Source organism: Amblyomma americanum, chromosome 1 (assembly GCF_052857255.1).
Source record: "Amblyomma americanum isolate KBUSLIRL-KWMA chromosome 1, ASM5285725v1, whole genome shotgun sequence".
Taxonomy (NCBI): Eukaryota; Metazoa; Arthropoda; class Arachnida; order Ixodida; family Ixodidae; genus Amblyomma; species Amblyomma americanum.
In genome coordinates this window covers 468,150,150-468,222,238 of record NC_135497.1, presented here as the reverse complement: position 1 = coordinate 468,222,238, position 72,089 = coordinate 468,150,150, and the positions used below count along the sequence as shown (strand labels likewise).

Genomic DNA, 72,089 nt, shown 5'->3' with positions numbered 1-72,089 from the left:
AAAAGTCAACAGTGATTATCCTTAGAGCTGACACAAACTGCACTACACTAGTGGTTTCCTTACAAAGCCCCATGGGGGAGGGGGAGGTGTAGACACCCCCCTTGTTTTTCTGATTTGTTTACACTGATGACTGCCAAAAATGACTACCGTTTCTTCTCTACACCCCTCTACCCCTAGAAATTTAAACACCACCTCCAATTTCAATTCCTGAGGAACCCCTGCACACCACAAGCAAACAAAATCTTTTACTTTCAACTTCTTCAGAGCCAGTAATGCTATATTTGCTTTCATGGCAGAAAACAGCGCATAGAGATGGGACAATTGGTGACAAACAGAGTGGTAGCAGAGAACGAAATATTTATTAAGCAACGAGAAAAACCCAGCTTAGATGTTTGAGGTTTCTTTTCTTCATGATTACCTATATTTCTTGTTACATATGGCATCTTCAGTATTGCATGCCACACTGGTTACAATACAGAAGGAATCCCCAAATAAGCCTGTCAGTGGGACCTCCTGGTAAAGGGAGGGTAAGAATAATTTGATATATTAGGCGGGCGAGGGTAGTGAAAATGAGAACATCAGTTTTCTTCGAAAACATGCTATATTTCCTTATTTTTATTTATTTTATACTGCAGATAATACTACAGATCCGGTATGATTGCTGGTATGATGGTATGATTGCTATAGCCCATATACTCTTATAAATTAGGAAGTAATGGGTGATTATTAATTATTCATTACTTTGCAATTTGACATTAATGAATGAATTTGCTAAATAGATTAATAACTAAAGAAATAAAATCAAAACGGTAGAAGATAACCACATAACAAATTTAAAAAAAAAATAAAAAGAAAAAATAATGTATGTGACAATGCAATATAAAAATAAAAATTTTAAAATAATTAAATAAAATTAAAAGAAGTAGCCACAGTGCGAGCATCAAGGCTTTCGCCTCGCGTACTTTGCATTGCCAAAGTGATCACTGAATTTTAAAAAAGTGCCTCTTCGTACAAGCGATTATATAATTCATTTCTTTCACGAAAGGAATGAAATGCTTAACTTATATCTCAGCGTTGTTACAGTCATGGTTCATTATGCAATGTAAAATCTGAATCAGGAATATTTTTGTCACTTGTTGCACGGTTTGTAGTCCTGAAATTCAGCACATCCACCAGTGTTGCTTTCCCGCGTGCTTTTCTTTTTTATTAATTGAGTAGGGGTGAATAGCCACTGGATTCTTCTCCGATCGCCCAGTTTAGGTATGTGCCATCTTTTGATAGGCTAACAACATAAACTACATTCGTCTTTCACTTCCAAACATATATGTGCTGCACTATACTTTTTCTTCTACTTTGTATTTATTCCATCCATAATGATGTCAGGGTCTAAAGACAAATCCTCAAGGCTAGCAGATCTTTACTATGTGCCCAATTTTTGTTATTCCGACAATTATGGCACAATATGTAATGAAGAAGTTAATATAGTTCATCACTTCAGGTCACAAAAGGATTCTGAGAGAGGAAGGCCAAAGCACAAATTAATTTTCACATACCTCTAAGCTGTGCAGATAAACTACTAAAAAGGTAACGTTTCCTAAACTCATTCCATACTACGGCCGGTTTTCAGGCTAGTTGTAAGAAAGGTATGTGTAAGCATAGAGAAAGGGGTGAGCCGGAATGCTGTCATGGTTTATCTGGCTAAATTATTAGCAGTAATCTTAGCCTTACGTAAATTAGAAACTACTGTTTCCCAGGTCGTGGTTATGACGGACTCTGTCAATTTGCTCTTCATTATCTTACCGACTGAGTCTCGGGCATTACGCCTCTTTAAGTTCCTGATTCCGCTCTATCTAAATTCGGTAAGGTTGCTTTGGGTACCGGGTCGCATGGGCTTTCACTTAAATGAGGGTGCAGCTTCCTTAGCAACGGCCTCTCTCTGCGGCCCAATTATTGCTGTCCTGCCAATCTGTGCATATACAGCGGCGGTGAGGTTTCGCAGCTACACAATATTTCAGAAATTTGCTGCCTCACCTCTTACATCATCTCCCGAATAACAGCATCTTCTGCATCCTTGGAGCAGCAAAGACTGGCGCTCGCGCAGACTAGAAGTCTCTTTCACGCGTTTGCGTTGCCGGGCTCCTCTGCTAAATTTCTACCTTCACAGATCTATCCGGGCGGTTTCCCCATTGTGCCCTATATGTGCCGAACCTGAGACAATAGATTACTTCCTGCTATTCTGCCGCCGCTTTTCTCCTTTGAGGAAGCGTCTTTTGCAAATTCCTTTCTGGAGGCTGTGCGCTAAAAAAGACGTTCACAGAAAAAAGGAGACAACAGGAAAGAAGCAAAACTTTCAACTTTGCGCTTCTTTCCTGTTGTCTCCTTTTTCCCGTGAACGTCTTTTTTAGCGCAGAGCCTCCAGAAATGGATATGTACCAACTAGCCCGTCAGAAAGTCTTACTAAATTGCAAATTTCGTTCCATCAAGTGGCTTTGCCTGTGTCCTCTGCGGTTTTTGCCATTGGCGCTTCTTTGCTTCGACGAAGCGACAGGAGTGTGCGCTCTGCTGTGCAAAATTTCCTTCAAGAAACGCAGCGACTCCCAATCTAATTTCTAATGCTCTGTCAGTACGAAATTAAAACATTACAGGCATTGCATACTATTATGCACATTAAGCCACTGTCCCGTCTTCAATCTCCAAGTTAACAGGAACATTTTCCTTGCGTCTTCCAATCTATCAGCCTACACATACTACTCCTTCCCTTGCCAAAACATTCCTCTATCAAGAAAGTAACCGCCTTTGTCATGACCACTCCCCCGCAGTGGGTATGTGCAGCATTGTTTCAGGCCAACCAACCAACCAACTATAAACACTATCTGTACTTGTGGTCTGTTATTTTTTTTCCTGTTGTCTGTTTGCATTGTAAGCCATTAATAGTTAGAAAGGCATGCAAGTAATGGGCATACCTTGTGCACATGAATGCGGAAAGCTGGTCATGGTCGTTCATGAATTGCCAACAAAGCAACGGACCTTCAAGAAATAAGATGGTTGTACCCCTCACATGCAATGATTTTCACGCAGTTTGAAAATGTGGCAAGTTACAGCAGTCCCTCGTTATATTGCTGCAAAACAAACTAGCTCATTTATGCGGAAACATTTTAGAGGCTGCCAAAAAGGAACATGCCAAAGAGTGATAACACATAGCATCCTGTTTCATTGATGATGTTTATATGTGCGGTACGCGAAATGAAAAAGCATCTCTTCGTTGGTTAACTGCTCTGCAATCCATGCACTCTCATACAGTACATACACAATCACAGTCCAGTGACTGCCGAGAGGTCTGCATCCAGTCACTTTGAAAAAACTATACGATGCAGCAAGCTTCTTTGCACAGTATTTGTTAGATTTATTGAACGATCACATGGATTTGGTATGGCTATTTCTGTACAGTGCATTTCTCAAAGAGTCCTTTCTGCCATATATACTTTACTTTTACCCAAAAGGCTTCCTACAGACTTATTTAAAGCTTTCATTCCTATGTATAAAGATGTTTGTAGCAGGTGTGTGAGCCCGTTAGTACAACTTTTTTCAGGCATCGCAACTGATGCACCGATGTGCTTGGTACACATTCATCTTCAGACATGTCATTTAGGTAAAAAAAAAATGGGTAGCAATAGTTGAATGCATTAGTTTTGACAAAGATAACCAGCATCCCACAGCATGCGCTTGAAATTCCTCTAGCTTTTGTACAGAAATTTGTAATTGGCTTCATTGTATAGCTTCATTCTTGTAACATTTAAACTCTGCACACTGCTGTTTTTTCACAAAACGAAATGTGGTTAGGTTTATGAATATTACTGTTGGCCGAAGTTTTCAATCCCAAATGAAGAAAGTTTTACCTTGGACACACACACACGCATATATATATATATATATATATATATATATATATATATATATATATATATATATATATATATATATATATATATATATATATATATATATATATATATATATATATTACTTAAGTTGCCATTAACATCACAGCATTGTCAGCACCGTTACACAAGCTGATGCTGTTTGCTGCAACTAGACAGTGTCGTGGCGCAGGGGATCACTCGAACCCGGGCTCCTACGGCTAGCGTGTCCGAGCCTTCGGGTTGAGGAAAGATGAAGCTTGAAAGTTGGAAAAACGAAAAACAAACGGGTTTACTGGCACTTTGAAGAAATTTGATTACATAATTTTACAAAAGAAAGAACAAGCAGTCAAGAATTAAGAGTTCATAGCGTCGAGCGACTGGATGAGCCTTGTCATCAGGGCTCAGAGCGTTCGTTCCGGCTCAGGATGCTTAGGGCCGCCGGGTACCCACCGGTGATACAATGGGTTCAAGCTTTCCCCTGGTCTGGTGCTCGGCTTATTTAGGGTGAAATGCTTGAAAAATGGGTCCTTGACCCCACCTTGAGAAATCGAAAATACCTTGTGCAATGGCGCTCTTTGGCCTCAGATGCCCTTGCGCCATAAAAATTCATCATCACATCACAAAACGGCTGTCATCCTTAATAAAGGCCCTTCTCGGAGCCGCCTCAGTGTTTCCTGGCAGATCACGTGCTTTCCACCCTGTGCACGTGTTCTCATTTCCAGTTAAGTTGCATAGGTCCTTCAAACCCTGCAGAAGGCTTGCATTAAGAACTGCTAATATCAAGATGGTGCATAGTACTTGAGAAACAATAGCGGCTACAATGGAAAAGGTGAAGGAAGGCTGCAGCTACACGGAAATAGAAAAAAAGGTTCGGGGTACCCAGATAAAAAGCTGAAATGGTTTTGGACAGGACTCCTAGTTAATTGCATTTGGAAGAGAAAAACAAGGTTTCATTTTGCAGTCTAAGCCTGCGTCTCTAGAATAAACAGAGAACGTTGCCTCACACTGCTTGGGCCTGTTCCTTTTGGATACTTTCAAGTAATTGTTGTTACATTCCTGCTGGGGACATCTCGTTTGACACCTCGTTGACCCCACAAAAAAAGGACTACCTGCGGAATCTTTCCCACGCTCTTCAGGAGGGGGAAAGATGGCCTCCCCTTTGTCGTGTTCGCCGCGAGACGCAACCCACAATGAACAAGACGACGAAACGAAGCGGGCAAAGGCGCCATTCCGAAATTAATCGTGACTGACAAGTGCCTGTGTTTCAATTCCAGCAAAGTAGCAGCGGACCTCCGAATCCTCCTCGCCAATTCCCACGGGGTTCCGCGTGCCATGTGCGGTGACTCTTTCGATCTGTGCCTCGCGTGGTGAAAAGGTTTATTTAACAATCGGGATCGAACACCGCACCTCCCGCATGCGAGGCGTATGCTCAACCACCCGCCCACCGCTGCGGTGACAGCAATTTTTGTGCCCCTTCATTTGGCAGCGACGACAGAGCATGTGCGGTCCCCGTGGTTTTGCCCCAGTCGTCGAAGCAATCCTCGGACACGACCATGACCTTCGACATCTGATGTTTTTATTTAAAAAACACAAGGGACCAATGTCGTGCTGCATGCAGTGCGATCCCCATGTGGTGCCATTTGCAGCGAACAATCATCCACCTAGCCCAGCTCTTTGGACGGATTCAGGAAACGACTGAAAAGAACAAAAGTAACGAGCAAGAAAAGGTGCTCTGCATACAAGTTAGAAGGCAAAGAAAGGAAGCGCTGGGCTAATGCTGTAGCGAGGTCTAATATGTAAATTTTCACGGCTGGCGTCGATTTCTACAAAGAGCGAGTAATCGCTACCGAAATAAACAAAGGCGCACTGCACTGGGTAAGTCTAGCTACAAGCACGAGTCTTTGTCTCTGCCGCCGATTTACACACAGTACAATCGGCAACTTTTCTTGGACTTGCTGTTGAAGCTGATAGCGATCATAAAAAATTTTCAACTCTAGGGAATTAAACAAAGCTGCATTGGACTGGGTGAATGCTGTATGCCTAGGCCAAACGCGATTTCCACAATGCGCGAGTCTTAATTTCTGGACTTACCGTTGAAGCTGATAGCGATCCTAAAGGGCTGGTTGTAGTGGCAGAATCATCCCCGGCACTTTTACCCTGGACTTGTCACTGCAAAGGAACAAAGGCGCACTGCACTCTGCTTACCCTGCAACAAGGCCTACCGTGAGTTTTGATGTCTGGCGCCGATTTCGACAAACTGAGGGAACACGGCCACGAAACGGGACGCCCGTGATCTGCCAGGAAACAATGAGGTGGCCCTAAAAAGGGCCGCTTGCAGGAGCACTTCAACGTCGACCTGCAGCGGCGTGGGGGCGCGGTGAGCCGTAGGCCTAGCAGTTGTCCGTCTTGTGCCCTTTTGACACCGACAACACCGGTGCACGACGTACACCTCTCCTGGTCTTGCCCTTGACATCTTTGGTTACAGGCGCGAAAACAGACACAACTCAAGACAGAAATTCGGGACGGAACGCCACTCACAACTGATTTATTTGAAGGCAACACGGACAAATATATACCATCTTACCGGCAAGGAACACTATCATCTTCAAAATTGATATGATAGCGAACGACTAAAAAGTTGTTCTGAGCCTTATCAGAGATATGGACGTGTCGCTGACGCACATACTTCCCTTCATTGCAATGTAATAAGCTTCTGTTATTTCCCTAGCTTTTGTATCCTTGCTTTTTAATAAAATTCGCGTACCGGAAAAACATGGGTCACAAGTGCCTGACGAGAAGGACCTTATATGCTTAGGCATATTTGGGCCCTTGAAGCCGACGCGATCCCTGGTCCGTAGATCTTGACGAGGGCCGTGACGATAATCTTGGACACCTGGTCAATGCCCCGGCCTCTCGCCAAGTGGTATCTGTCCGCGGCTAATAACGATAGCATCGGCTTGCCAGAAGCATCCAGGAAACGATGATGCAAAAAAAAAGTTACGTTACAAGCGCGGCAATTTGGCGAGTTCTGCGCGAGAAAACTTGAGAAAATGTTGTTCAACCCTTACCTCGGGGTTGAGAATGTGCACGCCCGAAAAGTGCTTCAGCGTGGCTCTCAGACGGCGGTTCAGCTGGCGACGCCGGCGGTCCTCAAACCGCGCCTTATGTGGGTCGTCATAATGGAGTGGCAAAACTTTGAATGCCGGCACTACACTGGCCACGTGCTCCTACAGCATCAAAATGAGGTCCTGGAATGCGCAAGGCATGTAGGTAAGCGGTAAAGCACTTCATGAAGCGAAATTTGAGTTAAAATGCATACCATTATGTGGCTGGCAATTTCTCGCGGGTCAGCGCCATATGTGTGTCTTCGTAATGTCGTAAAAGGTAGAACTGTACAGAAATTTCAGCTGGCTGTCGCCGACGAGCGCACCACGCAAAAAAGCCATACCTGGACAGCTCCCGAAACGCGCGCGCCGCCGCCTAGGTTCACTATAAGCGAATGCCCGCGGACCACGCACGCGCGCGGCGGGCGGCCGAACCTAGCAATTCCCAAGGCCCTCTGCGGACAGGCCATAGAGAAACATACTTCGTAAAGAGCAGACACTCAGGCCGTTTCGCGGCGGAGCAAACAAGGGTCTGACCACCCGCCACGCGGCAAATGTTTGCTTCCACTCTACTTCAGAAGTCGACAGCTTATCACACGTCCATCGGGTTGCGCCCGAGCGCTCCATTTCCAAATAGAAGCTGCTGCTGCGCCTGTGCCCAGATATCGTGCTCAATATGCCCAGATATCGTTTGAACTGCATTTAGGAATTGTTGACTGCCATGGCAGCATCGCAATCGAAGTGGCCGATTGCGTTAGAAACCTAGTGTGTGCTTTTTAGGTGTCATAGAGTACTATGAAACGAACAGCAAACGAAAGAAGCCTACAATATAAAGAAAAAAGGTTGTTTTAGACTGCAATACAACAAATGCTAATACGTTTCTCATATCTGTGTGAATACCGCCGACTTGATGTATTTCAGATAATTTCAGGTGATCGGCATTGATATGCACGTTTTTTAGCCATAATACCAAATTGAAATATTTTTTTCTGGAAAAATAATATACAAGGACTATTTTCTGTTCTGCCAACTTGGAAAATTTCGTTGGATGCTTCGGACCTACTTATTGGCATCTGTTGCGCTAGGGCTGTTCTTACTCCTGATCCTTGGACCGCAATATCAGCGATCATTTTCCATCGCGATTGAAAGTCGGATTCCGATCGAGCGCTCTATCACAATCGAAAGTGCCCACGGGAAGGGGTATAAGAAAATCGTGGCGGATACTGCGGTCTACGAAATCATTACGACAGTGTGCGATCACCGTAAAATAAAAGTTTATCACTGGTCCGTACCGCATATAGGTACGGTCTAGAAGAAAACTATAGAGACAACCAAAGACAACAGTCATTGCTTTATAGCCAAAAATCAGTTTACGTCAGCTCGCTTCCCCAAGGGATTGAAGCTAAATAGAATTTTTCATGAACGATATGTTAACATGCTTCCCTGCAAACATATTATAAATAACTGTCATCCGTTAGTTTATTTTTCTTTTCTATCAGTTTTTGCTGCGATATATTTCTCTTTACCGTTTGATGACTGCAACAATCTTTACAGTGTACACAAGCGCACACTAATATGCCACGGAGCGGATTAAATTACGGGAGCTACTGGTGCGTTTCATGGCGTTGGAACAACGGGCGAAGACAAATGGAGCCGAGGGCGAAGCTCTTATGCATTCCTCGTAACAGCGGGTGATTGACGCCTGTTCTGTGTACTTTAAAGAAAATATAAAACAGTGCTGCCAATCTCTTGTTAGAACCGGCTACTATGCGCATGTTTTTTCAGTCAGCCAGTGAAGCGAATAATTACAGGTTATCCTGCGCCATCACTGTGTCAGGTCGAAGGCTTGGAGCGAGTGTGCTAAGAGGGTCGACCTGTTAGAAATGTCGCCGATCTAGCTGTATACTCCACGTACCGCATCTGCGGGGACCATTTCACCGCAGATGACTTCATGGACCCTGGGATGACTTCGCTGAAGAAGGCGGCTATTCCTACTCTTCAGCCTACAGAATACTCGGATTGTCAGCCCGCTGAAGGTAATTTTTATTGTGCGCTTCTCGTGTATTTAAACGATTGACAAAATCACTCGGCCAATAAATCATTAAATTGTCTTTTTCTAGATACAATTTATGATTACCACAGGACCCACTCGATGTAATCCCAGCGATTGAAACGTACATGTCGCAACAAAGTATATAGAATTCGCCTTTTCTGGCATGTACGTTTCTTCAATAGAAACATAAATAGCATTCGCTTCAAGAAATCAGTGTCTGGCAGACAGCTGGACAAATTTAAAGCCTGATATCTTATTGTTTCTCATCGCTGCCAATAGAACACAGGGTTCGCTTACATGTATCCGTCGCTATGTTCATTATTGCGCTGATCATTCATTACATCTTTCCTTCCCTTTGCTAGGTTCGATAATTAGTAAAGATATGGACTTAATTCTGTACATGTAGGAAAATGCATGTAGAGAGTTGCATTTTTTATTGCTCTCGAAGGCAACTGCAGCCTTTTTTGAAGAGACGATTTGCGTTGTTGTTGTTTGCCATTTGTCCATATTTGTCTTGTTTTATAACAAGAGTGTGCCGCCCGAATGTGGATTTTTTTTGCGTGGTGTCTACACCTTGACCAAAAAATCGCAATAATCCCCTTTTACGCAGAGTGCAAGATTACTATTGTGTTCCTATGATGTATTGAATATGCTGTGCTTGTATTTCTAGACAGCCTATGAACCTACGCCTATCGCTCAAAGCTGCTGATGTGCAGGAATCGAGCGCGCTATACGTACCTTTTTAACACGTTACTTGTGTCTAGCTCTTGACAACGCCTGTTCTGTTGTTCTCACGGATGATGTTTTAGACGACAAACCCGCAGAGCGTATGTGCAATATTTTTTGTTCGTGACATGGTGCCACCCGCTTTACCATAACTTATTTCCTGTTGCTTTTGTATTCTGATGTATTTTATAAAATGTGTGTGATCCATCATTTTTTCTGTACAGTTGAAATTGTAAACAAGAAAAAATAAACTCTTTGTGCGAAAACACTCCCTTGTATGTTTACAACTGAAAGAGGCGGCTCAATGACGGCCCAAAATTAAAGTAAGAACAGCTCTGATTGCATTATTATAACCTGCATGAGCTAATTTAGCTTGCGTACTTCGAGAACCTAGCTAAGTGGTATTTCGACTAAAGATCTGCGGTCCTCTGCGATCCGAGAGTTTATTACGTCTATATGTATGGCATGCTTGGAAACGAAATATTAAAGCCCTTGTGGTTCACATGGACGATGTAGTTGAATATTTTAATAGCCAAAGGTAAACCAGAATCGAAAGCATTGCTATGGAAACCGAAAGTGAAACAGAGCTTAAGCACTCGCCTAAAATCTCGGAGGACGAAATTAGCAGTCTGACCGCCCGCTCGGGGCGCTGGCGGTAGTGTAGTAGCTCGGCCACAGGGCCCTACGGCAGAGTCCGCTCTTTACGAAGTATGTTTCTCTATGGACAGGCCGAGATAGGTGCGCTGACGCCATATCCGGTTGAGAACGAGGGCGAAACGAAAAAAACGTCACGGATACACGCATCCCACCGACCAATCGGCGTTTCCAACCTACTTGCTCTCAAACGCTTTTCAAACTTGCCGCCAAGCTTTGGTTCCATCCACACTCCCGGTTTTTCAAAGTTGGCGCTGCGCTGTAGCTTCGCTTACTTTCGGCGTTTTCAAATTTCGCGGCATTTTTGCTCTAGCCCCGCCCTCTATTTGGACATTTTTGACTCTAAGTAATGAACTATTCATCATATTTTTGGGGGCAGCATCCTCACATCAACCTCTTTCGATTACAACCACTCATTTGACGCTACCTTTTCTGAGCTGCCTACAGCTGCTGCAGGCACATTTTGCGGACACGATCGTCGTCTACATAGCCTAGTAAAGCTTTCGGTTTAATAACCGGAATGCATAGAGTTGGGCACCGGCGTGAACCCACCTGTGTTCCAGGCTGGTTTCCGTCACCGTCGCTGTCAGAACTGAATTCTGACGGAAAGGCAGCACCTTCAGACTCGCTGCTCCTCGGGTCAGCGAAGAAACCAATCGCAGACAAAGCGGAGTCCTGAGACTTGCGACGTTGCGGAGGGTTCATCGCGCATGCAGAAGCTGCCAAGCGACTCTGACTCTATTGCATGTTCAGAGCGCGTTGAAAAAAAAATGCCCTCTTGCAGAAAAAAATACAGTTTATAGGGGTTTACAGTATATAGGGGTTTAACGTCCCAAAGCGACTCAGGCTATGAGGGACGCCGTAGTGAAGGGCTTCGGAGATTCCGACTACCCGGGGTTCTTTACCGTGCACTGACATCGCACAGTACACGGAGAAAAAAATACAACGAAAACTAACTAAAAGCCACATAGCACAGCATGCCCGTACGCAATGTGGAAGGCTCTCAATTCGAGTGGCAAGTTGTCATTAGCAGGCAATTGGTGCAGTACCATGTGTGCACATCTTCAAAGTGCATGAAAAAAGGTTGCCTCATGGGATAAAGAAAACTGCACCGAAAACGAAACTTTATTGTCTAACTGCAAGCCAGATATGCAGCATACCAGTAAGCAAAGCAAAAGGTTTCAAAATAGGCGCGCGAAGTGATGGTTAGCGGGATAATGATGCTCGGTGAGCACGGTAGAGAAAGAGTAAAAAAAACAGCTGAACACACAAATACAGAACAAGTCACTGTGCCAAAGGTTTAATATCTCATCAGAATCAACTCCTACTGTGAACGATCCTTCACAAGAACTGATAATTCCCTCTAGAAAGAAAACAAAATTTCAGAAGTGAACCCTATTTTTCAACTACTACAAGCGTGCAGGCAAAAAAAGCAGGATGTCAAGTAAACAATTTCCTTACCACAGGCCCAGCATTATAGCAACACTATCACATGGACATGCGAAATGTTATTACAGAAAAAGATCGTTACTTCCAACTTCAAGGGCCTGGAGAAAAAACCAAAGTTCTAATTATCAAATTACCCCCAAAAAGCTGAAAACCACTTGCATCATGGTGAATTGGTGGAAGGACTGTGCAATAGTGGCCTGCTTTTGAGATGAAAAAATAGCAACGGTGAACGTTTTTCACGTTTCCATCAATGCTTCAACAGTTCCAAAATGAAAAGGGTCTCTACTGCATCCTTCACGGTGCGACATGGTAGCGGTAGTAGAGTCCCCTCGCAAGCAGCTGCATCGCCGGAGAGGAAACTTCACCACACGAAGAGCGAATGGCACATGACGCGCGCAGTTTCTGTGCATTGGAAGAACCATGTGAATGGGAGACAGAGAAATGTGCGGAGGCGCCAATCAGCGCCCTAAACAATGTGCAGCTAGGCTCGGTTGGTGATCTGGTGAAAAGCTCACAAAAGCAGAACCAATTCTAAGCAGCCAATCTATTCTCCGAGATAGGGCCGTTCATTCTTTTCTTCAGGTCAGAGGCGCAGGGGCAATCTTGCAGAACGCAAATGTCGATTGCTTGCTGTGTCAGTCGCACCAGAATGCGGCCTCCTTCCGGGAAGCCGTTCGAATTAACTGATGCGAGACATGTAGAATCCGAATTAGCAAGCATCCAACGCCACAAACTTACATGGGTGTTGGCATGGACCACGCCAGCTGTTTGAATTATCCAGATTTCCGACAACGGGCAAGAGTGTCGAAATCGGCGGAGACCGCCCGTGGCGGGGCAGAGACGACAGCGAGAGGATGTAATGTAATTACCTCCAGCCTTCCCTCTTTGTTGTCGCCATCTTGCGCCGTCAGCCGCACGACCAAGCCAGAAGTCAAGGGTCGCAGATCTATCATCCAGCAGCCAGCATTATTGAGAGAATCCAATAAACATTCGGTCCCGGGCAAAGCGTCCTGTTCTGTGTTGTGTCCTTGAACGCACTAACACTGTGCCACCATGAGAACGGCCACGCGTGGTGTGGGATACAGGAAGCTCGGAGTTCGCGGCCTTGGTTTCAGAGGAGGCCCAACAGCCTAGTAAGAGCCCCCACAGTGTCGGTTCGCGGAGTGAATTCTGCTTACCAAATTAACTACACGATGATCCTTGTAATGAACGTACAAAACAACTTTAACCACAGCCAGTGAATGTCTCCTCTTTCAGCCTGTCTCTTACATGCACTACTTTTCATTTGAGGTGGGAATCCCCGTCGATCTTTCCTCGTTGTTCCGCACACCAGTGTCTTTCGTTCCAGGAGACGTGCGGAAGCAAAAATGTCAACGTATAGAAATTGTCCATGTAAAGAATGTAACCTTGATTAAGGTACTTGCTGCAGAGGTTGGAAATCGCGTCGAAGGCTAAACCATTGACACTGTTTCTCACGTTTTCCAGTATAAACTATGAATTGAATAGTGCACCCAGTTTTTGGATGCACCAAAACCCACAACTTTTTGTACCCTTAGTTTGCAATTTCACCTTTCATGTATTGCCGAATTCCTGATCGAGCCTTAGATATGACCATTCTTTTTTGTCTAGTAAAACATCACAGCAAAATTGGAAAAAATATCACACTGGTCGCTGATACGATGCAGAACCCATGAAATTGTCAAGCTCTTCAGCAGCTACACTGTTCAGTGCTGTGTCCAACACATGAAGCATGGCTAGGAGCACTGAGAAACGTCGTCTGGACATGATACTTGAAGGCAGGAGACCGGAAAGTAAGGGGTGTGTGCTCCACTTACATGTCAAGATGTGGTAGCTCTGAGACTCCCATGTAAGGAAACAAGGCGAGGTAAAAGAAGAAAGAGCTTGGTCATCTCCAACGGTGTCGCCTCTCTCCGTAACTCATTCTTTTCTTCGTAGGTTGGTTTGCCCATGATACGCATCAGTGCATATTTGTTTGCATTCAGGCAGATGGTCGTTACAACGTCCACTGTGAAAAAACAGCTTTTGCGAATAGCTTCGGGCTGTTACTGAACGTCAAACCCAGGTCTATGCTAGGATTTCTACTGGGCCGGAACTCTATTCTTCTTTGGGCTTGCGGAAGAAATTCTCGCCCATATGATGTTGAGACACTACAGATAACAGAAATATTCATTTCATCAGCGCTATGAGTGAACCGGCTCAAGGCGCGAGCGAAAAAAAGAAGCGGAAACAAATCTTATGGGTGGACAACTGCCGATGTTTTGGGCTACGGTTCCGCAATTTCACAGTCCAAATTGAAGTCTGATGACGCAGCATCGCCAGAGCCACTACTACTTGAGGAATCAAAAAAGTCTGCTGTAGATGCAGCAGAATAGTGCAAAATGGGATATTTTTGAGTGCGCACAGTCTTTGAGGTTGACGCCATGCTGAGTGCACGCAACACCGGAACATCAATTTCGCGGACGTTTCAAAAATTGGGGCCTTGCGGGAAAAAATAAAGATGCTCGAAACGAAAATACAGTACCTTAACGGCGCTGGAAGCGTTGAAATTGCCCTTCGAATCCAACGATCACTGGTGATCGATGCAGAGTGACGCAGTAACGAAAGAGTTAAGCCATGCCTCACGGTCCTGAAATGGTAGGTGTTGCCTTTGGTGGGGCTTGTGCGACCCAGGTTGCTCTTCCTGGGTGACCAATCATTAATTTAACTGCCGCCTGCCACTCTGGTCAGTTTGCTCAGAATTCGGTGGGCAGGTTGTGCTGATGCCACAGGGCCACGTGACCTAGGTGGCCCACCTGGTTGCTTCTCCAGGAATTTTTCTCTCCCAACGTAGACTCTGACAACGACGGATCTTCTACACAGCGGAAGCCTCAACGCTGTCGCGTTAAAAAAGAACGCCCACCTGATCTTTCACGCCACGTAAATGGGGCAAGATTAATCATATATTTCCAGCGTCAATGCAGCGGCAGCGTATTCGTCACCGTCCGTGAAACAGCAGCGCCCGTTATGCTGCTAGGATCCCTGATACCGCAGTACGGGATTACAGTACGCTAAAAGTCTTTCCGGCGCGTTTCTATGATACATAGCGGCACATACGCAGTCAGGCTCCTTGTACTACGGTAACAGCAACAGTGGCACGGTATACGGTAAGCTAAAGGTTTCCGTTACTTATGCTCGCACATGCTGCGCCTCAGTCGCTTCAGAAATATTTCACGTGGCACAGTAGACATTCTGCTTCCATTCGTGTTCGATAGCGTGAGTTACCATAATACAGTCTGATAATACCGGGTTGCCATGCGGGTTGCATGCGGGTGACGGCAATTGCAATGGCGGCTTCCTCTGCAGCCTTTGGGGAAGGTGTCTGTGAGAAGAGGTAGTGTGGGGAGGGCGGATAAAGAGGAGTCCACAACGGCTGCTGTCGCTTCATCAGTAGAATCGACTGTTGGGTGAGTTGGTGCATGACTCGAAGATACAAGAACTTGCCTGTATTTGTTCTTCATTCACCCTGTCCACTCTTGCGCCTTGTATCTTCGAGTCGCTTCATCACCCCTGCAGGTAGCGTCCACCCATACGGCGTCAGGCTTGGAGCTGTACGCTCGGAGGAGTGCCTTCGCACGGGCACTGAGGCGCTGCTCATGGTGGCAGGGGTGCATATTCTTCGGCAGCGTTTTGCTGAGCAGCTCCTGGTGAAGTTGTCGAGAAATGCCGATGAGAGTTGGGTCGTTGGCCGGTATCCTGATTAGAAGCCCAAGAAGCACAAGTAATTGGCCCTACATTGGAACTGTATTGGCAAAGCTGGCCCTACAAAGGACCAGGATGGGACCACCCTGTTGCAATACTGGGCCGATGACCTGTGCTGCTTGGGAGAGAGCCCAGGATAACCGGCCTGTGAAGGTTTCTCTGAGCCTGATGTGTTGGGCCTATCGAAGGGCCTCCACGAGTTCCCCGATCGTTTTGTGGAGGCCCAGGCCTAGTAATCTGTCTGTGGGTGTGTTGAAGGGAAGATGCTACTTTGAAAGCCTTGCGGATCAAGGAACCCAAAGCGTTTGTGTGGTGTTTAGATAGTTGTAGGTTATTGGGCGGTGCCGAGCACACGGCTGAGGAAGAAGGCATGCATGAGGTGGCAGAGATCGCGCTCTTACCTTCATGCCTCTATGATGGCCCGAAACACTGTGGATGAGGTGCGATATCGCGCCTGCAACCTGCTATAGTTTCTTGAGGGTAGTGGTGCTTTTGCCATCGTTCTGCATGTGCAGGCACAGTACGCGTAGGGTGTCAACCTCCGGTACCCAGTCCACATTCAGCTCACTGACAATGGCGGAGCAGGGGGAGCGGCGGTTCTTAGGCCGGATGAGAAGCAGCTCTCTGGGGAGCAAGACAGTCCGATGCTCCATGCGTAATTTTGCGTGAGGGTGGCTGTTTCCTGTAATTAAGGTGTTCTATATGCCGCCGTCACTGCCGTGAATGATCCACGGTGTGATGTCGGCATAAAGAGTGTGCTGAATTCAAATGGGGAATAGGTGCAAATTTTCGGGCGAGTCGGATGAGGGTGACATTAAACAGGAAGGGGGAAACGACGGACCCTTCAGGGGTGCCGATACTCTGAAGCGTGTAAGAGGGGGAAGAGAGGGCGTGTTCAGCGGTGCGGCAGTGAGGAATGCTTGGATGTAGGTTTACGTGCGCGCACCCACATTCAATGGGGATAGGGCAGTGATGATCACCTTATGTTCAATGCGGTTAAAAGCTTTAGAGAGACCTAAGGCTAGGACTGCCTTGGTGAGACCCGAAAGAAGAGTGTCGAAAATGTCGTGTGTGAGTTGCAGCATGGCGTCCTGTTCGGATAGATGGAGGCGGAATCCCATCATGCTATGCGGGTATAGATTGTTGTACGCCATGTGCCTTGCGAGTCTCGTAGGACAACGTGCTCTAGGAAGTCCCTGGAGCATGAAGTTAGCGAATTCGGGCGAAGTTTTTGGAGTGTAAGTGGTTTGTTGGGTTTGGGTATGAATATTACCTTCGCGTGGCGCCAGGACTGCGGGAGCTCGTTACTCTCCCTCCAGCACAGATTGAAGTATTGCGTAATTTGGGTGATCTATTCGTATCCAGATTACGGAGCATGAAGTTTGTGATTTGGTCTGCACCAGGTGCGGAGTTGGTTCAGAGAGTCAGGAGGGCTGATCTGAATTCTGTCTTCGTGATGTCTGTGTCGAGTGTGGGATTGGCTTTTCCTTTCTAGGGTGGAAGAGGTGCGGGGGGGGGGGGGCACCCGGAGAGGTGTATTTGGTTTGAAGTGTGTCTAGGAGGCTGTCGGGATCGTTAATGTGTTCGTTTGTGAGGCTTGTCACGTGGTGTTCTGTTGGTGCGTGTGTGGTCAATGAGGTGTCAGAGGAGTTGTCATGCGCGTTTGCTGGACAGGTTTCCGGTGAAGCCATCACATAGGAATCGTCAGTGGGCGCGGAGAGGACGCTCGGCAGAGGTCGTTTACCATGAGTCTTTTCTTTGTCACACAGGTTAGTTATAGCTCTTCCATACGTAGTGACGACAGATTTCTTGTAGTCCTTCCGTGCCTACACGTCTGTTTAAGTGTTGTTTACACCTGTTTGTGTTGCAGTAAGTTTTTGTTGTGCGGGGAGGGAGTGGTAAACCCTGGTTCCTTACTGGACGAAACTTTTCAGAGAATGATGTATGGACATCGGGCCATGGGCAGGCATTGCAGACATTAACGCACGCCTAGAAAGCACGGAAGAAAGCATGTGTAGCTTTGGCAGACGTCTGAGTAACCTAGAGGTAAGCATTAAATAGCTGCAAACAAATGTAGAGATAGCAAAGCAACTGAGCACTTTGACAGCTAAGGTTGGTGATAACCTCAGGAACCAACAAGAAAAATTTGAGAATTCTGAAGACTGCGTTTTAAAGAATAACCTCGGAATTTTTGACATTTCAGACCTTGGAAACGAAACAGAACTTGCCTTCAGCACAAATAATGTCTACGATGTCTTCAATCAGAAATTGGGCGTGACTTGTTCATCTCTTGTAAAAATCCAGAGGCTGGGAAAATATCTGCTTAAAAGCCCGTTTAATAAATGTTTTCAGGATTTCACACAGAAACAAGAAATCTTGCGAAATGCCAGAAAGTTGAAAGGAGCTGGAATATCTTTGCAGAATGATTACAGCGCTATAATACTGCGCAAACGCAAGCAGCTATGCGAGAGTGCAAGAGCGGAGAAAGGCAGGCGAAAAAAACGTGTCACTGGCGCATGATAACCCTGGCATTGGTGACAAAGTTTACATGTAGGATGATGTAACAAACACCCGCCACTTGGTCCCCGAATTGCGGATAGCGCTTTCTCAGAGTTAGCAACTAAAGCCGCACCGGCTTCGTTTGATTTCCCTGAATGCTAGAAGCATAGTTAGTAAGTGGATGAACTTGAACACGTGTTATTGCAGTATGATCCGCACATCGGCGTCCCTACTAAAACCTGGAGATCATACCACCAGAGTACAAAATTCGAAGACGAGTTAGGGCTTCCCGCCGTGTGTGTGTGAGGGGGGAGTAGCTATCAATACAAAAGAAAGCATCGTCGTTTTTGAAATCGATCAGTTACAAAATCATGAAAATTTGTGTTTGAAAGTGTCTGTTTGATGGAAGACTTTTCATTTATGCGGTATATCGCGTCTCATTCGGATAACCTGTCTTTGGGCAATTTGTACGATTACTTGCTGACATTTCATGCTAAGAATTTAATTATAACGGGTGACTTTAATCTGCCCTCTGATCTCTGTTCATTGGAATGCATTGATCTATGGTCTGTCTGAGACTGTTGATTCCATCCATTCTTAACATGATGTTCTCTCTCAACCTCGAGCAGGTTGTACATGATTACACGTACACGTGAGTAAGCCATATTGGACCTGATTTTAGAAACAAAACCATCGCAAAGGAAGGAGACACAGAACAGGAACACAGTACGACGCTGAACTATATATCGACTGCTTTTATTTCAGTAACGGTCACATTTATACCCTTCAGCATCAAACCCTTCAGTATCAAAAGAAAGACTTACTTCCATACAGCTCCTGCCCCTCCAAACTTACCAAAAGGGCTATTGAAACCTTATGCCTCAGTAACAAAAGCTGCTTCTATACTGTGCAAGAAAGCTGTCTGCAGCAAGAGGGAAGACTAATTGAAGCAGGCTTTCCTTTGCATGCCATCAAAGGTGTTTCTGAAAAGCTTCTAAAAAATGAAAGCCAACCCTAAGGTGATGGAAGAAAGGAAGGACAAAAGAAAGTGTGACATCATGCCTTACTTGCACGCACTTCCCACAACATAAAGAAGGTCGCGAGTAGACATGGTGTCCATGTAGCCTTCTCAGCCCCACGAAAATTGGCCAGGTTGTGCAGAAGAATGGACTATAGGAAGAATAAAATTTCGCAGTGGACGATTAATCATGAGTTCAAATACGTCACCTGTGCCAACCAGATAGTGTATTGCATACTTTTATCCTGCGGGAATATGTACTGTCGGCCGCGAAATTTCGCGGGATCTGCGATGCGTGGCCGAGCGGAGCGAAACTAAGCGAAACTGCCTTTCTGCGCCATCTTCCGTCATAGAGCGCGTTGTAGAGATCCACGGCACGCCCGCTACGGCAGTAGGGCTATTTTTTTAACCTACACTGATCTACACTTCGTGCAGGCTCGTGTAGGCGAGTGGAGGGCGGGGCTAAAGTTATGACGTAAAGGCGCTGCACTCTTCTGTCCGAGCGTCTGCCAATAGCGTGATACTGAGCGGCGTCGTCTGCACGAGCACACTACAACGACCACAAATTTCGATCGTATTGCGACACTATTAAGTGGAATAAACAGTTGGTTAGTAAAAAATGATATTCTGTCGTGATTACGATAGCAGAGAAATGCTAAAACCACCTGGGTCATTTCTCTCTAAGACGATGCACACCGCAACTTGTGTCGTCTGCATAACTCGAACGTGGAGCACATCTAAGCGATAGCTGCTGAGATTTTTTGCGACTCGTCTTCTTCGTCAGAGGACGAAAGTAATGAGGAGGCAGTTATTCTGATGCATGAAGCATCCTTGCTTCTGCTGAGATTGGACAGGAACCGCGTCCTCCTTACATAGAGAGCGTTGTTCCACGGTACTTGGCCACCGAGTTTCAACGACTCTTCCGGCTCACCCGCGAGACAGCCCGCAACCTGATCGACCGTTTCGAGGCGTCGGCGTATTATCCGAGAGGCGAGCATGGAAGGCCACAAATAACAGCGGAGAAGGCGATATTGATTGGTCTCACATACCTGGCAACTCAGATGACCGTCATCCATATCGCCGACAACTTCGACGTCGCCGAGTCATCTGCATAGAGGTGTGCCTAACTCGGCTACTGGAATTCCTCTCAATATCTCGCCAGCCGAGCGCGAATGAAGTAAGGAAGAATTGCGAGATCTGGCGACCACGAAGAGCTGCAGGCAAGGATTACCTATAGCGTCATCGGGTGCATTGACGGGTGTCATATAGAACTTCCGAAGCCTGCGAAGTCTGAGGAGTCGTACTACAACCGGAAGAAGTACCATTTTTTAGTTCTGCAGAGAATCTGCGATGAAAACAAGAAGTTCATTGACGTTTCTGCCGGTTTTCCGGGTTCCGCGCATGATGCGCGAGTGCTGCAGAACAGCTTCTTTTACGAAGAGGCGTCGGAAAAGTGCGAAGGTAATTTCGCATGTATATTTAATTGCCTTAAAACTTAACATCGAAGCACAAAAAATGCATGATCAGGATGGTTTCTGATCGCAGCATGCTTGCAGCATATTTGCTGCATGTGATCGCTGTTTGGTAGTCGCACTTTTTAATTGAACAGTGAAAATTTGCAACTGCATGCAGTTCGAAATGTATTTGAAAACTGGTTTTAACTGCATAGAATTGACTTACATTTCTTCCAGTTCACATTTTCTGATGTGTTAGTCAAGTATTACTACCACACATTTTTCGTTTTTAATTAAATTTAAATTAAATCTTGAAAGTGTACCTGATATGCATGCTGTGTCATTTGTTGATCTGGTATCACTTGTCATATGCTGCAATATTTCTGAAAAAGGAGCCGCAATGTCTGCAGCCCTGCGATCAATGCACAAATTTAGAGCTTATACTATACTGGCAGAACCAATAACGTGCAGGTGGATACCTTCTTGGTGACTCAGCCTACCCCCTGCAGCCATGGCTACCAACCCCTTACAAGTGTCCAAGCAAGAGCTACGAGCAGGGTTTCAACAGTGTCCACAGTCAGCAGCGGGTCATTGTGGAAGAGGCGTTTGACCTTCTGAAGAACCGTTTTAGGAAGTTTTTGTATGTAAATTCAAGATCTGTTAAACAAATTGTCTTAATTATTATTGGCTCCTCTGTCATGCACATCTGCGCAGAATCCAGTGATGATGCTGAAAATGATGAATTGCCCAGTCAAGGGCTGGATAAGAGTAATTTTGGAGACGATGGTTACATTTCGTCTTGCCCAAGCAAGTTTCGGGATGACATAGCACAGCCTCTGTACAATGCTTTATTTATTTCACTGCATTGTTTGTTGATATACAGTAGTGGCACAAACTTTTGTCAGTGCTTGTTCCCTCAATGACAGGTTTTATTTGCATAAATAGTGCTCATTTACAGTTCCTATTATTTGTTCGCAGTGTTTGTATAGTCAAGTGACATGACGACTAGCCCCCACTCAGAAAGTTCTTCATAGCTTGTTAGTGGCAGGTACAGAATACATACACATATGCAATTCTTCACATTATATTTGTACATCATGTTTGTCAATATGGACAACATGACAACTGTAACTGTTGCTTGTAATGTACTTGGTGGCTTGTTTATATATATGGGTTGGTACACAGCATATACTTAGTTGCAATTCTTTGCATTGTTTGTAAATAGTGTTTGTAAATAATATACATGACAACTAGCTCTTGCTCGTAAATATCTTCGTGGCTTCTTTGTACACGTATAGGTTGTTTACACAGCGCATACTCGTTTGCAATTCTTCATAGTGCTTGTACATAATGTTTGTACATAGTGTTTATACACAGTGTTTGTATATACGTGTGACATGACGACTAGCTCTCAGTGAGAAGGTTTACCTCTGTAGCTTGTTTGTACACTGCCAGGAAATTGTTGCAGGTTGTTTACGCAACACATGTTCCTTTTTAGTGATGGATGTTAGGAAAAACTGGAATCAAAATGCCTTCGAATCATTCCAGTTGTGTTGCGCTTATTTGAACAGACACTCTAGTCGTCACTGAAATATGTTGCATGCAAGAGGCTATTCCTAACTAGGAGGCCATGAAGCAGTTAGTCTAAAACATCTGTGGCAGTAACGGCAGAAACAGACGATGGCAGTGATTACAAAAGGTAAAAAAAATCAGAGGGTACATCAGGCGGCTAACGTGCTAAGAAGGTGAAAGCATTAGTGTGCCATCATGAGCAGGCGACCTCGTCACAGGTTGCGCGCTGAGAATTAAATTAAACAGGGGCGCTGCCCTTAAGCTCAAGTAGCATAATTTCCCACTATGGCGTCTCACTGCCTTAAGCATTCGGTTACTGATCACAGCGTTCTGGGTGGAAATCACAGAATCGAATCGACCCATCAATGTTCATTGCAAACAGGTCAGAAGCTTCTGGGCACCAAATTGTGGTGCGTATTAATTTGTTCACATGTGTACAAGTTTCTTTCATCACTGTTTGTGTTGTCATGTCAATTAGGTAAACTTTATAATGTAACCAAAAGCAATGTATCTGATGTAAAACACATAAGTAAACACATAAGTAAGGTAAACAATGCAGAACACAGTTGTAAAGGAAGTGGAGCTTTCCATTATGAAATGAAGATGTAGAACTAATATCGACGCTATATGTTGCCATTGGCTAGGCTGTCCTTAGTGGCTCCGGCTGTTTTTTTCGACAGCACACACAAGCCTCACTAGCAAGGCAAGCTTTTCCCTCCATACTTCCATTTTCTCGCGGTGCCGCCGGTGTGTGCTTTCATCAAGTTTTGCTGCTCTTGCAGCAAAGCTCTCTGTCACTGCGTCTGCCAGGTGCGGGATCCGTTTCTTCGCCGGGGGTCGCCCGCTCTCATTACTTGGCGCCTGCTGGCTGCTACTTGGTCCCGGTAGGGGATTCTCGTCCAAACTAGGGACAGTGAAAGACAAAACTGCTTTTCTTCACAAGGACATCAATACGTAACACTGGTTGCAATACATCTTTACATTGTTTACATTTGGAATCAAGCAAACGGTACAGCACAGGCTGAGCCAGTCATGTGTGTATAGTTCGTTGCTCCTGCTTATTGTAAACAAAAAAAAAACATTCTCCATATCACAGGGCTGTTCTTAGACTGAGCTGCATCTTTTGTTTCATATAGGCCAGTTATTCCCAGATTTCGAAGAGCATGCACTGCCTTCAGCACAGCACTGACTTACTCTGCGAGACTGGCCTGTCTATTTGCTGTGATGTCAAGAGCCCTTTTCGTGAATTCATATGCTATGCGACAAAGAAGGAAACTATAGTTTCGTGGAAAATTTATTTGCAGTGGTGTATGCAGCCTGTATGACATTTTCTTTCCAGTCCTAAGCCAACACTATGTTCTTTGCAGTGAGGCATTATTTAAAGCTCTGGTTATGAAGGACAGTGAATTCTTTGCATGATTCAGCCTCACACTTTTTGTTCTTAAAAAGGCGGCATTACTCTGTGTTTTTTGGTTAATTGAAGAAGGCTATGGACACCACCGAAAAGGGGACAATAAATGGTGCCTTACTTTGAGCTTGTCCTCGCTTGCCCAGGCCCTGCATGGCTGAATGTGGTCCTGCAGCTCAAGGAATTCAGCCCGCTCCCTGCATATGCTATGATCAAGAAACGCAAGAATAAGTCATGCAATACATAACTTGCTATCAGTGCTTCATAAGTGGCATATTTGCTGTGAATACTTCAAAATTCAAATGTAAGTATGTGCAAGTGCATGCGTCGATTGCGGTATACAGTGAAAATCACATCTGAATCAATATGACAGTAGAATTGCGACAATCCTCATGCTTTTTAGTCTAAGTTACATGTACACACACTGAGCTGCAAATAAAAATGATTTTCTTTGTTATGTTTCTTGCACCAAAATATACCTGACTAATTACTTGCATGCTTGATTGTTTTAGTTGTTGCCTCATTGACAGGCTCTATGCTTGTAATATTGCTTGTATTATTACAGAGGTTTAGTGGGACAGCAAGGACAGCATTTGTTGCTGAATAATTCCAGGTGGCACGTGATGGCCTACCTTCAGGTGTAAGCCCAACTATGAAAGAATGCAGCTCATCAAAAAAAAAACAAATTTGAATGCATAAATCAAGAAGCCCGGCTTTCACATGAAAACAGCCACTTACCGGTAACCTTGGGCACTGTGTGAATCTCAGTGAGAACAAAGAAGTGGGCACATTCTGATTTAGTTTTAAACCAATTGGTTAGATATATGATTTGCTGACATGGAATGATTGGATTTATTTTGTTCGGTGCCTGTTTCAAGTCCTTTTTGGTTTTGCTTAATAATGGTGCAGTCGTGTGCAAAAAGAATGGGCATTATTAGAATAAATCAGATGGCAGTTACCTCCAGTTTCCTCCTACTTGTTCTTTCACTTGTTTCTTTTTTGTTTCAACCTTGGCAACCCAACTGGCCCTTCAAACAGTACTCCTGCAATGCTGTAATAATTAATCAAAAGTCATGTGGTACTTGATTATGCAATGAATTCAATTCATAGTCTAATGATGCAGTGATGTATGACCTCTAGAGATGAGGGAAGGATCAACTGAGTACAACAATATGCGATTACTTGTGCACCTAGCTGTTTTTTGCGAGGTTCATTCATTCTGCATACTTAGTCTTCATGATCCCAAGTTCTGTGCTGGCGGCCAGATCTGCTCCTGTGATCTTTTATACACTTGTACGCCCGCTCCAGCATCTTACACTTGTTCTCGGCCTGCAGCGGGGTGGCACCGGTGTTGCCGTGAAAGCGGTCCCTCAGCAATGTTGCCACATATCCTCCCACACTGCTTTCCTCGCAGGGTTTTGTAGCTTGCTCTGTTTGTGAGATGCAAAAAGAGAGAAAGCAAGATTGGTAATTGTGTACACAAAACACTATGTAACCTAACTTGCGACTTGCACAACATGTGTTGTTTCATGCCTGTTATCCTGCTGCTTTTTAGAAATGCATGCACATCTGAGTTCAATTTATGCACACCTAATTGCATGATTGTGCTGTGAATGATTTAGGCCAATTGCTATTTGCAAAGCGTAAATAACAATGAACTCAATATCTTTCATGTAAATTTTGTCTGTTTTCTATAATTAGCAGATATACAAATTTATGGCTGCTATATACAATGGCAGTGACTTTTTACAGGACATGCAGGGCCTTTCAGTTACCACCGCATGATGTTTATGAAAGCTGAAGTATGTGCAGGGAAGGTTATTGACATGTCCCGTAAATAGTCACTTCCTGTGTGCTATATATATATATATATATATATATATATATATATATATATATATATATATATATATAATATAAAACCACCAAAAATTGAAGAAACATAACAGGATTTATTTTAATATAAAAAAGGGGGAGATTCTTTCCCACCACCTCAGCGCAGCCTTGGAAAGGCCCTCGAGGTGTCGCTCCTCTCAGCATTTTGGTGACAAGCGTGAAGGGCTCCACCCCTGTACAAGGAGGGAGCTACATTCCAGAGAAACTGGTAGGGGGGGGGAGTAAACAGGAATGCAAACGAGGCCTTTAATAAAGAAAAAAGAAAAAAGAAACTAGTGAAAAAGGGAAAGAAGAGCCATTGTTCAAGGCTTGGTAATATGCATTCAGAGAAGGGTGGTGGCAACAGGAGAGAACACAAAATAGGACATTTAAAAAGAAAAAAAAGAAAAAAAGGGGATTCTTTTCCACCACCTCAGGGCTGCTTTGGAAAGGGGGGAAGGGCGCATTTTGGTGACAAGCGTGAAGGGCTTGACCCCTGTACTCGCAGAAGGCAACATTCCAGAAGAACTGGTAGGGGGGAAGGGAGGGGGGTAAAGAGGAATGCCAACGACGCCTCTAAAAAAAGAAGAGAAAAAAAGAAACAAAAACGCAAAAACAAAAAGAATAAGAAAAGAAAGAAAATTAGGGGAAAAAAGGAAAGAAGAGCCATTGTACAAGACTTGGAAATATCTATTCAGACAAGGGTTGTGGCAACACGAGAGAAATCAAATAATACAAGTTCCTAATCAATCCTTAGAAGGGCACTCCGTACACACGCATACAGATAGAGACAAAAGACGAGGCTAACATTAAAACCAACACCAGAAACGAACTGCAATGAGTCGGAAGTACAATCTACCGCAAGACAAATGACCATTCAGAGTAAACAATTCATCAATGTATGAAGCGAAGACCGACATGACAACAAAAAATGAGGGGGGATAACAGCAAATGGGTGACAATATAATACAATGCGCGCCAATACAAGATTAGAATAATAATAAAAAGGGGAAAAAAATAGCAGTAAATGTGGGACAATGCAAGTGAAAAAACTGGGGACAATGCAAGTGAAAAAAGGAAAACACGTCGGAAGCTATGCTTGTTATGCATGCTGCCGCCCGTTCTATGAGTCTGGGATAATTATTTTGGATAGTCTGTGATAATTATTATTCTAGGAGTCTGGGATAACTATTTGTTACATCTATTGAGTGTGTAAGCGTGATAGCCGGCCTATTGTTTCGTTAATGCCGCTCGAGACTGTGTTAAATTTGTGAATCAGGCACGATTCACAGCTCTCGCGGTCATAATTTGTTTTGAACCCCGATTGGAGTACAATAGCTGTAAAGTTATCGAATGGGTGCCCAAGGTTGTTGATGTGTTTTGAAAGTGGGAGATTTGGCTGTGTCCGAACATGTGATCCGTGGTTGTTGATGCGAATTTTGAATGGTGTAACTGTCTGCCCTACGTACTGAGCTTTACAGGTGCCACATTCCAGGAGGTAGACAACATTAGCGCTGTCGCATGAAAAGTTACCTTTTATCTTAAATGAGAACTATTACGCTGTGCTTTTAGCACTGGTTGTTGTTGTCATCATCGGACAGAGTTTGCACCTAGGTTTATTGCATGGCGCGGATCCTCTGAAGCTACGGTTGCCGATTGTAGACGATGTTATCATATCCCGGATGTTCCTTGCGCGCCTATACACGACACGTGGGGGATCAGGGATAACTTCTTTCATCTTTTCACTCTGTTGGAGGATGTTGTGGTGTTTTTAAGAATTGTGCTAACATTGGGCATTGAAGCCGAATGGGTAAGGACCAGATTGACTTGATAGTCCGGGCGTGGCTGCTTTTTGCCATTTATGAGTTCGCGCCGGTCATGCTTTGAAGCTTTCTTGACTGAATCGTCGATGACTGACAATGGGTGCCTCTGTCGTGCTAGGTCCACAGGGAGTTGCTCGCAGTTTGATTCAAAGTCGCCTTCTTTAGAGCAAATCCTACGGAAACGTAGGGCCTGACTGTAAGCGATGGATGTTTTACAATGGCGGGTGTGACTTCTTTGGTAGTGTAGGTACTGGTGACGGTCGGTGGGTATTCTGTAGACTGTTGTCTCAAGTTTGTTATTCGTGATGGTCACCTGGACGTCAAGAAAATTCATTGTCGAGGCTGAATGCGATGAGGAAAACGAGATGTTAGGATGAGTGCTGTTGAAGTCCGAAATAAACTTAGTGAGTTTTTCTTCACCATGTGTCCAGACCATAAATATGTCATCGATGAATCTTCTGTAAAATATTGGTTTAAGGGGAAAGTTGTTGAGGAATTTTGTCTCAAGCACAGCCATGAATATATTAGCGCAATTTGGTCCAATTTTGGTTCCCATTGACGTTCCACTTATTTGCACGTAGTGCTGGCCATTAAACTCGAAGTTATTTAACTCAAGTATCAGTTTTAACATCTGTGCAAGTGTGCTGCCGTCAACAGGTTGTATAGATTCTAAGCGCTCATAAGCATAGACGACTGCGTTGATGCCATCAGCATGCGGTATATTGGTGTACAGTGAAGCGGCATCCAGGGTCACTAGTAGGGAATCATCTGGAATGACAAAGTCGAGAATTTCACTCAAAAATTGGGTGGTTTCCTTAACATAGGAAGGATATAAGGAAGGGATATCCCTGATGAGGCTGTCGAAATAACTCGAGATGTTTTCAGTAACGGTTCCAATTCCAGAGACAATTGGTCTTCCCGGATTGTTTTCTTTATGAATCTTTGGAAGAAGATAAAAACGTCCTGGACTTTAATGTAACGGAATTAGAGCTTTTGCGATCTTGTCAATTTTATTCTTTTTTGCCAAACCTAAAATAGATTCTGAAACTTTCTTAATATACTCTGGCGTAGGATCAGTAGGGAGAGCCTTGTAAAATGAGGAATCACTTAACTGCCTTTGAGCCTCATCAAGGTAATCCTTTTCATTCATAACTACGATGGCGCCACCTTTATCCGCTGGTTTTATTACGATGTCAGATCGGCTGCTGAGAGCCTGCAACGCATTGCGCTCAAGCATTGTGAGATTAGGGCGATAAGAGCGTCGTTTTTGAAATTCGGAAAGGATATCCTTTTGCACTGCCTTTATGTATAAATCTAGACACTTATCGCGCTGCGGAGGTGGTGTCCCATGAGTAATAGATCGAAGTTTTGGACCAGATTCTAATGTTTGGAGGCGACCGTGGTAGTATTCCCTCAGTCCAAGGTTTCGGGAGAAATTATCCAGATCTTTGTAAAGTTGAAGTTCATTAATTATACCGCTAGTGGGGCAAAAGTTGAGGCCCTTGGACAGCACCATGCACTCATCGTGTGACAAAGTTACTGACGAGAAATTAACCACATTGTTTGGTGTAGATTTGGTGACTTTTAAGGTTGATTGACATGAGTCTGAACTGGTGAACTGATTCTTATATCTGATGCAGAGGTTGGACTACTGGTTGAAAGGAGCTGACAAATTTCTGATTCTGACGAATGGAGCTGCAGAGGAACCCCATCCCGAAGGAACTTCCTCTCTCTCTCTTAGTTAGGAGTGAACGCTGTTTCTTGTATAGAAATAGCTCTAAAAGTGCAGTTTTCTTATCGGTCAGATGAACGTCTTTGCGTAGCTGAGCTTCCTTGAGCCTCAAAGCGTCCAGACAAGACTTATCATGTTGAATTACAATATCCATTAGTTCTCTTGATGCTTTCTGAAGTATGTCCTGCCAATGGGTTTTTAGAGGAAGCGGATAGTCCGATGTGGCTGGTTTTAAATATATTCTCATGCCTTTCGGAATGATATTTGCATGGCTATACAGGTCTAAGGTTTTCACATGATGTTCGTATCTAGCTCTTTTTTCTACAACCTTTCTTAATGTTAAAAACTTTTTCGATACAGAAGTTTCAATCAACTCACCTTGGTCTTTAGCAGATAGTCAGTTCTTGGATGAATTTTCGACGACGTCCTTGTAGCTCCGCAGGGAGTAGCGCGGCTTTGGCTCAGGTGTCGCCGTGGATGGATTCTGCGTCGGTGGCGGTCTGGGTGTTTTGGGAATGCCGTGGGCATGGTCACACCACGTTGGTTGTGCCCTTCTAGTAGCTTTCTGGAGCAGGATCTGCTGGAGGTGACCCGCTATTATGACCACACCTTCAAAACTGGGATGCAGGCCATCTGCGGCCATTACTCGTGCAGGTGGAAGCCACTCCAGCCCATGGTCCACGTAAAAGACTCCTCTTGTGCGCTGGCAGTGCTTGCGCAGCATGGTGTTGAGGCGGAAAGCTTCACGGTTACAACGCTGGACGGTCCTCATGCCAATGCCTCGACGACGTCGGTTTAGGGCACGAGGAAGCACAAGGGTCACGTAAACCGAACGCACCTGAGGATGGTCAGCTTTGATGGTTCCGAGGAGGGTCTTGTAGCGCTCGAAGGCAACTTGCGCCGGCGTTGTTGCAACGTCGTTAGTACCGACGTGCAGAAGAACGGTCGTGGTGGAGCGCGGCACGTGATCCAAAAGCGAGCCGATGTCTTCTATTCTCGCACCGGACTGGGAGATGAATGCAGGCGTTCCAAGTAGATGAGCATCGAAGTGATTGTGAACGTGCTCAATTACTGCAGACGTCACTGTAGTACGAGGAAATTTGCACGTTATGTCCTTCTTCATGGTGATTGTATCAGGAGCCATTGGAGTAATATACCAAAAGTGATTTCTGGCAACTGTACAACGGGAGGCATACAAACGTGTAGAAGTGATAGCATTATAGGCCACATATTTCAGCCGGCTTAGCAAGTGGCCATTCTGCAATCGAAGATGCTCCACAGTGCAGGTTTTTCAGCGAAAGCTGTAACAGCTGTGTACAAGCAATTTAGAAGGTAAAACGGCAGCCCTATAACCCATTTATTATTTGCAGTCTAAACCTCCGTTGGTTCTGAGAAAAGGAAAGGTGCATAACTGCCCTGATTTGTCAGTGGACATCACTGCCGCCTCACAGCATGGCTGAGGTGTTCATTGACCCAGTAATGCACCTTTCCTTCTCTCAAAACCAACGAAGGGTTCAAACTGTGTTTAAGACAACACTGAAAACCAGAATACTGCTGCACGCAAGCCGGCCCTGGAATCCGTGAACTGTGCCTGGAAAGCAGTCAAACCAAAGACCACAAGCGGAAGAAGATCTAGCATGCACGTGAGCGTATAGATGCCAAAACGGGCCTGCGAAACGTGAAAATGAGCCTGCCATTCCAGACCCCTTAGCCACTAATGCCAATCAGCTTTGACTGATTAATGCGCTAAGCCATTAAGCGTAGATCTGCAATTTTTTGTAAGGGGATATGCAGTCATGTTTAGAAGACTTCCACAATTTATTGTCTTAAGGGAGCCACTAAAAACCTGCCAAACACCAGCAAGTATGTTTCCATAATGCAGTTGTGTTCTCAGGGCTAAGTGCACTGCAGCTTGTTGAAAATGCAGGTGGATTCACAAGCTGTCAGGGCACGCAAACGGAGTGCAAGTGGCACTAAATCTGTGCTACAGCTGTGCACACCACCTCTGACCCATTTCGCAAGCCAATTTACTGGCAATGCGCCCCACCACATGCCTCTGACATCTAATGGCATGCTTTCACTTCCAGAGTGCCAACCGCACCCCCAGATTGAGCCGCCGCGGTGGCTGAGTGGCTATGGCGCTCGGCTGCTGGCCCGAAAGACGCGGGTTCGATCCCGGCTGCGGCGGTCGAATTTCGATGGAGGCGAAATTCTAGAGGCCCGCGTACTGTGCGATGTCAGTGCACGTTAAAGAACCCCAGGTAGTCGAAATTTCCGGAGCCCTTCACTACGGCGTCTCTCATAGCCAGAGTCGCTTTGGGACGTTAAACCCCCATAAACCAAACCAAACCCCCGGATTGGTCTGCTCAGAAAATGCCGTCACCTCCGATGTTCACTGTCCCACTCATGCAGTTCTTCCTTCTCTGCCTACTCTGAACTGAGAGACAGGGAGGCATTGTTCAATGATCACATGCCACGCTCCTTCTTTTGAGGTATTTCTTAGCCACAACACCACACCAAACGTCGCTCCAAAAAAACAGCGTGGTGCTGTGGAGATTATGCCCAAAACAAAACAGTCACCTGCAAACAGACGTGCACTTGAAATATTAAGTGAGATATCATTTATGTACACCAAGAACAGGAGCGGCCCCAAGACCGATCCTTGAGGGACACCTGATGTCACTTCAACACAATCTGAGGCCTTGCCATTCAGAACTACACGTTGGTGGCGGTTAGACAAAGAATTTTCAATGCACGTTATTACATCTGTGTTTAAGTTTAACATTGTTAATTTATAGATAAGTAGTGGGTGTGACACAGTGTCAAACACCTTCTGAAAATCCAAAAATATACAGTCTATCTGCCCCCTTCGTCAACTTATGATGCAAGTTCATGATAAAATTCTAAACTTTGTGTAGTACAAGACAGACCTGTACCGAACTTATGTTGTTCTTTTATTAATAAGTCGTTTTTTACCAAGTGATTCATTTTAGCTGAGTATAAGATATGTTAGAAGATTTTGCATGAAACTGACGTTAGATAGGTCTGTAATTCGAGACGTCCTTCCTTGATCCGCCTTTATGAACTGGGACAACATGAGCTATCTTCCAGTCATCGGTCAAGAAGCCTGTATCCAAAGATTTTGTATAAATAAGATATAGATATTATGAAATAGGATGCGCACAGCTCTTTAGTAAACGGGGTGATATGCCGTCCGGACCGCATGCCTTTGTTTCGTCTGTATTCTGTAGGAGTGCTACTATTCCTGTTACACTTATTTCAACTGGTTGCATTGACGGTGCAAACTTGTGCACTGTCGCTGACTACTCATATTCTTAGACGAGAAAACAGATTGAAAGTAGTTATTAAAACAAGTTGCTTTTTCTGTGTCATCTGATATGATCTGATTATTACAAGTGATTTCACCTATTCCAACTGAGTCTGACCCACACTCCCTTATGTAGTGCCAAAAAAGTTTAGAATTTCTCTTCATTTTAACATCTAGTGTATTAAACTATTGTTTTTTCGCACTTTTGAATTTTAACTTGTGCTGCCACGTTAGTTCAAGCAATCTTCAGAAGTGATCGTCACTTTTTGTTCTCTTAAATCTGGGATACGCGCGCCTTCGTTTTCTTTTCATCCTGACAATACTGGACGTCACCCATGGCTTTTTACGCCTTTTCAGCCTAGATGAGTCTATACTTGGCACGTGCGCACCCCTAAGTTGGAAAATTTTCATCACAAATAAACGCCATACTTTGTGCACATCACACTCATCAAAAAAGCCCTCAAAAACGGGCAATAAATCTAGTAGTTTTTTTGAAATTTTATTGAAGTCACCTTTGTCGTAAAAGAAGAAACGCCTATATTCACATTTGTTTTCTCAAATATGCTCAGCTTTTATATATGCAATGACAGCATGATGATCACTGATGCCCAGAACAATATGGACAGCATTAACTCGATAAGGAGAGGAGTTCGAAAAGAAAAGATCTAAAACATTTTTATCCCTAGTTGGTTCCTGAACATACTGTAATAAGCCAAAAGTATCTACAATGTTCTTCATTTCTGTATTGATGGCAGTACCTGTTGAGCTTACACAAATGCCATCACACCAATGCAAATCCGGCAAGTTGAAATCACTCGCGAGCAATAGAGATCGTTTAGAGACCTCGGAAATAATTTCATAAAGTGATTGCAATATGCTCAGATCCGAATTAGGTGGGCGGTAATGATGATGAGCTGTCATCTAGCGTGAGTGTACACCATATTGATTCAGTATTGTCGGAATCGAAGTCTAGTAACGATGATCTTAAAGAGGAATGTATCAGCATAAAGACACCCCTGCAAAAGCGAGACCTGTCTTTACGATAAGCAATGAATTCTTTGGGGAATTATGCGAAGGAATGCGCTAAAAGCGGCACAAGAAGACAAAATACACACGACACAAGCGCTTTTTGCGCTTGTGTCGTGTGTGTGTGTTGTCTTGTGCTGCTTTTAGCGCATTCCTTCGCATAATGATCAACCAACTGGCCCCGGTTATAGCTTTGCTTTCTTTGGGGAACACCTCACTATCATGAATTGATGCATCTAACCATGATTCCTTACCAAAAACTATGTCTGCATTTACTGACTCAAGTAGACCGGCAAACTCAACTTTATTTACTATGCTTCTGCAGTTAATCACTACGGCAACTAAGTCCCATCGGAGGCTTTTCTTTATCACACTGGAGCGTCATCGTCCCACGGCGGGAACAACCACTTGTTTTTCTTTGTCCCACCTGAAAGCCTTTCCGTCAATGATAAGTTTATCGTAGTTTAATCTTACTTTTTTCTGCTCCTTGAAGTTTTCGTATTCCCACAATCGCTTCCGCACATTTCGCGTCTCTGATGAGTAATCTTGATCCACGCTATAGGACGAACCCTTAACTTTTTCGCTCTGCCCAAAACTTCCTGCTTTTCTTTAAAGGAAGCAAAATTTACAATTATAGGTCGCCTAGTTTCACCACTGTAATGACCGACACGGTGCGCCCTTTGCACAGTTGTTAGTTCAATTCCTTGCTCTGACTGACAGATGCTTCTGACTCGATTCTCAGGATTCTTCCCATGTTTCTAATTGTTTGTCGTCTTCTACACCATAAAACATAAGATTTTGCTGGCGACTTCGATTTTCACGATCAGTATTCCTGCTCTGCAAATGTTTAACTTGTTGTGTTAGGTGTTTATTTTATTTCCCTGTTCTATGACCAATTTATCAAGCGCTTCAATCTGTCCACTAGCTTTATCGAGTTTACTGCATATATCCCCTATAATGGCGTCATGCTTCACGATCCTTGTATCAATTGTATCCAGCTTAGCCATGATAGCTGCCTGACTGCTTTGCAACTCTTGAGCAGTTCCATCTCGCTTGTAGTGAGAGGACCAGGATTAAGCTCAATGTCCCCGGAAAGTAGTAGTAGCAGTACCAGATACAACACCCGATTCAAAACCAAGCGAAAACGCTTGAGACGTACAAAGGCATGTACATGTTTACTACAACAAACAATAGCACTTGGCGTGGGTGGAGCCGGCTACACGTGCAAAAGTTTACGTATAATAATAGGACAGCCAGAACCAATCTGCATGTGCAACAGAAGCGTAAGGTGCATGTCGGCCAGCGTGCCGGCTACAAATCCCACGTAGCCAATGCGCCGCGAGTTTAAGTAGATTTCCACGTGGTCACATGACTCCCGTTGCTCGAAGATTGGTGGCCCACTGTCGATGAAATCAGTGTCCGGCTCAAGCTTGGAAACGTTGATTGCAGCTGATCCACTTTTGTCGACGCTGGTCATCCCGTTCCATCCATGTGTGACCGGTGAAAATGGCTCGACGAAGTAAGGGACCGCCGCCCCCTGACCGAGCACAGCCGATGTTCCCTGCATAAGAAAGACCTGCATGTGCAACAGAAGCGTAAGGTGCATATCGGCCAGCGTGCTGGCTCCAAATCCCACGTAGCCAAAGCGCCGCGGGTTTAAGTTTATTTCCACGTGGTCACACTAGTAGCTAATAATCGTGCAACACTAGTAGCTAATACTGTGCCTGCTTATGCTGGCACCATTCACACCCAAGAAGCAGTCCGCCATAGCAGTTTGCCTTGACAAAAGAAGGTACCATCAGTTGCAATGTCTAGCAAGCTGATTTACACCAGTAAAGTTTTCGTCCAAACCGTTACCAAGGCCTCGGAATATGCTTTTGCAGGTGCACCACTTGTGCAGTTTCCACATTGTTGCGCACTAAGCATAAAACTCAGTATAGCGAGCTCGGCCTCTGATTAACTGATGGATTCACTAGTTTCCACCATGCTACAAGAATACGGTGGCTTTTAGTGAAATTAGATAGCTGCAGTGATGACAACTATGTCCATAAGCCAATGGCAGCTCAAGTAGCTACTGCACTTGAACTTGCAGAATGGCTCTTTGCAAGCAATGATAATGTTGATAAAGCTTTGCACTGGACACAGGTATAGTGACATTAATTTCTGGGGTGCCCGCTTCAAGATGCAAGAACAGAACAGCACCACAAGAAATTTCAAGTAAACGTCAATTTAATTTGCCAAGAATCTCCACTATATCCTGGTATGCAAACATATGTAAGATAGATTTTTTCAATCAGAACTTGATTGAATGAACACCAACCAAGAGTATAATGATCGTAAGCAATTAGCCAACGCCGGTGAAAGGAAATAAAAATTAATAAGCACTAAGGCTTGCATAACAAGTTTTTCGGGATCTGGAAGAGAGAAGTGAATTTGCCCTCTTGATGAGCAGCAGCTTGTGGCAGACCTCCCCATAGTCAGCACTAGTGGGCGCTGCCCTCTTGGGCGTGCCACCCTTTTGCTTGCCAAGTTCTTGGAGGCAAGGGAAAGGGAAAAAAGATGCAGGCGTATGGTTTCAGGGGTTGCTCAGATTTGGCAAGTATACTGCACAAGGCAGGCAAGGCCATAAGACAACAGGACTGTCAAGCTACTGTTTGGCTGCAGTTTCTGAAAAATGAAGCAGCACCACCGACCAGGAGAATGTAAAATTAAAAAAAACAACTAATTGTCGTAGTAAAATCATGTTCCCCAAATGTACAAACGCCATTCTGGCTAGCCTGCATCTGCCTCACACCAGCAAGGCTTTATCACAGAATGCAGCCCTGAACTGCTCAGCTGAAGGCGACAGTACGCAGTGAGCTCGGCACTCAAAACTGCTGCCCTTTCACATGCCAGAACTACACCAGGAGCCATGACGGACACCACAGAGAAGGATCAGTTTCCACCACCTCAGTGAAATCTTGTGGATCTCTGTGAGCTGCTTCTGGCATGATGTATACATACAGCTGCATCCCCTTCTCTTCCCATCACCATGCGCTTACTTACCTCTTTCCGTACCGTGCCCATTCAGCATGGCCCACTGGTGGCCTATAGATATTGCACGCTATTTTAATGCTACCATTGAACTTTATGACTTTTTACGCTGTCAGTTACACACCAGGCCAAGTAGCCAGCTTCCAGCTTCAAAGTAGTTTGTAACTCTGGTACAAAGCGGTGAATTTTGGTCCGGGACTGAACAGCACGGTGCATAACTTTTCTTAGTAAGCATGAAAAACTCCCTGATATCGGGACATTCCTGCAAACCACCTTGGTTTTGCGTTTTTTTTCCTTCGCGATAATTATTCTCAAATGTAGGTAGCAGCGTCAGGATGATGTTAGATAGTTTGGTTTTAGCTTTGATGATGAATACCTGAAGAAACTAGCACAAAAATCAACTGCTATCCACTCAGGAGCATCGTTTTCCACCTGCTACGTGTTTTAAATTTTTGTGCCTACCAAGGAATAATAGGGATATATACAGTATTATTGCTCCTATCTATCATCTGTCTACATTATGTGGCCAAGGTTTGGCACTGCCATCCCTGCAGATGCAGCTGTTCTACCCCCAAATAAGGAACCTGTCCCACCTCACAGCGCTGTGCAGTGAAGCCAATGGGTCCATAGCGGTGAAGCAGACAGGTCATGAGATGAAATTATGTTATTGTGCTCTTTTTCTCAACAGCGGCAATAACACTTCAGTCCACACGAATAAGTATTTCTGGATGGTCATCCTGAGCAAAGAAGCTTGAGTTGAACTCGATGACCCATAAAAAGGCTGCAAGTGCAGAGGCACGTTGTACAATGCCTCGTTCATTTCTAAAAATGTCACCGAGCCCCTCTGACTGCATCGACACTGGAGTTATGCCAGATTGTTGTCTGGCCTTTTTCTTCCCAGGTTTACGTCCACAAGGCATTTCACTTCTCTTTTGTGCTTGTTGGATGTCTGTACGAGTCAACACTCAGGAGCTCTTTTTTGCAGTGACACATGAGCCTTGGTTAGTGAAGCTTTTCGTTTGTAGGTGAAGACATTCTTGGGGTGCAACTCTATTTTTTGCACAAATCTTAGCCATTTAAAATTCAAAACATTTTTGTGTCCAATTTATACACCAGCCAATTGTTTTTTTCATGATATTCGCATTTCGTTGAGTATTGCTGTCATCTTCACTATGTTTTTTTTCATTTTAACAATTGCCTTGTGCATTACAATTTAAATTTATTTCAAAAGTATGTGCTTGTGCAAAGAAGATGGGGACAAACGAAGTAGCCTATAAGGCATGTACAGAGCGCATCTTTCATGTGTTACTTCGTTTGTCCCCGTTTCCTTTGCGCTAGCACATACAGGGTGTGTCTGGAAAGTAATGCAATTATTTTTTTCGGGTGCTGCTATTGGTCCCACCACAATCAGACTGGTTGGGTTAGATGGGGAGGGCTTTCAGCTTTTTATCATTGCCTAGTGCAATCTGCTCCAAGCTCTGGGAGCATCAGAATCGCTGTTTCTGTGTGCCTACTGATAGTACTGTGTCACGATGTGCGGTAGCATCCGCACGCCAACAACAGTACGTGATCAAGTTCTGTGCTAAACTCAATAGGAGTCTTGCCGACACCTGCCAAATGATTAAGCAAGCCTACAGGAATTCTGCTTTGCCATATTCTCAAGTTTCAACGTGGTTGACGGCGTTTAAGAAGGGCCGGAAAGACGTCGATGAAGAATCCCGCTCTGGGCCGCCATCAACGAGCAAAAGTGACGAAAATATGGCTCTTGTTCGTGATCTTTTAAACACCGACCGTTGAATGAGTTTGCGGATGTTAGCAGAGACTCTCAATATTTCAAAAACCACTGTGCTCGACATCGTAAGTGAAAATTTCATCATGCGGAAAGTGTGCGCCAAGCTGGTCCCCAAATTGTTGACTGACGGCCACAAGAATAACCCAGTGGTGATCGCGAGCGAACTTTTGGAACGCGTGCAAATTGAACCATAATTTTTGGACAGTTTCATTACCAACGACAAAACATGGCTATTTGAGTACAACCCTCAGACGAAGCACCAAAGTTCCGAAAGGCACACCTCACAGTCCCCTCGCCCCAAGAAGGCAAGAATGAGCAAGTTGAAAGTAAAAGCAATGCTGTCTTTTTTGATACCAAGGGCATGGTTCACAAAAAATTCTTACCCCAGGGGCAGACAATCAACGCTGCCTGCTACGTGGATGTGCTTGAGAGATTGAGAAAAAAGGGCCTCCGAACTCGAAAGGAGATCGCTGATACCTGGCAGTTGCACCAGGACAACCATTCTAGCCTCAGATCTCTGCGCTTACGGGAGTTCCTGCCCAAGACTAACTTGGCGACTTTTTTGGACACACCCTGTGCGCTGTAAAAAAGTGCTAACTGAACTCTTTTATTCTCTATCAATCAGAATGACATTAATGTTAATGGATGTGCTTGTATGTCCAATCCAATTTTCCAATCGATACATTTGGAGCAAAAATACCTTTCGTAACACATGGTGAGGAGCAAAACCGCAAAACAGGACGGGACTGAGGCAGGCGACAACACAGCGCGGTACTGACAACTGAAAATTTATTGAAGAACATCAGAGCTTATATGAATCAGTCGCACGTGTACCCTGGCAAACAATCGTAAAATGAAGATGAAACATGAGAATAACAGTTCAATGGCAACCATGACAACAAAAAATCGGTACGTGGCAGGGAAAGAACCCGAGCAAGGATGACACAACTAGCCTGCGCAAAATAAAACCAAACAAAACAACCCAGTGAATCACTAACAGAAATGATAATTCTTTCTGGGAAATGGACACAGAAGGCGTGCTGACACACTTATCTGGCTACGATCTCAAGATGGCAACAGCCTCGACTGTTTCCTTTTCCAACTGCCCCTTTCTTCTTCCTATGATCTCTGTGCAGTTCAGCTTAGGATAGCAGTCTGTAAAACTGCGACAGTGAACGGGCAGGGCAGGTCCTCCGGGCCTACTCAAAGAACGCGCATGCTCTTTCAAGCATATGTGCAAGCATCTGCCAGTTTGGCCGATATAAAATCGACCACAGCTGAGAGGAATCTTATAAGCCACCCCAGCTGCACACGAGAAATACTTTTCCGAATGCCTCATGCCACAAACTACAGGCTTTGAAGTCTGCTTCCCCACCAAATTGCCGAGTTTTGAAAGCTTGCAGGCCGCAGACGTGAGTACGATGACATCATATCTGCCTGAGATCTTAAGATTATGGGAAATGTTCATATTATTTCCCATAAAGACATATATGAACATTTCCACCATGCTTTCATTTGATTATGGAATGCAGAAATAGAGGAACCTCCTGCTCACTCCATTGGCACTCACATGAGCCACAATGCGTTAACATCAGGCATATTGCAACCAACAAAAAGCTTATAATGGTCACTAACTAAAGACAAAAAAAAGCAGCTGACGCTTCGGGTTTCATACAGAACCCTTGTTCACAACAGAGCAACCTGGGCAAACAAACCATTCCATTTTCTTTTTTTCTTTCGCTTTGGTCAGTGATCATTATTTGATTTTCGCAGCAATATGCTACATCCTCACCGGATGGTGTTCAACCAAATTCTCGACTATATTAATATCTAGGGCTTACTAGTCCAGAAAAGATGGTAACCATTGTTTTGCTAGCTAACGGTGAAACTTTCACAGATATAAACTAATATGTAGCCAAGGTACAAATAAATACCGATATGCAGGTAAAACAAATCACAACACAGAGTAAATATAAACACTGAGTAAACGTAAGCTAGCATGCTCATTGTGGGTATATTTAGCAGCAAACGTCAACGTCGCACATGTGGTTAAGAACAAATTTATTACACTAGTGACTCGCAACTAAGTATTGATACCACCATATGGAACATGCATAGCCCGTCATACTTGGAGGCATTAAAGTGAAAATTTGCATGACAGTGGCAAAATAAATTTCTTTTTTGTACACCTGCATCTTCATGTATATTTTACCCAACATTTTCACACTCCAAGGAAACAATATTCTTTCTTCAGGCCCATTACTGACCTCTGGTTTCTGCTCTAGATCGCTGTCCAAGGCCTCACTACAGGTGCTCCGACCAGGCGTGCTGGCACCACAGTCAGATGCTGCAAGAGGTAAGAAATTTTTCTTCTCATGACAATGAAATGCATACACAAGGTTCAGCAGCCAAAAACAATGCGAATGCAGCAATAGCAATTACAGTCTTCATTCACCTAATGCAAATCAAATAGTCGCAGATGCAGAAGAATACAATAACTGTTTGTCACAGCAAACAAGCTTCATCAGTTATACCGAGCAGAGCACGCAATGCTCCGCATTACAGACACAAAGAGACTCAAACTAGTTAGGGTTGAAGCAACACGAACTTGATACTGCAGAAGCACCCCATTTACCATCCTCCTTTCTGTTGTTGTAGCTAAGAGTATAAGCCCTTGAGGAAACGTTGTGAAGTCGATGCACATCATCAAGAGCAGCTCCTGAGAAAAATAAGAGTGGAAACACCAAGAATTGGAGCGGTGTGTGACAACACACCATCCAATTCCCAATAAAAAATTTACTTGGGTTTATTTGGAGGCCAAGCAGTATGCAGATAATGAGTGAATTTAGCCTCAATTGCTAACCTTTTTTATTTATTTTTTTCAGTCAATATAGAGAGAAAGATGTTTCATCTCTTGAAGGCAAATAAAAATGCTTTCTGTAAGCATGTACATTAGTTTGGAAATGGGTACCCAGCAAAGGCAAACTTAATTCAGAATCTATACATTTTCATGTACACCACTTTGTGCTCCTGCGTAGAGTATATTCACAGCAAGAATAATATGAAGCATGCATCTCCAATCAGACTCTCTTCTCATGAATTACCTAGGAAAAATTAAGGAATGTTTGATACTTATGCAAGCACCATTCGCGCACTTGTGCATAACATGGTGAACCTGCCTATTTTTTTCCTGTGAGATGAGGGAGGAGTGAGAGCACTGAAGCATACTATGTATTGTTTTGGCCACAATTGTAACACATGAGCATTACCCTGTAATGCCCAGCATATCACAAAATATGTACAGATGTAAATATTTACCACATCAAAACATCACAGTATTGCACAAACTGCTTTTCCCATGACATACTTGTGAATGCAAAGACTGAATCATCTGCCTGATGTACAGGAAGCCTGCTGAAAGATGAATTACTGCAAAAGGTAACGCAACCAGCAAAGCCTAAAATTTCAATGGGTGTGCAAATCCATGACTACGTGTTGGAATTATTTTGAATTTTACTTTATTTTGAATTTTACTTCCAACCTTGTATGTACGTCCACATAAGTGTACGTAGCTTTATTCTAAGACATTCAAAAATTAACCTAATGTGCTTATTTTATTTACAAGTTAATCATACTTTTCTGAGTAAATATACGTTTTTTTTCACATTTCTGCAATGCAGGAGCCTGCGACAACAAAAAACTGCAAAATCAAAACTTACGCACAAATATTCATTGCCTGAGCATTATGAAATTAAATGTTCTTGTCCTGCCCATTCAACGCATTACCAATGGAGCCTGTGGAGGCCTAGCAGATACACCAAACGCAAGTTTCACGACACTGGCCAAGCAGCGTAAACCCAAAAATAACGGTTTACAACAAAGGGCGGAAAATGAAACGATATTGCAACAAACTTCACAGCTAACATAGCTCAGATTCAAATAAACGGGGTATTTGTAGCACACCCTGAAATAATGATTTCATGCCTACATAGAAAAGTCAAGGCCAAGTTCACTTACGTTGTATGCCTGATGCTCAAAATAGAGCTCAGTGTACACAGGTACACATCTGGTTTTAAAGGGACAAGAGGATAACTGCACCCAATTTTGGTTTTCAGCAAAAATGGTCCGTCTGGCTCCATTTCACTATGACTTTCGCACAGCAGTAAAGACGCATTTGTTTTTGAGAAGACTGCACCTGAAAATTTTCTTACCAATCAATTCAAAGTTGTGATGCCTACATCGAAGACTCCGAGATCACCATTATGAAGTGAATGGCTGTACAGCCTAACCTCTGGGATATGTGCAAAACAATGCCTAGACGCACTGCAGTTTACTTGCAAAATCAGCCAGTGGTCGCAACACCTGCATTTCATTTCTTGGCTTTTTCTATCCCTTGAGAGTCCCATTTCTGTCATTTGAATTTGGTAATCCATCAATACAGGCTGACTTCAACTTGTTCTTAGGGTCCCTTTAAAAAGTGAAATCTACAACAAATATGGCCCATGAGTAGATGTTTTAACAGTAGTAAAGTGGGAACTGTGCATAGAAAAAATGGGGCAACACAGGTGGCGAGAGACGACTGCGCTGGTCTTCATAAACTCTGTCCCTCTGCTGTCCAATTTTTTCTATGCATGGTTTCGTGTATATTTCACAGAAAGCGCAGTCATCTGTTCCCTTCTTATTGGCGTTTTTTTTAAGCAGTGTTTCTCACCTATTTCGCTTACGATGAACCAACACGCCCATGTCAGCCCCATTCTCAATGTTCCTGTCAATATTCCACAGAATACAAGCCCTTCACTGCATGGCTCTGTTGACCACAATGAACTACACATATCGGACAGACCAGTTACGTCTGCAGCACACAACAGCAGCAATCAGCTAGTTCATCTGCAGCTGCTACAAGATAATGGAAGCTGTTGAGACTGTTTGCAAGAGTCAAAAGGGTGTTGGTTAAGAGACCAAAATGCTATACACAAGCTCTTTCATGTATTTGCTTCACACTGGTATTATATTCCTCGATGGCAGCACTGACACAGGTTCCCTGAACAGTTGTCATGTACCGGTTTCTTGTTATTCCACCACATTGACGCAGTTCTGACAACACATATAGCAAACAAAATGTCTTCACACTGAAAAGCCAGGTGCTAGTTGCTGTTAATCCCGGACATAACTCCAAGAGCAGCTAATTCTTTTTTCAAAATGCCTAGCGCTCCTCCCAGACGGAACAAAATGACTGATGTTATAAGTTCTGCCCATATGTACTAGCGCGTAGCATCACAAAACATCCAAATGCACAGCAAGTTTCCGAGACGCGTTATTTCAACTTGTGTGGCTTCCCTACTACCGCATACTGCAACCCCATGACAGAAAACGGTGTTTGCACATTATGGAAATCTCGTTTATACCTCACCTGTTAAGGAAGAGAACTCAAGCCTGATGCGCCCCGGCACAAATCCGTGGACCTGTTCGTGGTGCCGCAAGAGGCCACCACGGTGGGGAAACGCAACATTACAGGAAACATCACATTCAAACGAAGCACTACAATTATCGGCAATTTCCTCGTTGGCGTGCCAAAACCCCTCTCGCAACGCCGCTCTCCTCCTCCTGTACCCTCCTCGCCCTCTTTTTTCCCTTTTCCTCTATTTTCTCTTTTCGTCCGCCTCCTCGCCTAGTTGTTCTCTTTCACAGCCGTTCCGCTCTTCGCTCCATTCCTTTCTTTTTTATAACCTCCCGCCTCGCCATTGAGCTCACAGCGGTATCTTCGCGTGCGCGGGGCGGCCATTATGCCGTGCAGCGAGCGGCTAGAGCATAGAAAGCATGGTCCAGCGTCTTGTGTGCGCTTATTTTGGAGCATTTCTGCAGCCGCAGAGCCCCGTTCATTAACCGCTGCAGAGAAAGCGATTCGGGGACGTATTTTCGCCTTCGGAACGCGTTCGAATCGAGGTGCAGAGTCTTTTGTGCGCTTGTTTTGGAGCGAAAACGCGACTCTGCGCCCATTTATGCAGCCACAGAGCCCCGTTCATTAACCGCTGCAGAGAAAGCGATTCGGGGACGTATTTTCTCCTTCGGAACGCGTTCGAATCGTCGTCCAACGCGCAATAACGCGAGACAAACTACCCGTAGTCAATCAAGTATTAGGGCCAAGCATACACCACGCGACAAAAAAAAAACATATGTCGCATAGAGAAAGCTATTGCGGACGTACTTACGCCCGCGAAACAGGTACGAACCGTGGTCCCTCGTGTTCTGTGGTGTATCCAGCACGCGAATTACGCTCCTTTCGAGCAAAAAGCGCGATTCTGCGCGCATTTCTACAGCCGCAGATGCATACAAAGATGCACCGCCAGGATAACTACGGTGGCGGGGTGGACCGTGGATTATGGGTCTTTGGAATGATTTCGGAGGCTGCCAAGGAGTTGCGCCTCCTCAAGGTCGACCGGCGCGACGCGGCGACTCTCGGAGCCATCATCGCCGCCAACGTTCAGGCGGGGGCCACCATCGTCAGCGACGAGTGGGCGGCGAACCAGTGTGTTCTGGGCTGCTCGACAGCAACGGAGTCAACATGAACTTGACTCACCAGACAGTCAACCATTCGCAGTTTTTCGTTGACCCCGTTACCGGCACTCACACACAGAGCATCGAGAGCTCATGGCAGAAGGCCAAGGCCCGGCTCATCAGAAGCGGTCGAAAGCTTACGCCGCAGCTGACGGAGACCTACCTGGGCTGGCTTTGGTGGCAGCCCATTAACGGGTGGCAGCGCTGCCATGACCCTTTCCTTCGGCTGATGGAGGCCATCGCCAAGCACTTCTCGATGTGAAGTGGACCCCTGTCATCTCTCTCTGCACTGCACGAGGCCCCCCGGGTCTCAAAGCAGCTTTGCCAGCTTTTTTTTATTTTCACGGTCCCTCTGGGGGCCACCAAACGAGCCTTGACAGAGCTAGCACGGTACGTGCCACTGTCTCTCTCCCGAGTTCCCCTCCCTAAACCGAGTCTGCTATGTGCAGGAACCCGTGCTTGAACTGCTCTTGTATTTTAATATAGAGTTCACCATCGCCACTGCGCACTCAGGTAATTTCTTTTGCATTGCCACACGCAAGTACCCGTGTATAATGCTGAAGGAAACTTGTAGGGGCAGGAAATGTGCCCGATTAAGATTGTTACGCGTTATTGCGCGACAGAAAGCAGCGAAAGCGCGCCGTGGTAGAAACACGTGGACTAGATGCCCTCAAATCAGACTTATCGTCCGACGGAGGACGTTTATGTGGTTCTTTGGCGACTGAAAATGGTCATTTCACGAAGGAAATATTTTCAGTCAAAATTGGGAACCAGAAAGACGTCGTTACTGTATATACGTTAACAATCGCTTTGTTTGCACGAAACAACCGCAAGGCCGCGTGGAAGGCACACGCATAATTAAAACTTTGACTCATGCTATTGCGCGATAAATCCGCCCAAAAGAGGAAAAAGGCGCGGAAAGTGACCCGCGTCACTGCCGCGGACACGCCGCCGAAAGCGAGAGGAGTGGGTGAAAAGAAATTGGCTGTGGTTTAGCTTTGATTAAACCTGGAGTGACGCGAGAGCCAGATCTGGCCGAGTGGAACTCGCTCTGTCGAATTGCAAAGTCAGTCTTTCTTCTTCTTCTTCTTCTCCTCAAGTAATATGGCACATACCCACGTGGGGGGGATTGTCCAAGGTATAGACTAGAATGCCAATGAAGCATTTGCGCGGGGAAGGAAATGTCAGAAGACTGAATCAAGATTAAAAAAAATAGAAAAATAAAATGAATTCAAGAGGTATGAGTCATCCGGAATAGAATTAATCTAGCCTTTTTTGGACATGCGAAAGAATTTTGTATATAGCTAACAAGATAATCGATTAGTTGCACTTATGTAATCGTGAAGGTAGCCGCATACACTGCTTAACGGTGTGATGACCCCCATAATGCGCAGGTCCACACGGGACGGAGAGGCAAAGAGACACCGTATGGCTCAGTTTAAACAAACAGATATATTCAATAATTATACATGATTAAGATTCAGAGGCTGGGGCGTCCAAGCTTACGTGCCGACGACTTCATGGGGGCGATGGAGTGGCTCCGGAGTTGGGCTCGAGCGGTTGCTGGCAGAAGCTGCACGCCGTCGGGCTTCGGCGCTGAAGGCTCTCTTGGCGAACGATGTCGTCCTGAGCGTCCCTCTTCCGTACTGCTTGTCGATTTCTATATCCTCTTCTCCACACTCCCTAGGGTGAGGACGCCCACGCCGGAGGGGAAGGAGGGGGGCTAGGGCTTTCACTTGGGCGCGCAAACATACCACCGCACTTATGGTCTCGCCCCCCTCACGTGTTGAGTCCGAGGGAAAGAAGGTTGTCTTCGAGGTAGCGCATAGCGTCGGCTGTGGTAAGCCGCGCTCTGGCCCGCTGACAGTTCCCGCGGGTCACCGGCCTCCGCTCTCCATCCATCAACTGACACTCGCTCCTCAAGGTAAGGCGCGCTCTGGCCCGCTGACAGTTCCCGCGGGTCACCGGCCGGGAAAGTGGTCCCTTGTCCTGGGATGTGCTCGGGAGGCCTCCCCTGGAACCGCCACGGCAATTGGGGAGGATAAAGCTCGTTTCCCCGCGGCGGCGGCGGCGGGTCCGGTTGGGTCCGGTTGGGCTTAAACCCCTTCGTTCTGGTCGTCACTCTCAACGAGCATGGCTGGGTAATTGATGATGCCGCTGTCATCTGGGTCTCCGTCTACGCCGCGCCGTCGAACGCGGAACCTCGTAGCACACACAAGGAACGTCACACTTGCTCACCCTCCAGAAGAATGTTCTCCGAACATTTCAGTCCATGCAGCTCCCCTTGTCTTTCTGAATCGCCTCGCACAGTGCGTCCGACAAAACACTTATCGCTGCACTCAACACCACTGCACAACACCATATGCCTCCGCTGTCATAACTGGCGTCTCCAGGGGCAGCACTGATCTTCTTTTACAGATAAACATGAAACTCAGCACCCAAGCCTCTCCTTTCTAGTCCAAACTGGACGAAATAAATTTACAACAGTTACAAAGGAGCTCCCACTTCTAGCACGATCACGGCACAGACAAAAATATAGATAACGAAAGGAAGTAGGGCAGGTTCTGCATGCGCTCCGCATGCTCTCCTGTGAAGGTGTTACTTAATGACAGAAAGGTTTAACTACCAACTCCGATAACTTAACACATAAGCACATAGCAGTGTTATGAGCTGCGGCATTACACAATTCTCACCAGTTCACAACTCCGCTCTGTTTACGCCATTAGTCCGACTTAGCTTTCCGATTTCGCAGCGGATATCGGTCTTCATGAGTCATACTAAGTAAGTCTGTGACCCTTTGTCTGCTTTGGGACTCGCGAGGGCTCGTGGCAGGAGCCTCTCCTGGCGTTATCTGCGCGGCAACCTCGCGCGCTTCTTCTTCTAGCAATGCATGAAGTAAATCCGGTGGCATTCTGGCCGTCACCTCTGGCGCCTGCCGAACAAATGCAGGAGAGGGCGTTTCTTGCGAACTATCTGCGCGCTCCGCTTCACTTCTGTCCCCATCAAAATCCGCGCTTTCCCTTTCCTCATTTCGTGAATACTGAACCGGTGCCGACTTGAGGCGATTTGCGTGTATCCTTATCAAGCGCCGGTTCACGTCTAGGACTCTGAAGTTTACCGGAGAAAGCTTCTCGACAACCTCGCACGGTCCTCTCCACTTCGTCTGGAACTTACGAGCTAGCCCAATCTGCCTTTGGCAGTTTTCAATGTACACGCTGTCCCCCACATCAAACGGCGCGTCTCTAGCACTGCGATCGTGCACCTCTTTCCTGCGCTTCGCCGCTTTCTTTAAGGCCTCCTTTGCGATGTCCCTCGCCACTTGCAAGCGCGATTCTAGCTCAACCTTATAGTCGTCCAGTGAAGCGTATGGGACACGACAGGGGCCCTCTGGCACTTCACTAGGCTGGTCCGGGTCTCGGCCGTAGAGAAGAAAGAATGGCGATTCGCCCGTGCTCTCGTGTGCTGCGGAATTGTAGGCAAACATTGCATACGGGAGCCACAAGTCCCAGTCCCGCTGGTCGCGCGAAGCAAAATGCGACAGGAACCCGGCCACGGTTTGGTTCAGTCGCTCCACCGCGCCGTCAAGCCGGATGGTACGGTGTTGTCTGCTTCTTAGCGATCTTAAGCAGCTCGCAAACTCTCCTCATTACCTGCGACACGAAGGTCGTTCCCCGATCTGTCAAGAGTTGCCTCGGGGGTCCATGTCGGAGCACGATCTGTTCGACAAATGCTCTTGCAACCGTGTCTGCCTTCTGATCTGGGAGTGCTACCGCTACCGCGTATTTTGAAAGGTGATCGACAAATACTAAAATGTACTTGTTTCCGGAAGTGGTCGTGGGCAATGGGCCCATTATGTCCATACCTGTCCGCTCGAAGGGAGCCGAAACCTAAGGGAACGGCTGAATTGGAGCTGGTCTTCGTCCCTTGGGTGTTTTTCTTTCGAGACAGGAATGACGCTTCGCACAGTAGTCTCTAACATCCTGTCGCATGCCACTCCAAAAGTACAAACGCTCCACACGCCTGCGTGTCTTCGCTACGCCAAAATGACCGGCGCATGGCGCATCGTGAAACGCGCGAAGAACCCTTTCTGTCCACGACCGAGGTATGACGACTCTCTCCCAAGCGGTTTTCTCTGGTCTCCCTTTCCTGGTTGGCCTCGTGCGCCAACACAGGGTGCCGTCTTTGCCAATGAAATAACCTAGCTGTTCGGGGTGAGACGGTGCGCCCTCTAAGCTTTCGATTATTTGCTTCAGGTCAGGATCTTTGCACTGCTCTGTGCGTAATTCGGCGGGGTCGACTACGGGGACAAACTCATCTATAGCTGCCACGGCAGCTGTGCGGCTGAGTGCATCAGCATTCAGATGTTTCTTTCCTGACTTTTGCTCAACTTCAAAGCAGTATTCCTGCAGGTGTAGATTCCATCTAGCGAGTCGCGAGCTAGGGTCCCTGACACTCATCACCCATTTCAGAGGATGGCAGTCTGTGACTAGCTTGAATTTGCGGCCGTAAAGGTAGCATCTGAAGTGCTTTACTGCCCAGACAACGGCGAGGCACTCCCTATCCGTAGCTCCGTACTTTTCCTCTGTGCCGTGATCGTGCTAGAAGTGGGAGCTCCTTTGTAACTGTGCTAAATTTATTTCGTCCAGTTTGGACTAGGAAGGAGAGGCTTGGGTGCTGAGTTTCATGTTTATCTGTAAAAGAAGATCAGTGCTGCCCCTGGAGACGCCAGTTATGACAGCGGAGGAATATGTTGTTGTGCAGTGGTGTTGAGTGCAGTGAAAAGTGTTTTGTCGGACGCACTGTGCGAGGCGATTCAGAAGGACAAGGGGAGCTGCATGGACTCAAATGTTCGGAGAACATTCTTCTGGAGGGTGAGCGAGTGTGACGTTCCTTGTGTGTGCTACGAGGTTCCGCGTTCGACGGCGCGGCGTAGACGGAGACCCAGATGACAGCGGCATCATCAATTACCCAGCCATGCTCGTTGAGAGTGACGACCAGAACGAAGGGGTTTAAGCCCAACCGGACCCGCCGCCGCCGCCGCGGGGAAACGGGCTTTATCCTCCCCAATTGCCGTGGCGGTTCCAGGGGAGGCCTCCCGAGCACATCCCAGGACAAGGGACCACTTTCCCGGCCGGTGACCCGCGGGAACTGTCAGCGGGCCAGAGCGCGCCTTACCTTGAGGAGCGAGTGTCAGTTGATGGATGGAGAGCGGAGGCCGGTGACCCGCGGGAACTGTCAGCGGGCCAGAGCGCGCCTTACCACAGCCGACGCTATGCGCTACCTCGAAGACAACCTTCTTTCCCTCGGACTCAACACATGAGGGGGGCGGACCATAAGTGCGGTGGTATGTTTGTGCGCCCAAGTGAAAGCCCTAGCCCCCCTCCTTCCCCTCCGGCGTGGGCGTCCTCACCCTAGGGAGTGTGGAGAAGAGGATATAAAAATCGACAACCAGTACGGAAGAGGGACGCTCAGGACGACATCGTTCGCCAAGAGGGTCTTCAGCGCCGAAGCCCGACGGCGTGCAGCTTCTGCCAGCAACCGCTCGAGCCCAACTCCGGAGCCACTCCATCGCCCCCATGAAGTCGTCGGCATGTAAGCTCGGACGCCCCAGCCTATGAATCTTAATCATGTATAATTATAGAATATATCTGTTTGTTTAAACTGAGCCATACGGTGTCTCTTTGCCTCTCCGTCCCGTGTGGACCTGCGCATTATGGGGGTCATCACACTGGTGTCAGAAGTGGGGTCTCAAAAGCAAAAGTCCTCTGAATGCTGCGACATTCATGACTTCAAAATTGTAATCAAAAGGGAATCACGGGACTGATTGTGGGACTTTTACCCCCATTTGAGAGGCTTGAGGCACCGGAGGGCTCGAAAAAAAAATGTCTTTATCTGAGGGAGCTCCCACTCCACAGCCGTCGCTCGGAGCAAGCATGCTGGCATTAGGAAGCGTCATTCCGACGTTTACAGGAGATAAGACAGGGGTTCCAATCTGCGATTTCTTTTTCATGCTAGAAGAGATTGGGAAAATGGGGGGATGGTCCGATGCTCAGATGCTGGGAATGGCGAGGTGTAAGATGGCAGGAGCTGCTCATGATTTTGCATGGCGAGACGAAAAAGTAAAATCCACAAAATCATTTGCGGAATTTAAGAAGCTCGCGTTTGAGCATTTCGACACTGAACCACGTCACGTGCGGGTACAGAGGTTCCGTGACGCCGGACAGATGGTAGGGGAGGACGTGCGAACATTTGCGTCGCGGCTTCAGCGCTTAGCGCGCGATACGTTAAGCAGGGAGGAGGAAGGACACCAGCTAAAGAAGAAATACGCGGAGGATATACTTAAAGAGGAAATGACCGCTTTGTTCGTGGCTGGTCTGCAAGACCCCGTGCGCCGGTTCGTGCTCTCGCGCAAGCCGAGCAATTTCGACCAAGCCGTGGAGGCCGCATTGGATGAGGAACGAAATGAGGCGTTAACGACAGCCGCAGCGAGAGTACGCGTCATAGAGAGAGCGGTGCTCAACCCAGAGGTTGCTCTCTTGACAGAGCGGTTAGATCGCTTAGAACAGCTGCTATCTCAGCAGGTAGAACGCCAGGTAGAAGCGCGCGCTCAACAGCGCTCATTCGCTGGAAACCGGAGACCACCACAAAGCTACAGGCGCGGTATGCGAGATTTTGAAGAAATCGTATGCTTCGCTTGCCAGGGTCGCGGACACATCGCCAGGTTCTGCCAAAACGTGCGCCGTGGGGAGCCACAAAGAGAAGCAGGCGAGACACGCCCTAAGCAAGCCTACAGCGGGGCTCCAGATACCGAGACAAAAAACTAGTTAGTCCTCCCCAGCCTGAGGAGCGTGGGGAGGGAGCAGTGGATGATGAGGTGGTGGTAGTTTGTGTGGCCGACGAGGCATGCCCTGTTGTGCGTTGCAAATTAAATGGTTGTTGCATGGAATTGTTGATAGATACGGGGTCAAAGGTGACATTGCTTAAGGAGAGCAGTTTTAACACGCTTCGAAGGAAGGGGGACCGCGAGGTGTTGGAAGCGTCTGGTGGTATGGCAACCAAATTTGTAGGCATAACGGGGGATCCTCTTGGCATAAGTGGACTCTACCGGTTACACTTCTCTCTCGGCGGAATTGCATTGGAGCACCCCTGCTACGTATGCCCGGACATGGTGTCTCTGCCAAACGGAGTGTCAGGTATATTAGGGCAGGATTTTTTGAGAAAAGGGAAGGTAGTAGTCTCATTCTCTGAGGAAGAGGTTAATGCGGGCGGCTCAAAAGTTCCGTTTTTGAACAGGAGAGGGGCTGAGATTCGCATTACCGATATTGACACCCGTCAAACAGTGGGATCATTGGAGAAGGTATATTCGCGGGTTGCCGTCAGGCTGGTCGATGAGGCGGTCGTCTTTCCTTGGTCGGAGAACATTTTGTACGCGTTTGTGCCTTCAAATGTAGAGAGCGGCGCCGTGGGAGTGCTTGAGCCGGTCGACTCTCTCAGCAATGGCCTGAAGGCAGCCGCGTGCCTCGTGACAGTTAATGACGCCCACAGAGTGCCCCTACGGGTGGTTAACTGTAGCCAGCAGCCACTGAGCATTCCCAAGAACAAAACATTGGCTTTCTTCACCTCTGCGATAGAGAAATGTGAGCCCACCGATACGGTACTCGCAACTGTAGAGCATGCTGGTCCTTCGGCTGCTCCAAAGATGTCGTTCGATCTTTCTCACGTAAAATCCAGGGAGAGGGAGGCTCTGGCTGGTTTGCTGAACGACTACTCGGAGGTATTCGCCGCGTCCAACCTGTATTTGGGCTGCTGTGGCGTTATAAAGCACAGGATAGAAACCGGCTCTTCATCGCCCGTTTACCAGCGTGCGTACAGGATTCCTTACTCCCAACGTGAGGAGATGGAGCGGCAGGTGCAGGACCTGATTGATCGCGGCATTGTCGAACACTCAAAGTCACCCTGGGGAGCACCAGCACTATTGGTGGAAAAGCCAGATGGCTCGTATCGATTCGTAGTGGACTACCGCAAACTAAATGCCGTAACTCGCATCGATCCATACCCCATCCCCAATATACAGGAGACGCTTTCTCAGCTGGGCTCTGCCAGGTACTTCACGGTAGTGGACATGGCGGCGGGATTCTGGCAGATTGCAATGGATCCGGCAGATGCCGAGAAAACGGCATTCAACACGCCCTCAGGGCACTATGAATGGAAAAGAATGCCGATGGGTCTGGCCAACAGCCCTGCTGTCTGGCAGAGAACCGCTGATGTTATCCTGACAGGTCTTCTAGGGAGGCTGTGCTTCGTGTATATGGATGACATAATCATATACAGTGACAGTTTTGAGAACCATTTGCGCGATATTGAGCACGTTTTGGTGCGACTAAGAGCAGCGGGTCTCAAGCTGAAGCCCTCTAAGTGCCAATTCCTCAAAAACGAGGTGAAATACCTCGGGCACGTTGTTTCAGCTGACGGCGTGCGACCGGACCCTGAGAAACTAAGGTGTGTCTCGGATTTTCCATCCCCGACTAGCGTCCGCCAGGTCCGGCAGTTTCTCGGCCTGATCGGTTACTACCGAAGGCACATAGAGGAGTTCGCCAAGCTCGCTAAGCCGCTCACCGCCTTAACAGCCAAAAATGTCGCCTTTCGCTGGGACGAAAACGCGGAGGATGCTTTTGGGGCCCTGAAAAGGAAGCTAATGAGTGCACCGCTGTTGCGCCACCCGGATTTTAATTTGCCCTTCGTTATGGCCACAGATGCGTCAAAGTTCGCAGTTGGTGCCGTGCTATCTCAGGTTATCGAGGGCAAAGAACATCCCGTTGCTTTTGCTCTTTAAGTATAACCTCCGCGTATTTCTTCTTTAGCTGGTCTCCTTCCTCCTCCCTGCTTAACGTATCGCGCGCTAAGCGCTGAAGCCGCGACGCAAACGTTCGCACGTCCTCCCCTACCATCTGTCCGGCGTCACGGAACCTCTGTACCCGCACGTGACGTGGTTCAGTGTCGAAATGCTCAAACGCGAGCTTCTTAAATTCCGCAAATGATTTTGTGGATTTTACTTTTTCGTCTCGCCATGCAAAATCATGAGCAGCTCCTGCCATCTTACACCTCGCCATTCCCAGCATCTGAGCATCGGACCATCCCCCCATTTTCCCAATCTCTTCTAGCATGAAAAAGAAATCGCAGATTGGAACCCCTGTCTTATCTCCTGTAAACGTCGGAATGACGCTTCCTAATGCCAGCATGCTTGCTCCGAGCGACGGCTGTGGAGTGGGAGCTCCCTCAGATAAAGACATTTTTTTTTTCAAGCCCTCCGGTGCCTCAAGCCTCTCAAATGGGGGTAAAAGTCCCACAATCAGTCCCGTGATTCCCTTTTGATTACAATTTTGAAGTCATGAATGTCGCAGCATTCAGAGGACATTTGCTTTTGAGACCCCACTTCTGACACCAGTGTGATGACCCCCATAATGCGCAGGTCCACACGGGACGGAGAGGCAAAGAGACACCGTATGGCTCAGTTTAAACAAACAGATATATTCAATAATTATACATCATTAAGATTCAGAGGCTGGGGCATCCGAGCTTACGTGCCGACGACTTCATGGGGGCGATGGAGTGGCTCCGGAGTTGGGCTCGAGCGGTTGCTGGCAGAAGCTGCACGCCGTCGGGCTTCAGCGCTGAAGGCCCTCTTGGCGAACGATGTCGTCCTGAGCGACCCTCTTCTGTACTGCTTGTCGATTTTTATATCCTCTTCTCCACACTCCCTAGGGTGAGGACGCCCACGCCGGAGGGGAAGGAGGGGGCTAGGGCTTTCACTTGGGCGCACAAACATACCACCGCACTTATGGTCTCGCCCCCCTCACGTGTTGAGTCCGAGGGAAAGAAGGTTGTCTTCGAGGTAGCGCATAGCGTCGGCTGTGGTAATGCGCGCTCTGGCCCGCTGACAGTTCCCGCGGGTCACCGGCCTCCGCTCTGCATCCATCAACTGACACTCGCTCCTCAAGGTAAGGCGCGCTCTGGCCCGCTGACAGTTCCCGCGGGTCACCGGCCGGGAAAGTGGTCCCTTGTCCTGGGATGTGCTCGGGAGGCCTCCCCTGGAACCGCCACGGCAATTGGGGAGGATAAAGCCCGTTTCCCCGCGGCGGCGGCGGCGGGTCCGGTTGGGTCCGGTTGGGCTTAAACCCCTTCGTTCTGGTCGTCACTCTCAACGAGCATGGCTGGGTAATTGATGATGCCGCTGTCATCTGGGTCTCCGTCTACGCCGCGCCGTCGAACGCGGAACCTCGTAGCACACACAAGGAACGTCACAACGGGAATCCCTTGGCACTCGCACCGAACGATAGAACTGTAAGAGACAGAGGCAGTCCTAGTCTCGAAAGAGGAACCTCCAAATATTGCCTTCTCTGAACCGCGAACCGCCGGCAAGAGAGGAGAAAATGATCGATTGATTCAACTTGCCCACATGATACACAAAGGTTTGTCGCAGCGAACCTGCACCTGCATAAGTACAAGTTTAAGTGAGGGATTCTACATCGCAGGAGCGTCATGGACACTTCACAAAGCCTTGACTTACACCACCGGATATTCTATGGGTACTTTAGGTGTTGAAAGTCCACGCTATTGAGCAACGGATCACTCAAAGTGGCTGAAATATGTTGGAACCGCTGGAAACGTGAAGCTGCTAACAGAATGAGGTGAGGGACGGGATATATTACAGGTGCGCTGAGAGCTGTCATTGCCAATAAATCAGCCACATAGTTAAAATAGACGCCTGAATGCCCAGGTACCCAGACCAAACGGATCTCGCGCACTGTGCTCGGAACAAAAAACCTAAGTGAACGAGTCAAGAAAGATTTTTCCGAATTTTGGAGAGAGACAATAACTGAAAGGCAGTCTGTAAGAATAATATGCCGTTAATATGATGAACATGCTTTGTAAGGCGACTGTGTACTACTCTTTCTATTAGCTTTACTAAATTTGAGGTTAAAGCAATCGGCCGAATATTGTCTAATTGAAATCCATTGTCTGCATTTTTTAAAAGTGAAATTATTTTCACAATTTTCTAACTGTGAGGAATCGAAGAGGTTTCCAATGACGCATTTACAATATCTAGAAGGTGAGTTGGAAAGTCGTGCGCTAAAATCTTTAACATGCCCTCAGTAATCCCGTCAGATCCCGGAGCAGCAGAGTGCATCGAGGAAACAATTTGCAGGAGCTCCGACACGTCGACCTCAGGATAGTCCGGGCTGGGGGTGAGAGTGTGCAAAGGTTCTGCTTTCTGTACCTGGAAACGTAAGGCCAGCCCCTGCGCGATGCGTTCAAGGTTTTGCTTAGCCTCCTGCGGAGACATTACCATTGACCTTATGCGATTGGAGGCCGGAGAGCTGTTATTCTGCGCCATGAATCTATAGAGAGCCTTCTTATTCTGGGATTTTGAGAGATACGCGTTTAAATTTTGATTATAATCCTACTTTGCTTTTTAACAGTTCTTTTGAAACATGCAGAGAAGAACTTATTTATCCAATTAGCTGGACTCTGATTATAGGAAAGGCTTTTTCAGGCTGCTTTTCTACGACGATAAGCTTTCTCACACTCCTCCGTCCACCAAGGAGACGGCTGTCTGGCAGGAGAAGCAGTGCACACCGAGAATACAGAGCTCTCAGCAGCATCTTGCAGAAAGGTAATTGTCCGCTGAGCTCTTTGTGCTCGACCTGAGCTAACTATGGAGGGGAGTGAGGCAGATATCAATTTTTTGTACATAATGTGGTTTACAAATTTCATGCTTGCACCACCTTTTCTGATAGGCGAGGATATAATAGAAAAGGTTATTGGAAAGTGGTCACTAGATGTACCTGAGTCTTCAGTTGACCATGCAGATACGCCAACCCCACGAGATGCTAATGTTAAATCTATGATTGAACGGGATCCTCCTCGCATAAAGGTTACTGCTCCAGAATTACAGCAGCGCACTGCATTCATTGACATCCAGGACCACAGAAGTTGGCCGCAGGAGTCAGAGCGACTATCCCAGACACTGTGGTGCGAATTAAAATCTCCTGCGATGACTGTGCTGTTTGCGCCGCTCAGTATGGTATCCAAACAGTCTGTCCTGTGAACACTGATTGGGAAGTAGACGTTAGCAATAGTGACTTTGGCGCACTGTGGAAGGGAGATTTCAACCGCCAACAACTCACAGTCAGGGCGCATAACTGTCTGCGAGATTGATGGCCGGTGACATGTTTTCGTAGAGATCATAGTTATTAACCCACCACCCCTGCCATTAACACGATCTACCATGAAAACACGAATTTTTTTAAATGTGAATGATTTATGTGGAGAGAGCCACGTTTCTTGTAAAATCACAATATCTGGATTATGTTTATGAAGAAGTAATTCAAGATCCGGTAAAGAAGAAAGTACGGAGCGACAATTCCACTGCATAACTTTTAGACCCGCCATGATTATCGACTGGTTAAAGAGACATAAACAGCCTCCTTCAGCACATCAGTCTGGGGAATTAATTTGGGGGGTCCTTTCTTTGCTTTGACTTGCGGAACAGCTGACTTCGAGGGTGAGGAAGAAGCTCGAAGCTTCTGGGAAGTGGTGAGCATTTCAACGTCCATGCTACAAGTATCGACGTGAGCGACACTGTCAGGAGCGCTGTTGGCAGGCGGTACTTGAGGCACGGTAGGAGGCGACATGGAATGACTCTTACTAGCAGCACTTGGGAGTGATGCCGGCGTAGCCGCCGAAACATGTGATTCAGTAGGCAGAGATTGGCCAGCAACAAGTTGAGATAGAGCCTCGGTGAAACTGCCCAGCATTCGCTCGACCACCACAGAAAGAGCCTGTTCTACTGAGGACACTATTGAAGTAGTCAAACTTGACGGTATATCAGCAACAGAGCTTCGCGCACGGCTGGCATATGTATTATCCCTCCGATCCAGAAGTGCATAAGCATCAGCTCTCGAACATCGTTTCGCTTGAATGATATCGAGCAGGCTTTGTTCGTCGGCCCGTTTCAAGCAGTTGACATCATCAGCTGAGTGGTTGCCCTTGCATAGGCAACACTGGGGCTGATCAGACGCGCAGCTGTCATCTGAATGCCCTTCTCCACAAACCCGGCAGCGGGTCGCCGACTTACACGCTTTACCACTGTGACCGAAACGCCAACAGTTGTTGCACTGAAGAGGACGGGGCTGCAGAGGGTCCACACGATACACTATCGGCCAAACCTTGAGTTCAGAAGGACAAGAGAAACCAGCAAACGTAGTGATAACTGACTCTGTCGCAACATGCGCACCATTGAATTCTCTACTGCACCGGTAGACAGAAAGAACCCCCACACCTGCATCCTGAAACTCCTTCAGTATAACCTGCGGGGAAGATGCTGGGTCCACGCCACGAACAATACCTTTGGAACATGCGAGCTGTTCCGGGATGAAGGCTTTAACCGCTAATGACTGAAAAATTTTGCACTGGAGCAGGTCTGTGACACAATCAATGTCAGCGGACCTGCAAACAATGCCTCTCCGGCCGCACGGTCGCACCTCAGAGATCTGGAGGTAGTGGGTAGTGAGAGATCTTAGCTCCTGCTGAAGGACCTTGGGGCTTTTCATCTTGATCGTTCCCTCACCGATCGGCACGAGAGCCACAGGGATGATGTCAATTCCATTTTTACGAAAATTTTCTAGCGGCAAGCTTTGGGTGGGCAAGCTGGCAAACCAGGTTGCCGACCCTCCACCCGGGGAGGTCAGCGACATACCTGAGCCAAACGCACCCTCAAATGCACATTAACCTGGCCTACAGACCTAACCTGAGACCTGGCCAAATCCCCCACACAGAACGGCCTCACCGGAGATGACCACGTAGGCACCACCAGGACACCACAGTTGAGCTCGAAGCCAAGCACCAGCAAGAACACGACAGCACCGTCCAACCCGTAATCAGAGTCAGTCTTTAGCTGCTGCTGCTTTTGTTGTTGTTGTTAGCCTATCAAAAGATGGCACATACCCTTCGCATGGCGTGCCTTCTTCATCTTCGTTCCTGGACGTGGATTCACTCTCTCCGCTCCGCCCCCCCTCCCCCCCCCCCCTTCTCTTTGCACGGCGCATGCGGACAGCTGTTGCAGCTCGGTTTCGCTGGCGCGCCCGCGCCAACGGCACCATACGTGACCAGGCGCGGAGCTCAAGGGGTGCCACGCTGACGGCCGAAGTCTCGAAGAGCTAGCGCAGTGTAAGAGGAAAGAGGAGTGGGTGGGGGAGAGGAGGAGGGGCCGGAGCAGCGAGGATGGTTATGTAACGCCAACGAGGACTCGCGTGCCGTCGGCTCGCGCGCGCCTCGGTACTGCAGTAAACAAGGCAGCTGAGGCGTGCTGTTTGAGAGCTGTAGAAAAGTTGGCGTTACGACCACTGAGAGTGAATAAAATTGAAAATTAACTTGGAGAGGTTTTTTACGGCACCACGGGTGTTCTTGCCCAACAAAAATCCGTCCGTCGCCGTCCTGTTTTAAGTGATGGAAAATCTTAAATGGGAGCACAGTTGCATGACTGTGTTCGAAAAGTGTGGAAATGACGGGGCGCTTACATCGCACCACAGTGCAAGTTTATCGCCAAACAGAGCGGCTGCCAGTGATTAGTCGACCACAACAGCGCGTTTTCCGGAAAGGCGATGCTGCAGTGATCACCCTTGAGATTACTGAGACACGAACGTCACTTGATTCATTTCACTTCTTTTTTTTTTAATCGAAAAACATCATTATGCTAAGTAAAGGGTTTTCGGATAGGCAGCACAACGACCTTCACCTCAACCAACGACAGCAGTGGGTGACGTATGTGGCGCAGTTATGGCGTCGAACCTTTAACCATGACCTTCAGTTGACCTTTGACATTGGGGTGCCCTTTGGGTTGACCTTAAGAGCACCCGATGGGGTGATGTGAAGCCACCTGAAGGGTAACCATGCGCGCAGAAGCTTTCCGCTGAATTCCAAGGTTATTCAAGTTAAGGCACTGCCAACTTTCCCTCTGAAAATTGCTACTTGTGGTTTGGTTATTTTCGCGTGGAGGGCGCAATTCCGTCATTTAAGTGCGACGCAGCACTGGAAAAAAAATCACACTTTCGAATAAATGCACGCCATAAAGAGAACTTGTGAAGAAGCCGCCTTGTGTCCACGATCAAAGGGACGGAGAAAAAAGACCTCAAGTGAATAGTAGGACCGACTAGTAGTAGCCAAAAACGGTGTAAATGCGGGGGAAGACTTACTTACCACCAGTACGTCGGTGAGTACTTTATATGTGTCAGTATTTGGCAACCTGCTTCGTGTATACTTGTGCGTATTGGAAGCTTCTCACTCGTTCGCGCACGAACCGGCAATTGACGAACACAGCCCTTCTACACCATCTACCAGAAATTGAGAGGAGGGGGGAGGTATTCACTATACTCTTTTTAGGCTTGAGAATAGTTACCGAATACAAAGAAACTGGTCGCCGATGTACTTTCCAATGCGACGGTAATGCAGACGCATATCAGTATATTTCGATTTTCTAGCTCTCTCCGGCATAGCGAGAATGCTCTTTAACAATCCTCTGTATGTTGCCTTCGAAAACACTTAACAAGCTGCGACTGCAGTACACGAACAGAGGCACGCAAAAAACGGCACCATGTGACGTGACGAACCGACGAGTCAAGCGAAGAAGATCATGACGTCGCATAATTAATGGTAATGAATATAATTAGGCAAGACTAAGATTAATTACTATATTTAGTGATGACATCATATGAGTGTGAGGTTATACCAGTTAAAGTGACAGCGATGTAATGTCCCATCAGACCTAGTCACATGACGACGCTGTAATATGACATCACACCTACTCACGTGACAACGATGCAATTTCTCGTCGTACCAGGCCCCCATCTACCCCCTTCCACCCCTATTTCAAGATCGATATGGATCCCACATTACTACACATGCGAGCATGACGCATTATAAAGAGTGTCCACAACCCGGTCCGCATTAATGACATTAGGATTGTCAGGCAGGTAAACGCGCCAGTTCTCATGTATGACTTACTGCAAAGATCATGCAACGACACACGCCTTTGACTCTCGAGATGATGGCGATGATGATGATGATGCTAACAGTGTATCCTTATGAGCGCGGGGAAGTGTGATATACCGCTACCAAATTAAATGTTGCCAGATAAATGATTAAATATTGTACATTACCCAGCAACCGAAGACAATTATTGTGCGGGAAAATAGGAATACCTGCAGCTAATAGTTAGGGATGATGATGTTGATGTTCCTGGGAGGTCAAGACCCTCCCTCGTTTCAGCTACTTCCCTCCAGGAGGCGGTGGTAAAGGTTTGGAAATCCTAGGAATTCTCTGATTACTCGGTGATCCCGCGGCATTTTGAAGGAAAGGGCTAGATCACATCTTCGAACACTGTGTCAACTATTAAAATCACACGGGTCAAAACAACTGGCCTAGAGGGGACAGCGTGAACCGCTCTCTCTGTCAAGAGCACCATGACTCAAATTTCCCCGCAGCAGAAAATCTTTTCCCGAGCACCCCCCCCCCCCCCCCCTACGCCTCAACAGAATTTTGTGTACCATTTCGTCAACCAGTCTGACAAAATTGCTTTAAGTCAATCACTTGTCTTCCTTCAAGACTAAACTAATCAATGGTACGCCAGCATCCTCGACGTTTTTTACCTGCGAGCACCGCCCGTGCATTCTGCTAAGCCGTTTATATTCAACGATGGGTCTCTGCAAAATACTTGCACGAAAGATAACGCGTAGTGCCTGGTCATCTGCAAGGCAGGCTGCCAACTTAACCGATCCCATACGAGAAAAGAAAAAAAAGAGGATGATTAGAAACATACAAACAAAAATCGCACACTAAAAACAGAAGCGAAGAACAGTGTGCCCCATTAAACGTCATATTAGAAGGTTTGAAACAGCGACTCAGCAGCACAGCGTGAGCATATAATCAGTTCTATTATACATCTTCATTAAAAAAAAGGAAAACGAATCGGCTACCACATCTCTATACGTTCATTGTAGTCTTGCATGTTTTCGCCGCTAAAACACAGCTATGCTGGCGCGTTCGCCTCGTGTTGCGGTGTTTCGGCATAATAAGCGAATTTCCGAGAAGGAACAAGGAACCGGAGACCAAAAGAGAGGTTATTCGGAAGGAAAAAAAAGGGAAATGATATTTGCATCTGCTTGCATTACGGAACGAGAATATACAGAATTAATGTGAGATTCGAAAGGGGAAGTCACCGATCAAAAGCTTCGACAGTGTTACACAAGTTTTTCTGGCTTCGTGCTTTATTAATCAAATCAGCAGGTGTCCTTGTTAGGAACAGCCTGAATCATCTTCTCTCGCCTGTGCTAGTCTAGTCCAGTTTCTGTTAAGTGAGCTTGTAATGTACAGCAAGATTCCCTTTATTCGGCTGCAAGGCAAGAGCCAAGACGTCAGCGCCGGCAACGAGCATGAACATGAAGCAGTCTTGCTTGGGGGATCCGCACTGGGACGAATTTATTGCGTGATTGTAGGACTGAACTTATTTGTTTGCGGGATCAAACAAAGCTACCGCGGCTCAACGTGAGTTACGTGCTTTGCGCGCTCCCGGCAGTTTGAGCCGACCTGCGGGCAGCTACGGGTGCTACGCCATCGGGGCAAGGGGGAGGGAGAATGGTGTGCTGTGACAGCAGCACTCCTTCCAGGAAGACCGGCGCTGGTATTGAGGAGAAGTCTCGGTCATAAGTCTCTCCCTTGTAAGACTCCGCCACGGTCGGTGAGGGGGGATGAGGGATGGTGGCGCATGTGAGCAGGGTGTGTAGAAAGTCTCCTGGTTTTCCGAAAAGTCTGTATGACGAGGGGAATAGGTCTGGGTATCGGGCAGTGTTGCCGAATCGTGGTAGATTTCCCATTTCGTGGGAAAATCAAGCCACCGAGGGAAAAGGGGAATTTTGTTTAATTACCCACTGAAAAGGCGGAATCTTAGTGTCGCTAAACACCGGTATCCTAATTTTGCTTTCTCGGGAAAATGTGCAGAGATGAAGGGAAAATGCTGCTATCATGGCGGCCTGACTAGTGTCGCGAGAAGAAATTTGGCTTGATGTTTCCCTTTAATTTGTTGCCTAGCCTTGGATACAGAGCCCTGGCCCATTCAGGTTCATTCAGGCTTCGAGTGCTGCGTCCTTGCATTTCTCCCAGCTATAGTGACAGTGGCCCTTCTATTAATTGCTTCTAACCACTCCCAGCTCCTTAGTCACGCAATCATGTTGATAATAATTGGTTTTTTGGGGGGAGGGAAAGGAAATGGCGCAGTATCTGTCTCATATATCGCTGGACACCTGAACCGCGCCGTAAGGGAAGGGATAAAGGAGGGAGTGAAAGAAGAGAGGAAGAGATAGGTGCCGTAGTGGAGGGCTCCGGAATAATTTCGACCCCCTGGGGATCTTTAACGTGCACTGACATCGCACAGCACACGGGCGCCTTAGCGTTTTCCTCCATAAAAACGCAGCCGCCGCGGTCGTGTTCGAACGCGGGAACTCCGGATCAGTAGTAGAGCGCCCTAACCACTGAGCCACCGCGGCGGTGTTGTCGTAAAGGAATTCGCGAAAATTTCTACGGTCTATACAGGAGAGGCTAGAAAGCAAATGGAAGCCTCAACGCAAAAACTAAGTAAAACGAATTGATGATTGACGGTCATGTGATCAAGAACAATCCAGCCCTGATGTTAATTATTAACAGGCTTTGTATTTATTTTATTTCGCTGATTCTTATATTTATTACCTTGGTTGTATTCAGTCTAAAATTACTATATATTGGAAAAATATATTTGTGGGGAAAAATGGGAAATTTTACCCGACAACTGGGAAAAACCAACTGGTTAATGCAGTAACACTGGTATCGGGCATGTTGTAGTGTGGGGTATGGAGCAGTCCGAGTTTCCGCCGGGGACCACCATCGTCAGCGACGAGTGGGCGGCATACCAATGTGTTCCGTGGCTGCTCGACAGCAACGGAGTCAACATGAACTTGACTCACCAGACAGTCAACCATTCGCAGTTTTTCGTTGACCCCGTTACCGGCACTCACGCACAAAACACCGGGAGCTCATGGCAGAAGGCCCGGCTCATCAGAAGCGAACGGAAGCCTACACCACAGCTGACGGGAGTCCTACCTTGGGCGGCTTTGGTGGCTTTCCATCAATGGGAGCTAGGCAGCGCTGCCATGACCCTTTCCTTCGACTGATGGAGGCCATGTGAAGTGGGCCCCTCACATCTCTGCACTGCACGAGGCCCTCCGGGTCTCGAAGCTGTTTTGTCAGTTTTTTTTTGTTTGGCAATAAAAAGTTCGCCACCATCATTGTCTGTGTGGAGTGAGCTCATTTTTTCCCCATCGCCGCACGCAACGCCGCGCGATCAAAACTTACTGACAAGGGTGGAGAGTGGGGAGAGTCGGTATTGATGCATGAGAAAAGGAGCGCTGAAACTGGACGAAGACAGATACACACAGCACGAGCGCTAACTTCCGACTAAAGGAAAAACTTCGAGTCGACCGGGACTCCAAAACTTGCTGCGCGATAGAAAGCGCGCCGTGGTAGAAATACGTGGACTCTATGATCACAAATGACGCGGCGGAGGACGTTTAGTTAGAGTTTTTAAGGCCGTTTTAGCCTGGCTGCAGCGCCGTGCAAACCGATTGTACAGGTATTTCCGCGCTGTATAAAGCACGCGATTTGCACCTCTTCCGAGCAGAAACGCGATTACCTCGGGTGACGGTGCTTTCCCGCGCTTTTTTCCCCCTCAGCACCCCCCCGCACCCGAGTCCCGCCTGTTTGTCGCCGCTGCTCGGACGAATGGAGAGGGGGAGCGGCCGGTGGGGCGAGGAGGGTTATGCAACGCCTACTAGGCTGCGTGCGGCTCGGCGCTGCTGTAGGCGCGTGCGGACGATATCGGGACGGAATGAAACGGGGGCGCGTGGCGTGCGGTTAATTTTGGTAAAGCGCACGCCGTCTAGAAGTGTCCGCGATAAGGTGCTGTACTTGTGGATACGATGATAAAGGTTATACTGCCTAATGAGCTCGGTTATGAATGCGCCAAACGATTTCAGCTTCGGCGGTATGCCGAAAACTGAGGTCGACCGTACTTCTGTACATGCGTGAATAAAAAAACAGAAAGGTAAACGTTGAGTTACACGTTCCGGAGTGATGCAGAGATTATGATGAATACTATAGTGGAGGGCTCATTTCAGTTTAGTCCACTTGCCGTTCTTTAACGCCGCACAGCACAGGGGCATTTTTATTTAGAAAATTGCTTTTCGATGAGAGGAAATGGTGCAGTAATTGTAATAATTGTAATTTTCTCTCACAGCTGTTCCGCGGTTCGCTCCATTGCTTTATTTTTTCCCCCTCGCGACCTTCCGCGCGACCGGCCGCCTCGCCATTAGGTGTCAGGCGAGTTCGTTCGCGTGCGCGGGAACGCCATATTGCTGACCTCGCCCGAGAAAGCGGCACCGCTGCACAGAGAGCGACTGGGGACGTATCTGCGCGCGGCCAACAAGGTCGAATCGTGGTCTATGCGGCTATTTCGAGCAAAAAAGCGATTCTGCGCGCCATAACGCAAGAAACTGCAAACTATTTGTGCTCCCTCCTGTGCAGCGCTGTATGAAAATCGCGTATTGCGCGCAATTCGAGCAAAAACGCGATTCTGCGCGCCATAATGCGAGACACTGCAAACTACCAGTGCTCCCTCGTGTCCATCGCTGTATCAATTTGCGCTCGAGCTCGGAAACTCATGGAGAGTCGAAATTGCGCTTGCAAACTCGGACTGCTCCATACCCCATACTACAACATGCCCGATACCAGTGTTGCTGCATTGGCCAGTTGGTTTTTCCCAGTTGTCGGCTAAAAATTTCTGATTTTTCCCCACAAATATATTTTTCCAATATATAGTAATTTTAGACAGAATACAACCAAGGCAATAAATATAAGAATCAGTGAAATAAAATAAATACAAAGCCTGTTAATAATGAACATCAGGGCCGGATTATTTATTTATTTTATTTATTTAGAGAAGACTGCTGGCTTTATTGCAAAGCCTTAAGCAGGAGTGGGCTTCCATTTGGTTTCTAGCCTCTCCTGTATAGACCGTAGAAATTTTCGCGAATTCCTTTACAACAACATGATTTCGTGACTAAAGAGCCGGGAGTGATTGGAAGCAATTAATAGAAGGGCCACTGTCACTATAGCTGGGAGAAATGCAAGGACGCAGCACTCGAAGCCTGAATGAACCTGAATGGGCCAGGGCTCTGTATCCAAGGCTAGGCAACAAATTAAAGGGAAACATCAAGCCAAATTTCTTCTCGCGACACTAGTCAGGCCGCCATGATAGCAGCATTTTCCCTTCATCTCTGCACATTTTCCCGAGAAAGCACAATTAGGACACCAGTGTTTAGCGACACCAAGATTCCGCGTTTTCAATGGGTAATTAAACAAAATTCCCCTTTTCCCTCGGTGGCTTGATTTTCCCACGAAATGGGAAATTTCCCACAATTCGGATACACTGCCCGATACCCAGACCAATTCCCCTCGTCATACAGACTTTTCGGCAAACCAGGAGACTTTCTACACACACTGCTCACATGCGCCACCATCCCTCATCCCCCCTCACCGACCGTGGCGGAGTCTTACAAGGGAGAGACTTATGACCGAGACTTCTCCTCAATACCAGCGCCGGTCTTCCTGGAAGGAGTGCTGCTGTCACAGCACACCATTCTCCCTCCCCCTTGCCCCGATGGCGTAGCACCCGTAGCTGCCCGCAGGTCGGCTCAAACTGCCGGGAGCGCGCAAAGCACGAAACTCACGTTGAGCCGCGGTAGCAATGTTTGATCCCGCAAACAAATATGTTCAGTCCTACAAGCGCGCAATAAATTCGTCCCAGTGCGGATCCCCCAAGCAAGATTGCTTCATGTTCATGCTCGTTGCCGGCGCTGACGTCTTGGCTCTTGCCTTGCAGCCGAATAAAGGGAATCTTGCTGTACATTACAAGCTCACTTAACAGAAACTGGACTAGACTAGCACAGGCGAGAGAAGATGATTCAGGCTGTTCCTAACAAGGACACCTGCTGATTTGATTAAAAAAGCACGAAGCCAGAAAAACTTGCATAACACCATCGAAGCTTTTGATCGGTGACTTCCCCTTTCGAATCTCACATTAATTCTGTATATTCTCGTTCCGTAATGCAAGCAGATGCAAATATAATTTCATTTTTTTATCCTTCCGAATAACCTCTCTTTTGGTCTCCGGTTCCTCGTTCCTTCTCGGAAATTCGCCTATTATGCTGAAACACCGCAACCCGAGGCGAACGCGCCAGCATAGCGGTGTTTTAGCGGCGAAAACATGCAAGACTATAATGAACGTATAGAGATGTGGTAGCCGATTCGTTTTCCTTTTTTTTAATGAAGATGTATAATAGAACTGATTATATGCTCACGCTGTGCTGCTGAGTCGCTGTTTCAAACCTTCTAATATGACGTTTAATGGGGCACACTGTTCTTCGCCTCTGTTTTAGTTTGCGATTTTTGTTTGTATGTTTCTAATCATCCTCTTTTTTTTCTCTTTTCTCGTATGGGATCGGTTCAGTTAGCAGCCTGCCTTGCAGATGACCAGCCACTACGCGTTATCTTTCGTGCAAGTATTTTGCAGAGACCCATCGTTGAATATAAACGGCTTAGCAGAATGCACGGGCGGTGCTCGCTGGTAAAAAACGTCGAGGATGCTGGCGTACCATTGATTAGTTCAGTCTTGAAGGAAGACAAGTGATTGACTTAAAGCAATTTTCTCAGACTGGTTGACTAAATGGTACACAAAATTCTGTTGAGGCGTATGGGGGGGGGGGGGGGGTTGCTCGGGAAAAGTTATTCAGCTGCGGGGAAATTTTAGCCATGGTGCTCTTGACAGAGAGAGCGGTTCACGCTGTCCCCTCTAGGCCAGTTGTTTTGACCCGTGTGATTTTAATAGTTGACACAGTGTTCGAAGACTTTATCTAGCCCTTTCTTTCAAAACGCCGCCGGATCACCGAGTAATCGAAGAATTCCTAGGATTTCCAAACCGTTACCACCGCCACCTGGAGGGAAGTAGCTGAAACGAGGGAGGGTCTTGACCTCCCAGGAACATCAACATCATCATCCCTAACTATTAGCTGCAGGTATTCCTATTTTCCCGCACAATAATTGTCTTCGGTTGCTGGGTAATGTACAATATTTAATCAATTATCTGGCAACATTTAATTTGGTAGCGGTATATCACACTTCCCCGCGCTCATAAGGATACACTGTTAGCATCATCAGCATCATCGCCATCATCTCGAGAGTCAAAGGCGTGTGTCGTTGCATGATCTTTGCAGTAAGTCATACATGAGAACTGGCGCGTTTACCTGCTGGACAATCCTAATGCCATTAATGCGGATCGGGTTGTGGACACTCTTTATAATGCGTCATGCGCGCATGTGTAGTAATGTGGGATCCATATGGATCTTGAAATAGGGGTCGAAGGGGGTAAATGGGGGCCTGGTACGACGAGAAATTGCATCGTTGTCACGTGAGTAGGTGTGATGTCATATTACAGCATCGTCACGTGACTAGGTCTGATGGCACATTACATCGCTGTCACTTGACCTGGTATGACGTCACACTCATATGATGTCATCACTAATTATAGTAATTATAGTTAGTTTTGCCTAATTATATTCATTACCATTAATTATGCGACGTCATGATCTTCGTCGCTTGACTCGCCGGTTCGTGACGTCACAAGGTGCCGTTTTTTGCGTGCCTCTGTTCGTGTACTGCAGTCGCAGCTTGTTAAGTGTTTTCGAAGGCAACATACAGAGGATTGAAAAGAGAATTCTCGCTATTCTGGAGAGAGCTAGAAAATCGAAATATACTGATATGCGTGTGCATAACCGTCGCATTGGAAAGTACATCGGCGACCAGTTTGTTTATAATCGGTAACTATTCTCAAGCCTAAAAAGCGTATAGTGAATACCTCCCCCCTCCTCACAATTTCTGGTAGATGGTGCCGAAGGGCTGTGTTCGTCAATTGCCGGTTCGTGCGCGAACGAGTGAGAAGCTTCCAATACGCACAAGTATACACGAAGCAGGTTGCCAAATACTGACACATATAAAGTACTCACCGACGTACTGGTGGTAAGTAAGCCTTCCCACGCATTTACATCGTTTTTGGCTACTACTAGTCGGCCCTGCTATTCACTTGAGGTCTTTTTTCTCCCTCCCTTTGATCGTGGACACAAGGCGGCTTCTTCGCAAGTTCTCTTTATGGCGTGCATTTATTCGAAAGTGTGATTTTTTTCCAGTGCTGCGTCGCACTTTGACGGAATTGCGCCCTCCACGCGAAAATAACCAAACCACAAGTAGCAATTTTCAGGGGGAAAGCTGGCAGTGCCTTAACTTGAATAACCCTGGAATTCAGCGGAAAGCTTCTGCGCGCATGGTTACCCTTCAGGTGGCTTCACATCACCCCATCGGGTGCTCTTAAGGTCAACCCAAAGGGCACCCCAATGTCAATGGTCAACTGAAGGTCATGGGTAAAGGTTCGACGCCATAACTGTGCCACATACGTCACCCACTGCTGTCGTTGGTTGAGGTGAAGGTCGTTGTGCTGCCTATCAGAAAACTGCTTTACTTAGCATAATGATGTTTTTCGATTAAAAAAAAAAGAAGTGAAATGAATCAAGTGACGTTCGTGTCTCAGTAATCTCAAGGGTGATCACTGCAGCATCGCCTTTCCGGAAAAAGCGCTGTTGTGGTCAACTAATCACTGGCAGCCGCTCTGTTTGCCGATAAACTTGCACTGTGGTGCGATGTAAGCGCCCCGTCATTTCCACACTTTTCGAACACAGTCATGCAACTGTGCTCCCATTTAAGATTTTGCATCACTTAAAACGGGACGGCGACGGACGGATTTTTGTTGGGCAAGAACACCCGTGTTGCCGTAAAAAACCTCTCCAAGTTAATTTTCAATTTTATTCACTCTCAGTGGTCGTAACGCCAACTTCTCTACAGCTCTCAAACAGCACGCCTCAGCTGCCTTGTTTACTACAGTAGCGAGGCGCGAGCGAGCCGACGGCACGCGAGTCCTCGTTGGCGTTACATAACCTTCCTCGCTGCTCCGGCCCCTCCTCCTCTTCCCCCCACCCACTCCTCTTTCCTTTTACACTGCGCCAGCTCTTCGAGCCTTCGGCCGTCAGCGTGGCACCCCTTGAGCTCCGCGGCTGCTCACGTATTGTGCCGTTGGCGCGGGCGCGCCAGCGAAACCGAGCTGCAGCAGCTGTCCGCATGCGCCGTGCCAAGTGAAGGGGGAGGCGGAGCGGATAGAGTGAATCCACGTCCAGGAACGAAGATGAAGAAGGCACGCCCTGCGAAAAGCAGCAGCTAAAGACTGACTTTGCAATTCGACAGAGCGAGTTCCATCGTTTAGATCTGGATCTCGCGTCGCTCCAGGTTTAATCAAAGCTAAACCACAGCCAATTTCTTTTCACCCACTCCTCTCGCTTTCGGCGGCGTGTCCGCGGCAGTGACGCCGGACACTTCCCGCGCCTTTTTCCTCTTTGGGCGGATTTATCGCGCAGTGACATGAGTCAAAGTTTTAATCATGCGCATGCCTTCCACGTGGCCTTTCGGTTGTTTCGTGCAAACAAAGCGATTGTTAACGTATATACAGTAACGACGTCTTTCTGGTTCCCAATTTTTGACAAAATATTTCCTTCGTGAAATGACCATGTTCAGCCGTCAAGGAACCACATAAACGTCCTCCGTCGGACGATAAGTCTGATTTGAGGGCATCTAGTCAACGTGTTTCTACCACGGCGCGCTTTCGCTGCTTTCTGTCGCGCAATAACGCGTAACTGTCTTAATCGGGCGCGTTTCCTGCCCCTACAAGTTTCCTTCAGCATTGTACACGGGTACTTGCGTGTGGCAATGCAAAAGAAATTACCTGAGTGCACAGTGGTGATGGTGAACTCTATATTAAAAAACAAGAGCAGTTCGAGCACCGGTTCCTGCACATAGCAGACTCGGTTTAGAGAGGAGAACTCGGGAGAGAGACAGTGGCACGCATCGTGCTAGCTCTGCCAAGGCTCGTTTGGTGGCCCCCAGAGGGAATGTGAAAAGAAAAAAAGCTGCAAAGCAGCTTTGAGACCCGGAGGGCGTCGTGCAGTGCAGAGAGAGATGACAGGGATCCACTTCACATCGAGTAGTGCTTGGCGATGGCCTCCATCAGCCGAAGGAAAGGGTCATGGCAGCGCTGCCACCCGTTAATGGGCTGCCACCAAAGCCAGCCCAGGTAGGTCTCCGTCAGCTGCGGCGTAAGCTTTCGACCGCTTCTGATGAGCCGGGCCTTGGCCTTCTGCCATGAGCTCTCGATGCTCTGTGTGTGAGTACCGGTAACGGGGTCAACGAAAAACTGCGAATGGTTGACTGTCTGGTGAGTCAAGTTCATGTTGACTCCGTTGCTGTCGAGCAGCCCCGGAACACACTGGTACGCCGCCCACTCGTCGCTGACGATGGTGGTCCCCGGCTGAACGTTGGCGGCGATGATGGCTCCGAGAGTCGCCGCGTCGCGCCGGTCGACCTTGAGGAGGCGCAATTCCTTGGCAGCCTCCCAAATCATTCCAAAGATCCATGGTCCACGGTCCACCCCGCCACCGTAGTTATTCTGGCGGTGCATCTTTGTATGCATCTGCGGCTGTAGAAATGCGCGCAGAATCGCGCTTTTTGCTCGAAAGGAGCGTAATTCGCGTGCTGGATACACCACAGAACACGAGGGACCACGGTTCGTACCTGTTTCGCGGGCGTAAGTACGTCCGCAATAGCTTTCTCTATGCGACATATGTTTTTTTTTCTGTCGCGTGGTGTATGCTTGGCCCGAATACTTTTTTTTTATTCGAGAAGTGTGCCATGAGGCATAAGTTGAAAAAGGAAAGGGGGGAAGGAAGGCCCGAATACTTGACTACGGGTAGTTTGTCTCGCGTTATTGCGCGTTGGACCACGATTCGAACTCGTTCCGAAGGCGAAAATACGTCCCCGAATCGCTTTCTCTGCAGCGGTTAATGAACGGGGCTCTGTGGCTGCATAAATGGGCGCAGAGTCGCGTTTTCGCTCCAAAACAAGCGCACACAAGACGCTGCACCACGATTCGAACGCCTTGCGAAGGCGAAAATACGTCCCCGAATCGCTTTCTCTGCAGCGGTTAATGAACGGGGCTCTGCGGCTGCAGAAATG

At 46.9% G+C, this 72,089-nt stretch overlaps 1 protein-coding gene across 1 annotated transcript; it reads right to left on the bottom strand.

The window, feature by feature from the left end:
• Nucleotides 1-33,542: 33,542 nt before the first annotated feature.
• LOC144126200 (uncharacterized) lies at nt 33,543-43,967 on the bottom strand. The gene is made up of 4 exons (XM_077660207.1): nt 43,953-43,967; nt 43,636-43,783; nt 40,493-40,572; nt 33,543-34,961 (listed from the first exon to the last, which is right to left on the bottom strand). Exons 1-4 carry the CDS (start codon nt 43,965-43,967, stop codon nt 34,617-34,619), a joined length of 588 nt encoding a protein of 195 aa, XP_077516333.1. The 3' UTR covers nt 33,543-34,616.
• Nucleotides 43,968-72,089: the final 28,122 nt, after the last annotated feature.

Bases quoted from the DNA above. Each gene is read 5' to 3' on its own strand.
- LOC144126200 (XM_077660207.1), bottom strand. The intron at 40,573-43,635 runs GTGAGGTATAAA...TACCTCTTGCAG, and splicing joins TGAGTTCTCTTCCTTAACAG to CATCTGACTGTGGTGCCAGC. The intron at 34,962-40,492 runs GTCAGTAATGGG...TTTCTTATGCAG, and splicing joins ATCTAGAGCAGAAACCAGAG to GGAACATCGGCTGTGCTCGG.